This window comes from Pseudophryne corroboree, unplaced genomic scaffold (assembly GCF_028390025.1).
Source record: "Pseudophryne corroboree isolate aPseCor3 unplaced genomic scaffold, aPseCor3.hap2 scaffold_1996, whole genome shotgun sequence".
In the NCBI taxonomy this organism is placed as follows: domain Eukaryota; kingdom Metazoa; phylum Chordata; class Amphibia; order Anura; family Myobatrachidae; genus Pseudophryne; species Pseudophryne corroboree.
The window spans coordinates 1-67,495 of NW_026968637.1; the positions used below are offsets into that span (position 1 = coordinate 1).

The 67,495-nt window shown below is 45.3% G+C and overlaps 37 non-coding genes and 3 pseudogenes across 37 annotated transcripts; 21 read left to right on the plus strand and 19 right to left on the minus strand.

The window, feature by feature from the left end:
* Positions 1–11,525: 11,525 nt before the first annotated feature.
* On the minus strand, positions 11,526–11,704 carry LOC135005253 (U1 spliceosomal RNA; annotated as a pseudogene).
* Positions 11,705–20,986: 9,282 nt separating this feature from the next.
* Positions 20,987–21,060, plus strand: TRNAN-AUU (transfer RNA asparagine (anticodon AUU)). Its single transcript has one exon. It is a non-coding gene; the product is annotated as a tRNA-Asn (tRNA).
* A 5,354-nt stretch (positions 21,061–26,414) lies between these two features.
* On the minus strand, positions 26,415–26,530 carry LOC135005265 (U5 spliceosomal RNA). The gene has a single exon (XR_010205892.1). It is a non-coding gene; the product is annotated as a U5 spliceosomal RNA (small nuclear RNA).
* A 275-nt stretch (positions 26,531–26,805) lies between these two features.
* Positions 26,806–26,921, minus strand: LOC135005256 (U5 spliceosomal RNA). Its single transcript, XR_010205883.1, has one exon. It is a non-coding gene; the product is annotated as a U5 spliceosomal RNA (small nuclear RNA).
* Positions 26,922–27,195: 274 nt separating this feature from the next.
* LOC135005264 (U5 spliceosomal RNA) lies at positions 27,196–27,311 on the minus strand. The gene has a single exon (XR_010205891.1). It is a non-coding gene; the product is annotated as a U5 spliceosomal RNA (small nuclear RNA).
* A 286-nt stretch (positions 27,312–27,597) lies between these two features.
* Positions 27,598–27,713, minus strand: LOC135005259 (U5 spliceosomal RNA). The gene has a single exon (XR_010205886.1). It is a non-coding gene; the product is annotated as a U5 spliceosomal RNA (small nuclear RNA).
* A 270-nt stretch (positions 27,714–27,983) lies between these two features.
* On the minus strand, positions 27,984–28,099 carry LOC135005257 (U5 spliceosomal RNA). The gene has a single exon (XR_010205884.1). It is a non-coding gene; the product is annotated as a U5 spliceosomal RNA (small nuclear RNA).
* A 144-nt stretch (positions 28,100–28,243) lies between these two features.
* On the plus strand, positions 28,244–28,400 carry LOC135005254 (U1 spliceosomal RNA). Its single transcript, XR_010205881.1, has one exon. It is a non-coding gene; the product is annotated as a U1 spliceosomal RNA (small nuclear RNA).
* Positions 28,401–29,071: 671 nt separating this feature from the next.
* LOC135005229 (U1 spliceosomal RNA) lies at positions 29,072–29,235 on the plus strand. The gene has a single exon (XR_010205861.1). It is a non-coding gene; the product is annotated as a U1 spliceosomal RNA (small nuclear RNA).
* A 152-nt stretch (positions 29,236–29,387) lies between these two features.
* On the plus strand, positions 29,388–29,550 carry LOC135005246 (U1 spliceosomal RNA). The gene has a single exon (XR_010205878.1). It is a non-coding gene; the product is annotated as a U1 spliceosomal RNA (small nuclear RNA).
* A 671-nt stretch (positions 29,551–30,221) lies between these two features.
* On the plus strand, positions 30,222–30,385 carry LOC135005227 (U1 spliceosomal RNA). Its single transcript, XR_010205859.1, has one exon. It is a non-coding gene; the product is annotated as a U1 spliceosomal RNA (small nuclear RNA).
* Positions 30,386–30,537: 152 nt separating this feature from the next.
* On the plus strand, positions 30,538–30,700 carry LOC135005235 (U1 spliceosomal RNA). Its single transcript, XR_010205867.1, has one exon. It is a non-coding gene; the product is annotated as a U1 spliceosomal RNA (small nuclear RNA).
* A 674-nt stretch (positions 30,701–31,374) lies between these two features.
* On the plus strand, positions 31,375–31,538 carry LOC135005228 (U1 spliceosomal RNA). Its single transcript, XR_010205860.1, has one exon. It is a non-coding gene; the product is annotated as a U1 spliceosomal RNA (small nuclear RNA).
* Positions 31,539–31,690: 152 nt separating this feature from the next.
* Positions 31,691–31,853, plus strand: LOC135005241 (U1 spliceosomal RNA). The gene has a single exon (XR_010205873.1). It is a non-coding gene; the product is annotated as a U1 spliceosomal RNA (small nuclear RNA).
* Positions 31,854–32,527: 674 nt separating this feature from the next.
* LOC135005238 (U1 spliceosomal RNA) lies at positions 32,528–32,691 on the plus strand. Its single transcript, XR_010205870.1, has one exon. It is a non-coding gene; the product is annotated as a U1 spliceosomal RNA (small nuclear RNA).
* Positions 32,692–32,843: 152 nt separating this feature from the next.
* LOC135005236 (U1 spliceosomal RNA) lies at positions 32,844–33,006 on the plus strand. The gene has a single exon (XR_010205868.1). It is a non-coding gene; the product is annotated as a U1 spliceosomal RNA (small nuclear RNA).
* A 674-nt stretch (positions 33,007–33,680) lies between these two features.
* LOC135005233 (U1 spliceosomal RNA) lies at positions 33,681–33,844 on the plus strand. Its single transcript, XR_010205865.1, has one exon. It is a non-coding gene; the product is annotated as a U1 spliceosomal RNA (small nuclear RNA).
* Positions 33,845–33,996: 152 nt separating this feature from the next.
* LOC135005251 (U1 spliceosomal RNA) lies at positions 33,997–34,148 on the plus strand (annotated as a pseudogene).
* A 685-nt stretch (positions 34,149–34,833) lies between these two features.
* Positions 34,834–34,997, plus strand: LOC135005267 (U1 spliceosomal RNA). Its single transcript, XR_010205894.1, has one exon. It is a non-coding gene; the product is annotated as a U1 spliceosomal RNA (small nuclear RNA).
* Positions 34,998–35,149: 152 nt separating this feature from the next.
* Positions 35,150–35,312, plus strand: LOC135005239 (U1 spliceosomal RNA). Its single transcript, XR_010205871.1, has one exon. It is a non-coding gene; the product is annotated as a U1 spliceosomal RNA (small nuclear RNA).
* Positions 35,313–35,986: 674 nt separating this feature from the next.
* On the plus strand, positions 35,987–36,150 carry LOC135005231 (U1 spliceosomal RNA). The gene has a single exon (XR_010205863.1). It is a non-coding gene; the product is annotated as a U1 spliceosomal RNA (small nuclear RNA).
* Positions 36,151–36,302: 152 nt separating this feature from the next.
* Positions 36,303–36,465, plus strand: LOC135005237 (U1 spliceosomal RNA). Its single transcript, XR_010205869.1, has one exon. It is a non-coding gene; the product is annotated as a U1 spliceosomal RNA (small nuclear RNA).
* Positions 36,466–37,293: 828 nt separating this feature from the next.
* On the minus strand, positions 37,294–37,456 carry LOC135005243 (U1 spliceosomal RNA). The gene has a single exon (XR_010205875.1). It is a non-coding gene; the product is annotated as a U1 spliceosomal RNA (small nuclear RNA).
* A 152-nt stretch (positions 37,457–37,608) lies between these two features.
* LOC135005230 (U1 spliceosomal RNA) lies at positions 37,609–37,772 on the minus strand. The gene has a single exon (XR_010205862.1). It is a non-coding gene; the product is annotated as a U1 spliceosomal RNA (small nuclear RNA).
* Positions 37,773–38,446: 674 nt separating this feature from the next.
* On the minus strand, positions 38,447–38,609 carry LOC135005242 (U1 spliceosomal RNA). The gene has a single exon (XR_010205874.1). It is a non-coding gene; the product is annotated as a U1 spliceosomal RNA (small nuclear RNA).
* A 152-nt stretch (positions 38,610–38,761) lies between these two features.
* Positions 38,762–38,925, minus strand: LOC135005232 (U1 spliceosomal RNA). Its single transcript, XR_010205864.1, has one exon. It is a non-coding gene; the product is annotated as a U1 spliceosomal RNA (small nuclear RNA).
* Positions 38,926–39,189: 264 nt separating this feature from the next.
* On the minus strand, positions 39,190–39,353 carry LOC135005255 (U1 spliceosomal RNA). The gene has a single exon (XR_010205882.1). It is a non-coding gene; the product is annotated as a U1 spliceosomal RNA (small nuclear RNA).
* A 698-nt stretch (positions 39,354–40,051) lies between these two features.
* On the minus strand, positions 40,052–40,187 carry LOC135005247 (U1 spliceosomal RNA; annotated as a pseudogene).
* A 152-nt stretch (positions 40,188–40,339) lies between these two features.
* On the minus strand, positions 40,340–40,503 carry LOC135005249 (U1 spliceosomal RNA). The gene has a single exon (XR_010205880.1). It is a non-coding gene; the product is annotated as a U1 spliceosomal RNA (small nuclear RNA).
* Positions 40,504–41,118: 615 nt separating this feature from the next.
* On the minus strand, positions 41,119–41,281 carry LOC135005245 (U1 spliceosomal RNA). Its single transcript, XR_010205877.1, has one exon. It is a non-coding gene; the product is annotated as a U1 spliceosomal RNA (small nuclear RNA).
* A 152-nt stretch (positions 41,282–41,433) lies between these two features.
* Positions 41,434–41,597, minus strand: LOC135005234 (U1 spliceosomal RNA). Its single transcript, XR_010205866.1, has one exon. It is a non-coding gene; the product is annotated as a U1 spliceosomal RNA (small nuclear RNA).
* Positions 41,598–42,268: 671 nt separating this feature from the next.
* LOC135005244 (U1 spliceosomal RNA) lies at positions 42,269–42,431 on the minus strand. Its single transcript, XR_010205876.1, has one exon. It is a non-coding gene; the product is annotated as a U1 spliceosomal RNA (small nuclear RNA).
* A 152-nt stretch (positions 42,432–42,583) lies between these two features.
* LOC135005261 (U1 spliceosomal RNA) lies at positions 42,584–42,747 on the minus strand. Its single transcript, XR_010205888.1, has one exon. It is a non-coding gene; the product is annotated as a U1 spliceosomal RNA (small nuclear RNA).
* Positions 42,748–43,418: 671 nt separating this feature from the next.
* On the minus strand, positions 43,419–43,581 carry LOC135005248 (U1 spliceosomal RNA). Its single transcript, XR_010205879.1, has one exon. It is a non-coding gene; the product is annotated as a U1 spliceosomal RNA (small nuclear RNA).
* A 144-nt stretch (positions 43,582–43,725) lies between these two features.
* On the plus strand, positions 43,726–43,841 carry LOC135005260 (U5 spliceosomal RNA). The gene has a single exon (XR_010205887.1). It is a non-coding gene; the product is annotated as a U5 spliceosomal RNA (small nuclear RNA).
* Positions 43,842–44,111: 270 nt separating this feature from the next.
* LOC135005262 (U5 spliceosomal RNA) lies at positions 44,112–44,227 on the plus strand. The gene has a single exon (XR_010205889.1). It is a non-coding gene; the product is annotated as a U5 spliceosomal RNA (small nuclear RNA).
* A 286-nt stretch (positions 44,228–44,513) lies between these two features.
* Positions 44,514–44,629, plus strand: LOC135005258 (U5 spliceosomal RNA). Its single transcript, XR_010205885.1, has one exon. It is a non-coding gene; the product is annotated as a U5 spliceosomal RNA (small nuclear RNA).
* A 274-nt stretch (positions 44,630–44,903) lies between these two features.
* On the plus strand, positions 44,904–45,019 carry LOC135005263 (U5 spliceosomal RNA). The gene has a single exon (XR_010205890.1). It is a non-coding gene; the product is annotated as a U5 spliceosomal RNA (small nuclear RNA).
* A 261-nt stretch (positions 45,020–45,280) lies between these two features.
* Positions 45,281–45,396, plus strand: LOC135005266 (U5 spliceosomal RNA). The gene has a single exon (XR_010205893.1). It is a non-coding gene; the product is annotated as a U5 spliceosomal RNA (small nuclear RNA).
* Positions 45,397–50,756: 5,360 nt separating this feature from the next.
* TRNAN-AUU (transfer RNA asparagine (anticodon AUU)) lies at positions 50,757–50,830 on the minus strand. Its single transcript has one exon. It is a non-coding gene; the product is annotated as a tRNA-Asn (tRNA).
* Between the last annotated feature and the right edge of the window lie 16,665 nt (positions 50,831–67,495).

A 67,495-nucleotide genomic window follows, 5' to 3' on the forward strand; every position in this document is an offset into this window, starting at 1 on the left:
CCGCCACACTTTGCTGGCGGAATCTAATAAAAAAAATTTAAAAACATGTTTTTTTTTTGCAGTTTTTTTTTTTTGGTAATAGCATATCTATTTATATTAGAAGGGATTAGGTACTTGGTTTGTCTTTTTTGGAGGCACAAGTATTATTTATATATTTTTTAAAATATTATTTATTTTTTAAATGGAATGTGAAAAACCCGAAAAAAAAATTGCGTGGGTCCCCCCTCCAAAGCATAACCAGCCTCGGGCTCTTCGAGCCGGTCCTGGTTCTAAAAATCTGGGGGGAAAACGGACAGGGGATCCCCCGTATTTTTAAAACCAGCACCGGGCTCTGTGCCTGGTGCTGGTGCAAAAAATACGGGGAACAAAAAGAGTAGGGGTCCCCCGTATTTTTTACACCAGCATCGGGCTCCACTAGCTGGACAGATAATGCCACAGCCGGGGGTCACTTTTATACAGTGCCCTGCGGCCGTGGCATTAAATATCCAACTAGTCACCCCTGGCCGGGGTACCCTTGGGGAGTGGGGACCCCCAGCCACCCAAGGGCCAGGGGTGAAGCCCGAGGCTGTCCCCCCCATCCAAGGGCTGCGGATGGGAGGCTGATAGCCTTGAGAAAATTTAAATAATATTGTTTTTTCTAGTAGTACTACAAGTCCCAGCAAGCCTCCCCCGCAAGCTGGTACTTGGAGAACCACAAGTACCAGCATGCAGGAGAAAAACGGGCCCGCTGGTACCTGTAGTTCTACTGGGGAAAAAATACCCAAATAAAAACAGGACACAGACACCGTAAAAATATAACTTTATTTCCCACCTGCCGACACACCCATACTTACCTATGTTGACATGAAGCAGTCGGTCCTCTTCTCCAAGTAGAATCCACGGGTACCTGAAAATAAAAGATAATTATACTCACCTGATCCAGGTTCCAGATTAAATCCACATACTTGGCAAAACAACAAACCGAACACCCGGACCAGACGGACTGAAAGGGGTCCCATGTTTACACATGGGATCCCTTTCCACGAATGCAGACATCCGAATCTCGCGAGAATCCGACAGCGGGATGATGACGTTCGTGCGCGCTCGGGCTAGCCGAGCAAGGCGGGAAGGTTCGAACCTGCCTCGGACCCGTGTAAAATGGGTGAAGTTCGGGGGGTTCGGATTCCGACGAACCGAACCCACTCATCACTAGTATGTACGTGAGTGTCAGGTGCCGTGCCCGTACATACGTGTCAGTGCCGTGCGTGTACGTACGTGTGTGTCAAGTGTCGTGCGTGTACGTGTGTGTGTGTGTCAGGTGGCGCGTACCTACATGTGTGTATGTCAGGTGCTGTGCATGTGTGTACGTACAGGCGTGTGTCAGGTGCCGCGCGTGTACGTACGTGTGTGTGTGTGCCAGGAGCCGCGCGTGTACATGCGTGTGGGTGTCAGGAGCCGTGCGTATACGTACATACGTGTAGGTGTCAGGTGCCGTGCGTATACGTACATACGTGTGTGTGTCAGGAGCCGCGCGTGTTCGTACATGTGTGTGTGTGTGTCAGGAGCCACGCGTGTGTGTGTGTGTGTCAGGAGCCGCGCGTGTTCGTACATGTGTGTCAGGTGCCGCACGTGTATGTGTGTGTGTGTGTGTTAAATTCCGCGTGTGTACGTACGTATGTGTGTGCCTGGAGCCGCGCGTGTACATACATGTGTGTGTGTGTCAGGTGCTGTACGTGTATGTGTGTGTCTCAGGTGCTGCACGTGTATATGTGTGTATCTCAGGTGCTGCATTTGTATGCGTCAGCTGCCACGTGGGTGTCAGGTGTTGAGCGTGTATGTGTTTGTGTCGCATCTGTATGTGTGTGACTGTCAGGTGCTGCACGTGTATGTGTGTGTCAGGTGCTGCATGTATATATGTGTGTGTTAGGTGCTGTTCATGTATGTGGGAGTGGCAGGTGCTACATGTGTATATATGTGTGAGTGGCAGGTGCTGCGTGTGTATACGAGTGTGTGTGAGGTGCTGCGAGTGTATGTGTGTGTTAGGTGCTCTGAGTGTATATGATTGTGTGTCAGGTGCTGTGCGTGTGTGCGTTAAATGCCACATGTATGTATGTATGTGTGTCAGGTGCTGCGTGTGTGTGTGGGTGTGTCAGGTGCTGCATGCCTGTGTGTGTGGGTGTGTCAGGTGCTGCATGTGTGTGTGTGTGTCTGTCAGGTGCTGCATGTGTGTGTCAGGTGCTGCATGTCTGCGTGTGTGTCAGGCGCTGCATGTCTGTGTCAGGTGCTGCGTGTGTGTGTGTGTGTGTCAGGTGCTGTGTGTGTGTGTGTGTCAGGTGCTGCGTATGTGTGTGTGTGTCAGGTGCTGCGTGTCTGTGTCAGGTGCTGCGTGTCTGCGTGTGTGTGTCAGGTGCTGCGTGTCTGCGTGTGTGTGTCAGGTGCTGCGTGTCTGCGTGTGTGTGTCAGGTGCTGCGTGTCTGCGTGTGTGTGTCAGGTGCTGCGTGTGTGTGTGTGTCAGGTGCTGCGTGTCTGCGTGTGTGTGTCAGGCGCTGCATGTCTGTGTGTCAGGTGCTGCGTGTGTGTGTGTCAGGTGCTGTGTGTGTGTGTCAGGTGCTGCGTGCCGTGTGCGTGTGTCAGGTGCGTGAGTGTGTGTGTGTCAGGTGCGTGAGTGTGTGTGTGTCAGGTGCGTGAGTGTGTGTGTGTGTGTGTGTCAGGTGCGTGAGTGTGTGTGTCAGGTGCGTGAGTGTGTGTGTGTCAGGCGTTGCGTGTCTGTGTGTGTCAGGCGCTGCGTGTCTGTGTGTGTAAGGCGCTGCGTGTGAGTGTGTGCGTGTGTGTCAGGTCCGTGTGAGTGTCAGTTGCTGCGTCTGTGTGTGTGTGTCAGGTGCTGCGTGTGTGCGTGTGTGTCAGGCGCTGCGTGTGCGTGTGTCAGGCGCTGCAGGGAGGGCGGGGGGGACGGACAGCAGGGAGGGCGGGGGGGGGACGGACACACAGCAGGGAGGGCGGGGGGAGAACGGACACACAGCAGAGAGGAGGAGGGGGGGTGGCCGGACACAGCGGGAGGAGGGGGGGTGGCCGGACACAGCGGGAGGAGGGGGGTGGCCGGACACAGCGGGAGGAGGGGGGGTGGCCGGACACAGCGGGAGGAGGGGGGGTGGCCGGACACAGCGGGAGGGGGGGGGTGGCCGGACACAGCGGGAGGGGGGGTGGACGGACACAGCGAGAGGGGGGGGTGGCCGGACACAGCGGGAGGGGGGGGGCGGACACAGCGGGAGGAGGGGAGGGTGGCCGGACACAGCGGGAGGAGGGGAGGGTGGCCGGACACAGCGGGAGGAGGGGAGGGTGGCCGGACACACAGCAGGGAGGGCGCGGGGGGGAACACACTGCAGGGAGGAGGGGGGGGGACACACAGCAGGGAGGGCAAGGGGGGGGGGGGCGATGGACACACAGCAGGGGGGGGGGAGGGAGACGGACACACAGCAGGGAGGGCAAGAGGGGGAGGGGGGGGTGACTGGTGACCATAGAGACCTTGATAAATACCGCATACTGCAGGGAGGGAGGGCCGGACACAGCGGGAGGAGGAGGAGGGAGGAGTGGCCGGACACAGCTGCCCGAGGCGCCTCCTACTGCCAGCCGCACCACAGACGCGGGGAGGAGACGCAGGCAGCCACCAGGGAAGGTCCGGCGGGCGGCCGGGCACACAGCGGGCGAGCGGGCGGGCGAGCGAGCGGGCGGGCGGGCGGGAGGGGAGGGTGGCCGGGCGGGCGGGAGGGGAGGGTGGCCGGACACGCGGGGGAGAAGTGGAAGCTGGGTACACAGCGGTGGGCTGCCTGACAGAACTCACCCAGTGCTACGATCTCCTCCCGCTTCATGGACCTCAATGAACTCACACGCCGGGAACCGCTGGCTGTCCTCCTGCAGCTCCACGTGACTCCTTCCCGCTCTGTCTCCTCGTGCCCAACTGCCAGAGCTACTCTCTGTACACCCCCTGCTGGCGGTCACTGCGCAGGCGCAACAAATTGAAATGCCCTATCTCTATAATGGGGCATATTTCTCTTAATTAAAAAAACCCTATAACTTTCTGAAAAACCACAACCCCAAAAGGCACTACACTGGGGCATACTCTATCTAGTAAAACAAACCCCAAGTCTTAATTCGTCCTCTATCCTGAGTTATGCCTTCCCAAAAAAATCTTCATTCACTCTATGGGAAAACGTTGTCAAAAAGCCACAGAGGGAGTGGCAGAAAAAAACTGACAGTTGGAACTTTAGCTTACTCCCAATTCCTCATTTTTTATTATTTTGCCCTGAAATTTGTCCTGCAGCAGCGGGTGACGATTCTACGCGTCCATGCCAAATTTCAGCTCAGTACGTCCAATCAGTTTTGAGGTGTAGCCCCTCAAACACCATGCCCCCATCTCAGAAGTTCCCTATGGGAGAATTCCGTTTGTTCGATTCAGCCTTAATATAAGGGCACGACCGTGCCCTTATAATTGACAGTATTGTTTTCTTTCAAAAATCCACTTAATTTTCTTTACCCGATTATTAAAATGGTAATTGACAAAAACAAACTACATTGTCACCAGAAGAGCAATACAAAATGTACAAGTGATATATTAAAATCATCTTTCCAGCTTGAATTTCAATGATGCATTGGGGCAACGATTTTGTGAGAAACATCTTCACCCTTAAATAAAGATTTTCTTAATTCCTTACCTGTGTGCTAATTAGATATCACCTTGTTTTCACATTAAACAGACTTCCACATGAGAAAACAGCAAAGATGCAGTGGCGTTAATGTTTCCTGGTGTCAACCTGTATTATTTCCGTAGATATTGAAATGAGGATGCATCTTGCTGCCTTTCCAATGAAGCAAGTTTAATTTAGTAATAGGTGAAAAACCATCCCTACAAAGATGTTAATCAGATACTTGGCTTTGTGGACACTTTTCAGAGAACAAATTTGTTATCATAAAAATAAAGCCAGAAAATGAAGAGCTGTTTAATCACTCAATTGGATTTTTCTGCCAGCATTTTTCTTTTTCTCTGCAACCCACTGCTAAATTGTGCTTCCTAGCTGTTTTTTTATAAAATCACTTAATCAAATCTAACTCTGATTACATCAGAGAAGGCCAGGTACCCTACACCATAAGAGGGGGTTTGCAATTTTGACTTGTCTACTTAAATATCACCAAAATCTGATCACAAGGTCAATTACGTCCCTGGGTGGGATTGAACCACCAACCTTTTGATTAATAGCTGAACACACTAACCGATTGCGCCACAGAGACACTTTGCAAAAACTATATACTGACAAAGACTAATAAGCATTCATCTAGAACGTTTCCTAGAAAAACTTTAAAAAGTCAATAATCTGGAGAGTTTTTGTAAGATGTTTCTTCCAGCAACCAATGAAGAAACACATTGGTACTTTCGCATGATGAGTGAGTGCTTCAGGATCTCTTGCACTTACATGTGCAGCAGAGTACTGCAATGGAAGCATGCTGGGCCCATAACCCAGAGGTAGGCAGATTGAAACTATCCTTTGCTATATGCATTTTTTTTTTGTTCATTAAAGTAATCCAAAACTGGGATTGATATTTTAGCTTTTATTTTTACTTAAAGTACAATAACTTTTACCATTTTAATTTGTTTTAATAGTATATTGACAGTATTGTTTTCTTTCAAAAATCCACTTAATTTTCTTTACCCTATTATTAAAATGGTAATTGACAAAAACAAACTACATTGTCACCAGAAGAGCAATACAAAATGTACAAGTGATATATTAAAATCATCTTTCCAGCTTGAATTTCAATGATGCATTGGGGCAACAATTTTGTGAGAAACATCTTCACCCTTAAATAAAGATTTTCTTAATTCCTTACCTGTGTGCTAATTAGATATCACCTTGTTTTCACATTAAACAGACTTCCACATGAGAAAGCAGCAAGGATGCAGTGGCGTTAATGTTTCCTGGTGTCAACCTGTATTATTTCAGTAGATATTGAAATGAGGATGCATCTTGCTGCCTTTCCAATGAAGCAAGTTTAATTTAGTAATAGGTGAAAAACCATCCCTACAAATATGTTAATCAGATACTTGGCTTTGTGGACACTTTTCAGAGAACAAATTAGTTAGCATAAAAATAAAGCCAGAAAATGAAGAGCTGTTTAATCACTCAATTGGATTTTTCTGCCAGCATATTTCTTTTTCTCTGCAACCCACTGCTAAATTGTGCTTCCTAGCTGTTTTTATAAAATCACTGAATCAAATCTAACTCTGATTACATCAGAGAAGGCCAGGTACCCTACACCATAACAGGGGGTTTGAAATTTTGACTTGTCTACTTAAAGATCACCAAAATCTGATAACAAGGTCAATTAAGTCCCTGGGTGGAATTGAACCACCAACCTTTTGGTTAATAGCCTTACACACTAACTGATTGCGCCACAGCGACACTTTGCAAAAGTAGTTACTGACAAAGGCTAATAAGCATTCATCTAGAACGATTCCTAGAAACATTTTAAAAAGTCAATAATGTGGAGAGTTTTTGTAAGATGTTTCTTCCATCAACCAATGAAGAAACACATTGGTACTTTCCCATGATGAGTGAGTGCTTCAGGATCTCTTGCACTTACATGTGCAGCAGAGTACTGTAATGGAAGCATGCTGGGTCCATAACCCAGAGGTAGGCAGATTGAAACTATCCTCTGCTATATGCATTTTTTTTTGTTAATTAAAGTAATCCAAAACTGGGATTGATATTTTTGCTCTTTTATTTTTACTTAAAGTACAATAACTTTTACCATTTTAATTTGTTTTAATAGTATATTGACAGTATTGTTTTCTTTCAAAAATCCAATTAATTTTCTTTACCCGATTATTAAAATGGTAATTGACAAAAGCAAACTACATTGTCACCAGAAGAGCAATACAAAATGTACAAGTGATATATTAAAATCATCTTTCCAGCTTGAATTTCAATGATGCATTGGGGCAACGATTTTGTGAGAAACATCTTCACCCTTAAATAAAGATTTTCTTAATTCCTTACCTGTGTGCTAATTAGATATCTCCTTGATTTCACATTAAACAGACTTCCACATGAGAAAGCAGCAAGGATGCAGTGGCGTTGATGTTTCCTGGTGTCAACCTGTATTATTTCAGTAGATATTGAAATGAGGATGCATCTTGCTGCCTTTCCAATTAAGCAAGTTTAATTTAGTAATAGGTGAAAAACCATCCCTACAAAGATGTTAATCAGATACTTGGCTTTGTGGACACTTTTCAGAGAACAAATTTGTTAGCATAAAAATAAAGCCAGAAAATGAAGAGCTGTTTAATCACTCAATTGGATTTTTTTGCCAGCATATTTCTTTTTCTCTGCAACCCACTGCTAAATTGTGCTTCCTAGCTATTTTTATAAAATCACTGAATCAAATCTAACTCTGATTACATCAGAGAAGGCCAGGTACCCTACACCATAACAGGGGTTTTTGAAATTTTGACTTGTCTACTTAAAGATCAACAAAATCTGATAACAAGGTCAATTACGTCCCTGGGTGGGATTGAACCACCAACCTTTTGGTTAATTGCCGTACACACTAACTGATTGCGCCACAGCGATACTTTTCAAAAGTACATACTGACAAAGGCTAATAAGCATTCATCTAGAACGTTTCCTATAAAAACTTTAAATAGTCAATAATCTGGAGAGTTTTTGTAAGATGTTTCTTCCATCAACCAATGAAGAAACACATTGGTACTTTCCCATGATGAGTGAGTGCTTCAGGATCTCTTGCACTTACATGTGCAGCAGAGTACTGTAATGGAAGCATGCTGGGTCCATAACCCAGAGGTAGGCAGATTGAAACTATCCTCTGCTATATGCATTTTTTTTGTTAATTAAAGTAATCCAAAACTGGGATTGACATTTTTGCTCTTTTATTTTTACTTAAAGTACAATAACTTTTACCATTTTAATTTGTTTTAATAGTATATTGACAGTATTGTTTTCTTTCAAAAATCCAATTAATTTTCTTTACCCGATTATTAAAATGGTAATTGACAAAAACAAACTACATTGTCACCAGAAGAGCAATACAAAATGTACAAGTGATATATTAAAATCATCTTTCCAGCTTGAATTTCAATGATGCATTGGGGCAACGATTTTGTGAGAAACATCTTCACCCTTAAATAAAGATTTTCTTAATTCCTTACCTGTGTGCTAATTAGATATCACCTTGTTTTCACATTAAACAGACTTCCACATGAGAAAACAGCAAAGATGCAGTGGCGTTAATGTTTCCTGGTGTCAACCTGTATTATTTCCGTAGATATTGAAATGAGGATGCATCTTGCTGCCTTTCCAATGAAGCAAGTTTAATTTAGTAATAGGTGAAAAACCATCCCTACAAAGATGTTAATCAGATACTTGGCTTTGTGGACACTTTTCAGAGAACAAATTTGTTATCATAAAAATAAAGCCAGAAAATGAAGAGCTGTTTAATCACTCAATTGGATTTTTCTGCCAGCATTTTTCTTTTTCTCTGCAACCCACTGCTAAATTGTGCTTCCTAGCTGTTTTTTTATAAAATCACTTAATCAAATCTAACTCTGATTACATCAGAGAAGGCCAGGTACCCTACACCATAAGAGGGGGTTTGCAATTTTGACTTGTCTACTTAAATATCACCAAAATCTGATCACAAGGTCAATTACGTCCCTGGGTGGGATTAAACCACCAACCTTTTGATTAATAGCTGAACACACTAACCGATTGCGCCACAGAGACACTTTGCAAAACGTACATACTGACAAAGACTAATAAGCATTCATCTAGAACGTTTCCTAGAAAAACTTTAAAAAGTCAATAATCTGGAGAGTTTTTGTAAGATGTTTCTTCCAGCAACCAATGAAGAAACACATTGGTACTTTCGCATGATGAGTGAGTGCTTCAGGATCTCTTGCACTTACATGTGTAGCAGAGTACTGCACTGGAAGCATGCTGGGCCCATAACCCAGAGGTAGGCAGATTGAAACTATCCTTTGCTATATGCATTTTTTTTTGTTCATTAAAGTAATCCAAAACTGGGATTGATATTTTAGCTTTTAGTTTTACTTAAAGTACAATAACTTTTACCATTTTAATTTGTTTTAATAGTATATTGACAGTATTGTTTTCTTTCAAAAATCCAATTAATTTTCTTTACCCGATTATTAAAATGGTAATTGACAAAAACAAACTACATTGTCACCAGAAGAGCAATACAAAATGTACAAGTGATATATTAAAATCATCTTTCCAGCTTGAATTTCAATGACGCATTGGGGCAACGATTTTGTGAGAAACATCTTCACCCTTAAATAAAGATTTTCTTAATTCCTTACCTGTGTGCTAATTAGATATCACCTTGTTTTCACATTAAACAGACTTCCATATGAGAAAACAGCAAAGATGCAGTGGCTTGGATTTTTGAAAGAAAACAATACTGTCAATATACTATTAAAACAAATTAAAATGGTAAAAGTTATTGTACTTTAAGTAAAAATAAAAGCTAAAATATCAATCCCAGTTTTGGATTACTTTAATGAACAAAAAAATAATGCATATAGCAAAGGATAGTTTCAATCTGCCTACCTCTGGGTTATGGGCCCAGCATGCTTCCATTGCAGTACTCTGCTGCACATGTAAGTGCAAGAGATCCTGAAGCACTCACTCATCATGCGAAAGTACCAATGTGTTTCTTCATTGGTTGCTGGAAGAAACATCTTACAAAAACTCTCCAGATTATTGACTTTTTAAAGTTTTTCTAGGAAACGTTCTAGATGAATGCTTATTAGTCTTTGTCAGTATGTACTTTTTGCAAAGTGTCTCTGTGGCGCAATCGGTTAGTGTGTTCAGCTATTTATCAAAAGGTTGGTGGTTCAATCCCACCCAGGGACGTAATTGACCTTGTGATCAGATTTTGGTGATATTTAAGTAGACAAGTCAAAATTGCAAACCCCCTCTTATGGTGTAGGGTACCTGGCCTTCTCTGATGTAATCAGAGTTAGATTTGATTAAGTGATTTTATAAAAAAAAACAGCTAGGAAGCACAATTTAGCAGTGGGTTGCAGAGAAAAAGAAAAATGCTGGCAGAAAAATCCAATTGAGTGATTAAACAGCTCTTCATTTTCTGGCTTTATTTTTATGATAACAAATTTGTTATCTGAAAAGTGTCCACAAAGCCAAGTATCTGATTAACATCTTTGTAGGGATGGTTTTTCACCTATTACTAAATTAAACTTGCTTCATTGGAAAGGCAGCAAGATGCATCCTCATTTCAATATCTACGGAAATAATACAGGTTGACACCAGGAAACATTAACGCCACTGCATCTTTGCTGTTTTCTCATGTGGAAGTCTGTTTAATGTGAAAACAAGGTGATATCTAATTAGCACACAGGTAAGGAATTAAGAAAATCTTTATTTAAGGGTGAAGATGTTTCTCACAAAATCGTTGCCCCAATGCATCATTGAAATTCAAGCTGGAAAGATGATTTTAATATATCACTTGTACATTTTGTATTGCTCTTCTGGTGACAATGTAGTTTGTTTTTGTCAATTACCATTTTAATAATCGGGTAAAGAAAATTAATTGGATTTTTGAAAGAAAACAATACTGTCAATATACTATTAAAACAAATTAAAATGGTAAAAGTTATTGTACTTTAAGTAAAAATAAAAGAGCAAAAATATCAATCCCAGTTTTGGATTACTTTAATTAACAAAGAAAAATGCATATAGCAGAGGATAGTTTCAATCTGCCTACCTCTGGGTTATGGATTATGGACCCAGCACTTCCATTACAGTACTCTGCTGCACATGTAAGTGCAAAAGATCCTGAAGCACTCACTCATCATGGGAAAGTACCAATGTGTTTCTTCATTGGTTGATGGAAGAAACATCTTACAAAAACTCTCCACATTATTGACTTTTTAAAATGTTTCTAGGAATCGTTCTAGATGAATGCTTATTAGCCTTTGTCAGTATGGACTTTTGCAAAGTGTTGCTGTGGCGCAATCAGTAAGGCTATTAACCAAAAGGTTGGTGGTTCAATCCCACCCAGGGACTTAATTGACCTTGTTATCAGATTTTGGTGATCTTTAAGTAGACAAGTCAAAATTTCAAACCCCCTGTTATGGTGTAGGGTACCTGGCCTTCTCTGATGTAATCAGAGTTAGATTTGATTCAGTGAATTTATAAAAACAGCTAGGAAGCACAATTTAGCAGTGGGTTGCAGAGAAAAAGAAATATGCTGGCAGAAAAATCCAATTGAGTGATTAAACAGCTCTTCATTTTCTGGCTTTATTTTATGCTAACAAATTTGTGCTCTGAAAAGTGTCCACAAAGCCAAGTATCTGATTAACACCTTTGTAGGGATGGTTTTTCACCTATTATTAAATTAAACTTGCTTCATTGGAAAGGCAGCAAGTGATGTCATCCAAGCAGTGGGTCAAAGTTGGCTTCAAACCTCGTCTGCTTATGAAAAGAGAAAAGGGGTATGCAGGGCATGGCGGCCTTTTGCGGTGCTTGGATGACCCCTAGTTCGCATTAAATAATGCAGTCGAGTTTCCCACATTTGGGGAAATCACAGGGGTCAGCATACCCAGAATGCAATGAATGAACCGCTCCCTGGGAGAACAGTCTTCATGACCATGGTATCTCCTATGCAAAATAAGTATGATTTGGGATAGGGCTGGGGAGGGCCTCTGCTCAGGCACATCTCTGTCAAGTAAAGGAGATTCAACTGAGGCAGCACAAGGGAACTCTCATCTGGGGACAACAACTGCAGGGAGAACACATATTTTCAGATGAACATGGGAGGGCAGAAGGCTGCCTAATACTGAAGCACCCCCAAACAACAAACCAAATGCAACAACTAGTGCAAGCATTCCTGGGGGAAGGCCTGCAGCAGATGGATTTGCATATGGCGATGTCATCCAAGCAGTGGGTCAAAGTTGGCTTCAACCCTCGTCTGCATATGAAAAGAGAAAAGGGGCGTGCAGGGCATGGCTGCCTTTTGCGGCACTTGGATGACCCCTAGTTCACATTTCTTGCAGCAGCTGGGCACTGTAACAGCTCCAGAGCTGCTCTGTATGGCAAGTAAAAGGGTGTGGGCCCTGCAGCACTACCTGTAGTTCGCATTGTGCGAGACCCCTAGTTCGCATTAAACACCCCCACCCTCCTTCGGTGTGGGGCTCATGTTGGCCATGCCCCAGCCCCTGAAGCATTCACGCTGATTTCTTGCAGCAGCTGGGCACTGTAACAGCTCAAGAGCTGCTCTGTAAGGCAAGTAAAAGGGTGTGGGCCCTGCAGCACTACCTGTAGTTTGCATTGTGCTTTGGAAGGCACAAAGTAAGCAGACGGGAGGAGAAGTCAGGATAGTGCACAAGGGTATAGACGGGAGGGGCTCAAGAAAAAAGAAGTGGAAACAGACAGCAAACTAGGCTTCCAATGCACAATGCAAACTACAGGTAGTGCTGCAGGGCCCACACCCTTTTACTTGCCTTACAGAGCAGCTCTGGAGCTGTTTAATCACTCAATTGGATTTTTCTGCCAGCATAATTTTTCTCTTACGTCCTAGAGGATGCTGGGGACTCCGTAAGGACCATGGGGGATAGACGGGCTCCGCAGGAGACATGGGCACTTTAAGAAAGACTTTAGATCTGGGTGTGCACTGGCTCCTCCCTCTATGCCCCTCCTCCAGACCTCAGTTTACTACTGTGCCCAGAGGAGACTGGGTGCTTTTCAGGGAGCTCTCCTGAGTTTCCTGACAGAAAGTATATTTGTTAGATTTTTTTATTTTCAGGGAGCCTGCTGGCAACAGACTCTCTGCATCGAGGGGCGGAGGGGAGAGATGCACACCTACTTCTGTGAGTTGATAGGCTCTGCTTCTTAGGCTACTGTACAGCATTAGCTCCAGAGGGATCGGTACGCAGGTCTCACCCTCGCCGTCCGTCCCAGCGCCGCGCCGCCGTCCCCCTCGCAGAGCCGGAAGATAGAAGCCGGGTGAGTATGAGAAGAAAAGAAGACTTCAGAGGCGGCGGAAGACTTCATGATCTTCACTGAGGTAACGCACAGCAGTAAAGCTGTGCTCCATTGCTCCCATACACCTCTCACACGGCAGTCAGTGTAAGGGTGAAGGGCGCAGGGGGGACGCCCTGGGCAGCAATATAGACCTCTCTTTGGCAAATTAAATATATATGCAGCTAGGCACTGTATATATATATATAAGAGCCCCCGCCATTTTTTTACTATATTTGAGCGGGACAGAAGCCCGTCGCTGAGGGGGTGGGGCTTCTCCCTCAGCACTCACCAGCGCCATTTTCTCCACGGCACCGCTGAGGGGAAGCTCCACGGACTCTCCCCTGCTTATACCACGGTAGAAAGAGGGTCTTAAAGAAGAGGGGGGCACATAATTAGGCGCATATATATATGGAAATACAGCGCTACTGGGTAAACATAAAATTATTGTGTTTTTTTCCTGGGTCATATAGCGCTGGGGTGTGTGCTGGCATACTCTCTCTCTCTGTCTCTCCAAAGGGCCTTGTTGGGGAACTGTCCTCAGATAAGAGGATTCCCTGAGTGTATGGTGTGTCGGTACACGTGTGTCGACATGTCTGAGGTAGAAGGCTCTCCTAGAGAGGAGCAGGAGCAAATTAATGTGGTGTCTCCATCGACAACGCCGACACCTGACTGGATGGATATGTGGAATGTTTTAAGTGCTAATGTAAACTTATTACACAAGAGATTAGACAAAGCTGAAGCTAGGGAACAGTCAGGGAGTCAACCCATGCCTGTCCCTATGTCGCAGGGACCTTCGGGTCTCAAAAGCGCCCACTATCCCAAATAGTTGACACAGATACCGACACGGATTCTGACTCCAGTGTCGACTACTATGATGCAAAGTTACAGCCAAAATTGGCTAAATGTATTCGATATATGATTATTGCACTAAAAGATGTTTTGCACATCACAGAGTCCCCTGTCCCTGACACGAGGGTACACATGTATAAGGGAAAGAAACCTGAGATAACCTTTCCCCCCTCACATGAGTTGAACGAATTATGTGAAAAAGCTTGGGAATCTCCAGACAAAAAGCTGCAGATTCCCAAAAGGATTCTTATGGCGTATCCTTTCCCGCCAATGGACAGGATACGGTGGGAATCCTCCCCTAGGGTGGATAAAGCATTGACACGCTTATCCAAAAAGGTAGCGCTGCCATCCCAGGATACGGCTACCATCAGGGACCCTGCTGACCGCAAGCAGGAGGTTACCCTAAAGTCCATTTACACACATTCTGGTACCTTACTCAGACCGGCAATTGCGTCGGCCGGGGTTGTAGCGCGGTGGCAGCATGGACAGATACCTTATCAGCAGAGATTGAGACCCTAGATAAGGATGCTATGTTATTGACCATAGGGCATATAAAAGATGCTGTCCTATATATGAGAGATGCTCAAAGTGACATTAGTCTACTGGGTTCTAGAATAAACGCTATGTCGATTTCTGCTAGATGAGTCCTATGGACCCGGCAATGGACAGGTGATGCCGACTCAAAAAGGCATATGGAGGTTTTACCTTACAGGGGTGAGGAATTGTTTGGGGAAGGTCTCTCGGACCTAGTCTCCACAGCTACAGCTGGTAAATCAAATTTTTTGCCTTATATTCCCTCACAGCCTAAGAAAGCACCACATTATCAAATGCAGTCCTTTTGATCACAGAGAAACAAGAAAGTACGAGGTGCGTCGTTTCTTGCCAGAGGTAAGGGCAGAGGGAAGAAGCTGCACAACACAGCTAGTTCCCAGGAACAGAAGTCCTCCCCGGCCTCTACAAAATCCACTGCATGACGCTGGGGCTCCGCTAAAGGAGTCCGCCCAGTTGGGGGCACATCTTCGAGTTTTCAGCCACATCTGGGTTCATTCGCAGGTGGATCCCTAGGCAATAGAAATTGTTTCTCAGGGTTACAAGCTGAAATTCGAAGAGGTGCCTCCTCGCCGGTTTTTCAAATCGGCCCTACCATCTTCTCCCCAGGAAAGGGAGATAGTGTTAAATGCAATTCACAAATTGTATCTTCAACAGGTGGTGGTCAAGGTTCCCCTGCTTCAACAAGGAAAGGGAAATTATTCGACCCTGTTTGTAGTCCCAAAACCGGACGGTTTGGTCAGACCCATATTAAATTTAAAATCCCTGAACCTATACTTGAAAAGGTTCAAGTTCAAGATGGAATCGCTAAGAGCGGTCATCGCCAGCCTAGAAGGGGGGGATTTTATGATATCTCTGGACATAAAGGATGCATACCTTCATGTACTCATTTATCCACCTCATCAGGCGTACCTAAGATTTGCGGTACAGTATTGTCATTACCAATTTCAGACGTTGCCGTTTGGTCTCTCCAGAATTTTCTCCAAGAATTTTCACCAAGGTAATGACGGAAATTATGGTGCTCCTGCGAAAGCAAGGTGTCACAATTATCCCGTACTTGAACGATCTCCTCATAAAAGCGAGATCAAGAGAGCAGTTGCTGAACAGCGTATAACTTTCACTGAAGGTGTTACAGCAACACGGCTGGATTCTCAATATCCCGAAGTCGCAGTTGGTTCCTACGACTCGTCTGACTTTGCTTGGGCATTATTCTGGATACGGACCAGAAAAGGGTTTATCTTCCGATAGAAAAGGCCCAGGAACTCATGACTCTGGTCAGGAACCTATTGAAACCAAAACAGGTGTCAGTGCATCACTGCACTCGAGTCCTGGGAATGATGGTGGCATCATACGAGGCCATTCCCTTCGGCAGGTTCTATGCGAGGATCTTGCAATGGGACCTACTGGACAAGTGGTCCGGGTCACATCTACAGATTCATCAGTTGATCACCCTGTCCCCCAGGGCCAGGGTATCTCTCCTGTGGTGGCTGCAGAGTGCTCACCTTCTAGAGGGCCGCAGGTTCGGCATTCAGGACTGGATCCTGGTGACCACGAACGCGAGCCTCCGAGGTTGGGGAGCAGCCACACAGGGAAGAAATTTCCAAGGTCTTTGGTCAAGTCAGGAGACTTGTCTTCACATCAACATCCTGGAGCTAAGGGCCATATACAACGCCCTATGTCAAGCGGAGACCTTACTTCGCGACCAACCAGTTCTGATCCAGTCAGACAACGTCACCGCAGTAGTTCATGTAAACCGCCAAGGCGGCACAAGGAGCAGAGTGGCGATGGCGGAAGCCACCAGAATTCTTCGCTGGACGGAGAATCATGTAAGCGCACTGTCAGCAGTGTTCATTCCGGGAGTGGACAACTGGGAAGCAGACTTCCTCAGCAGACACAACCTACATCCAGGAGAGTGGGGACTCCATCAGGAAGTCTTCGCACAGATTGCAAGTCGGTGGGGACTGTTCCAGATAGACATGATGGCGTCCCGCCTCAACAAAAAGCTACAGAGGTATTGCACCAGGTCAAGAGACCCTCAGGCAGTAGCTGTAGACGCCCTAGTGACACCGTGGGTGTTCCGGTCGGTCTATGTATTTCCTCCTCTACCTCTCATACCCAAGGTGTTGATAATAGTAAGAAAAAGAGGAGTAAGAACAATTCTCATTGTTTCAGATTGGCCGCGAAGGACCTGGTATCCAGATCTGCAGGAAATGCTCACAGAAGATCCGTGGCCACTTCCTCTAAGACAGGACCTGTTGCAACAGGGGCCCTGTCTGTTCCAAGACTTACCGCGGCTGCGTTTGACGGCATGGCGGTTGAACGCCGGATCCTAGCGGAAAAGGGTATTCCAGATTAGGTCATTCCTACGCTAATAAAGGCTAGGAAGGACGTGACATCTAAACATTATCACTGTATATGGCGAAAATATGTTTCTTGGTGTGAGGCCAGGAATGCTCATACGGAAGAATTCCACCTGGGCCACTTCCTTCACTTCCTACAAACTGGAGTGAATTTGGGCCTAAAATTAGGCTCTATTAAGGTTCAGATTTTGGCCTTATCCATTTTCTTTCAAAAGGAATTGGCCTCTCTTCCTGAAGTAAGTACAAACTTTTGTGAAGGGAGTACTGCATATTCAGCCTCCTTTTGTACCTCCGGTGGTCCCTTGGGACCTTAACGTGGTGTTAAGGTTATGGTTTGAACCACTTAAAATGGTGGAGTTTAAATATCTCACTTGGAAGGTGGTCATGTTATTAGCCTTGGCTTCCGCTAGGCGAGTGTCGGAATTAGCAGCTTTATCACATAAAATCCCCTATCTGGTTTTCCATATGGATAGAGCGGAATTGCAGACCCGTCCTCAATTCCTGCTAAAAGTGGACTCATCCTTTCATATGAACCAACCTATCGTGATGCCTGTGGCTACGCGTGACTTGGAGGATTCCGAGTCCCTTGATGTGGTCAGGGCTTTGAAAATTTACGTGGCCAGAACGGCTAGAGCCAGAAAAACAGAAGCACTGTTTGTCCTGTATGCAGCCAACAAGATTGGCACCCCTGCTTCAAAGCAGACTATTGCTCTCTGGATCTGTAACACGATTCAGCAGGCGCATTCTATGGCGGGATTGCCGTTGCCTAATTCAGTCAAGGCCCATTCCACTAGGAAGGTGGGCTCTTCTTGGGCAGCTGCCCGAGGGGTCTCGGCACTACAGCTGTGCCGAGCTGCTACTTGGTCGGGTTCAAACACCTTTGCAAAGTTCTATAAGTTTGATACCCTGGCTGAGGAGGACCTCCTGTTTGCTCAATCGGTGCTGCAGAGTCATCCGCAGGAGCCCGTTTGGGAGCTTTGGTATAATCCCCATGGTCCTTACGGAGTCCCCAGCATCCTCTAGGACGTAAGAGAAAATAAGATTTTAAACCTACCGGTAAATCTTTTTCTCGTAGTCCGTAGAGGATGCTGGGTGCCCGTCCCAAGTGCGGACTACTTCTGCAAGACTTGTATATAGTTATTGCTTACATAAGGGTTATATGTTAGTTTTCATCGGTCTTGGACTGATGCTATGTTGTTTTCATACTGTTAACTGGGTAGTATATCACAAGTTATACGGTGTGATTGGTGTGGCTGGTATGAATCTTGACCTTGGATTAACAAAAATCCTTTCCTCGTACTGTCCGTCTCCTCTGGGCACAGTTTCTCTAACTGAGGTATGGAGGAGGGGCATAGAGGGAGGAGCCAGTGCACACCCAGATCTAAAGTCTTTCTTAAAGTGCCCATGTCTGCTGCGGAGCCCGTCTATCCCCCATGGTCCTTACGGAGTCCCCATCATCCTCTACGGACTACGAGAAAAAAATTTTACCGGTAGGTTTAAAATGTTATTTTTTTCTCTGCAACCCACTGCTAAATTGTGCTTCCTAGCTGTTTTTTATAAAATCACTTAATTAAATCTAACTCTGATTATGTCAGAGAAGGCCAGGTACCCTACACCATAAGAGGGGGTTTGAAATTTTGACTTGTCTACTTAAAGATCACCAAAATCTGATCACAAGGTCAATTACATCCCTGGGTGGGATTGAACCACCAACCTTTTGGTTAATAGCCCATGTAAGTGAAAGAGATCCTGAAGCACTCACTCATCATGGGAAAGTACCAATGTGTTTCTTACAAAAATTCTCCAGATTATTGACTTTTTAAAGTTTTTCTAGGAAACGTTCTAGATGAATGCTTATTAGCCTTTGTCAGTATCTACTTTTGCAAGGTGTCTATGTGGCGCAATCGGTTAGCATGTTTGGCTTTTAACCAAAAGGTTGGTGGTTCAATCCCACCCAGGGATGTATTTGACCTTGTAATCAGATTTTGGTGATCTTTAAGTAGACAAGTCAAAATTTCAAACCCCCTCTTATGGTGTAGGGTACCTGGCCTTCTCTGATGTAATCAGAGTTAGATTTGATTAAGTGATTTTATAAAAAAACAGCTAGGAAGCACAATTTAGCAGTGGGTTGCAGAGAAAAAAAATTATGCTGGCAGAAAAGTCCAATTGAGTGACGAAACAGCTCTTCATTTTCTGATTTTATGTTTATGCTAACAAATTTGCTCTATGAAAAGTGTCCACAAAGCCAAGTCTCTGATTAACACCTTTGTAGGAATGGTTTTTCACCTATTACTGAATTAAACTTGCTTCATTGGAAAGGCAGCAAGATGCATCCTCATTTCAATGTCTACTGAAATAATACAGGTTGACACCAGGAAACATAAACGTCACTGCATCCTTGCTGCTTCCTCATGGGGAAGTCTGTTTAATGTGAAAACAAGGTGATATCTAATCAGCACACAGGTAAGGAATTAAGAAAATCTTTCTTTATGGGTGAAGATGTTTCTCACAAAATTGTTGTACCAAAGCATCATTGAATTTCAAGCTGGAAAGATGATTTTAATATATCACTTGTACATTTTGTACTGCTCTTCTGGTGACAATGTAGTTTGTTTTTGTCAATTACCATTTTAATAATAGGGTAAAGAAAATTAAGTGGATTTTTGAAAGAAAACAATACTGTCAATATACTATTAAAACAAATTAAAATGGTAAAAGTTATTGTACTTTAAGTAAAAATAAAAGAGCCAAAATATCAATCCCAGTTTTGGATTACTTTAATTAACAAAAAACAATGCATATAGCAGAGGATAGTTTCAATCTGCCTATCTCTGGGTTATGGGCCCAGCATGCTTCCGTTGCAGTACTTTGCTGCTCATGTAAGTGCAAGAGATCCTGAAGCACTCACTCATCATGGGAAAGTACCAATGTGTTTCTTACAAAAACTCTCCAGATTATTGACTTTTTAAAGTTTTTCTGGGAAACGTTCTAGATGAATGCTTATTAGCCTTTGTCAGTATATACTTTTACGAGGTGTCTCTGTGGTGCAATCGGTTAGCATGTTTGGCTATTAACCAAAAGGTTGGTGGTTCAATCCCACCCATGGATGTAATTGACCTTGTGATTAGATTTTGGTAATCTTTAAGTAGACAAGTCAAAATGTCAAACTCCCTCTTATGGTGTAGGGTACCTGGCCTTCTCTGATGTAATCAGAGTTAGATTTGATTAAGTGATTTTATAAAAAACAGCTAGGAAGCACAATTTAGCAGTGGGTTGCAGAGAAAAAAAATTATGCTGGCAGAAAAGTCCAATTGAGTGATTAAACAGCTCTTCATTTTCTGATTTTATGTTTATGCTAACAAATTTGCTCTCTGAAAAGTGTCCACAAAGCCAAGTCTCTGATTAACACCTTTGTAGGAATGGTTTTTCACCTATTACTGAATTAAACTTGCTTCATTGGAAAGGCAGCAAGATGCATCCTCATTTCAATGTCTACTGAAATAATACAGGTTGACACCAGGAAACATAAACGTCACTGCATCCTTGCTGCTTCCTCATGGGGAAGTCTGTTTAATGTGAAAACAAGGTGATATCTAATCAGCACACAGGTAAGGAATTAAGAAAATCTTTCTTTATGGGTGAAGATGTTTCTCAAAAAATTGTTGCACCAAAGCATCATTGAAATTCAAGTGGAAAGATGATTTTAATATATCACTTGTACATTTTGTACTGCTCTTCTGGTGACAATGTAGTTTGTTTTTGTCAATTACCATTTTAATAATAGGGTAAAGAAAATTAAGTGGATTTTTGAAAGAAAACAATACTGTCAATATACTATTAAAACAAATTAAAATGGTAAAAGTTATTGTACTTTAAGTAAAAATAAAAGAGCCAAAATATCAATCCCAGTTTTGGATTACTTTAATTAACAAAAAACAATGCATATAGCAGAAGATAGTTTCAATCTGCCTACCTCTGGGTTATGGGCCCAGCATGCTTCCGTTGCAGTACTCTGCTGCTTATGTAAGTGCAAGAGATCCTGAAGCACTCACTCATCATGGGAAAGTAGCAATGTGTTTCTTACAAAAACTCTCCAGATTATTGACTTTTTAAAGTTTTTCTAGGAAACGTTCTAGATTGATGCTTATTAGCCTTTGTCAGAATAAACTTTTACGAGGTGTCTCTGTGGTGCAATCGGTTAGCATGTTTGGCTATTAACCAAAAGGTTGGTGGTTCAATCCCACCCAGGGATGTAATTGACCTTGTGATCAGATTTTGGTGATCTTTAAGTAGACAAGTCAAAATTTCAAACCCCCTCTTATGATGTAGGGTACCTGGCCTTCTCTGATGTAATCAGAGTTAGATTTGATTAAGTGATTTTATAAAAAACAGCTAGGAAGCACAATTTAGCAGTGGGTTGCAGAGAAAAAAAAATTATGCTGGCAGAAAAGTCCAATTGAGTGATTAAACAGCTCTTCATTTTCTGACTTTATTTTTATGCTAACAAATTTGCTCTCTGAAAAGTGTCCACAAAGCCAAGTCTCTGATTAACACCTTTGTAGGAATGTTTTTTCACCTATTACTGAATTAAACTTGCTACATTGGAAAGGCAGCAAGATGCATCCTCATTTCAATGTCTACTGAAATAATACAGGTTGACACCAGGAAACATAAACGTTACTGCATCCTTGCTGCTTTCTCATGTGGAAGTCTGTTTAATGTGAAAACAAGGTAATATCTAATCAGCACACAGGTAAGGAATTAAGAAAATCTTTCTTTATGGGTGAAGATGTTTCTCACAAAATTGTTGTCCCAATGCATCATTGAAATTCAAGATGGAAGATGATTTTAATATATCACTTGTACATTTTGCATTGCTCTTCTGGTGACAATGTAGTTTGTTTTTGTCAATTACCATTTCAGTAATAGGGTAAAGAAAATTAAGTGCATTTTTTAAAGAAAACAATGCTGTCAATATACTATTAAAACAAATTAAAATGATAAAAGTTATTGTACTTTAAGTAAAAATAAAAGAGCCAAAATATCAATCCCAGTTTTTGATTACTTTAATTATAAAAAAAAAATGCACATAGCAGAGGATAGTTTCGATCAATCGACCTCTGGGTTATGGGCCTAGCATCCTTCCATTGCACTACTCTGCTGCTCATGGAAGTCCGAGAGATCCTGAAGACTAAATTGATTAAAGGCCTAAAAGTACTGGACTATAAGGAAAGACTTACTAGGCTGAATATGTATACACTAGAAAAGAGGTGCCTAAGAGGAGATATTATTAATATCTTCAAATATGTAAAGATACATAACAAAGAGTTATCAGAGGAATTATTTATTAAAAGAACACGTGGTCACTCGCTGCGACTGGAGGAAAGTTCAGAACGCAATGGAGGAAAGGGTTCTTAACTGTTAGGGCAATCAGGATGTGGAATTCCCTGCCAGGGAAGGTGGTAATGGCGGACTCTGTAATTGGATTTAAAAAAGGAATGGATACATTTCTGAATGAAAAAGCTATCCAAGGTTATAATACTTAAAATATCAACAAGGTTAATCCGGGGGTAACATGAGTTATAGTAGCTAACTAGTCATAAAACATTATTCAGCAAGTATGTAGAATCATCACAACTTAAAACAGGTTGAACACGATGGGCAATTTGCCTCTATTCAACCTCAAAAACTATGTTACTATATTACTGTAGTATACAGAACACCACAATGCAATGAGCAGTGATAGTGAGCACTGATGAGGATACTAGAACTGACACTGAGCAGCAAGATGCAGCACTGGACTATTAGTAATGTACTGTAGTATGCTGAGCACCACAATGCAGCACAAGACAATGAGCAGTGATACTGAGCACTGATGAGGATACTACTGAGAACTGACACTGAGCAGGAGAGACACACTACTAGTATTACTGAGCAGCAATAAGTAACCACTGATACTGAGCACTGATATTGAGATTTCCACTGAGAGAACATAGCCACGTCCTCTCCGCTCTCTCTTCAATGCACGAGTAAAAATGGCGGCAACGCGCAGCTCTATATATAATATCCGAATCTCGCGAGAATCCGACAGCGGGATGATGACATTTTCCCTTGTTCAGGTTTTCCGAGTCAGGCGGGAACAACCGAGCCTGCCTCAGACCAGTGTAAACAACGTGGAGTTCGTGGGGAATTCGGTTCTCGGAGAACCGAACCCGCTCCTCTCTACCTTATACCCATCAATTTTTTTTATTTTCAATCTAAGCCCCTGCAGTTTTCTGTAAGCATCTGCTTCGCTATCATGATCAACAAGTCACAAGGGCAAACACTCAGGGCTTGAGGCATAGATCTTTGGACCAGCTGCTACAAGCATGGCAGAGGTGTCACTATCACTGGTGACACCCAGAGAGGTGGCGAGGGAGATTGTAATGCAGTGCGTGCAAATAAGCAGCGCAATGGTAAAAAGGAGGCATGATTTCATAGGTAGGGGCGTGGCCTGGTGGCCTGAATCTACATTTTGTTGCTCCGGGTGTCCCGGGGGTTGGGGGCTGCACCCGGGGACTAGTGTGTAAGCGGTGCTGGCTCCTGCACAGTGACAGGGCATGGCCACCCAGTATGACACCTCCCTTCTTGACCATGCTGTAATTGCAGTCGCACTGCAGTTCAGCGTGATCATAAACAATGGTGTAGCCTCCTGCTGGTGCAGACTGTATGTGCGCGCAGGAAGCCGCCACCATTTTTGTGATCACAGCGGCTGAATGTGATGTCATACAGCCGCTGTGACCACGCCCCCTGTGTCTCCTCCATTGCAGACCCCATTTTGAAGCCTTGCCCCCGCACTGCTCCATCCCTGACTTGGAAATGGAGTGTTGCTGACCCCACTCTCCCCCCCTGCCCCGATTGACAGGCAGAGGCGATCGCATGCAGGCACATGCATATGCTCTTAGCAATTTTTGCAGTTGGATCGCTTATTGTGATTGCAATCCAACCTGAATCAGGCCCTATTACCTATCACAATGCGCTGCGGGCAGTACAAAATTGGGTTAATATAGGAGAAAAACCCCCAGACCTGTGCTCCTTAACTGTACCTGGTGGCTAGTGGAGCGGCTGCCCAGTAATCAGTGTCCACCCCAGTGCGCACACGGCCCACCCCCTACGGCCACGCTCCCCTTTATCAGCGGCCTCGTGATCCGGAAGGGCGGTGTGTGTGTGTGACTGACCTTAGGAAGAAACCGGAGCCTCCGCTGCAGTGACCCAGCAACCAGGGCACGGGAGTATACAGCGCCGCTGGGAGTGATGAAGCTGCAGTAAAGATGTCTATTAGACCTAGCCTGCTGCAGCCCTTGTAGATTATCATAAAACAAGTTCTTCTTTTCTTGTCAAAATTAATAGCTAAGAATAGGCTGCCTGAGGCAGGCCCCTGTTAAGTGGCCTGCTACTGAAGGCACCAACTACAAACTGAGCTCCCTGTTCATGGAAGCGGGGTTATAGAGGAGGATGCGCTGAGCATCTTGGGAACAGTCAAAAGCTTTGAGCCGGTTGGTGCCTCAGATCAACATCCTACTCTACACCCCAATGTGAATCCTTGTGGAGTCCAGTGTACCCCACAGAAGAAATTAATGTGTCACACCCATTGGCAGCAACCTAAGAATAGCTGCTGACGGGCACAATTGAGAAAGGAAGGGGGGGGGGGCATTTGAATCCAGCACATAGATGCAATTCAAATATGTAATTTGTACCTTCCTATTTTAAAATATAATGGATGAACCTCACCCTGTGAGAACAATCTTCATGATCAAGAGATCTAATATGTAAAATAAGTATGAGTTGGGATAGGGCTGGGGAGGGTGGCAGCTCGGGCAGCCCCTCCCCCGTCAAGTTAAGGAGATTCAACTGAGGAAGCACAAGGGAACTCTCGTCTGGGGACAACAACTGCAGGGAGACCACATCTTTTCAGATGAACATGGGAGGGCGGAAGGCTGCCTAATACTTAAGCACCATCAAATATCAAACCATATCCAACAACTAGTACAAGCATTCCTGGGGGAAGGTCTGCAGCAGACGGATTTGCATACGGTGATGTCATCCAAGCAGTGGGCCAAAGTTGGCTGGAACCCTCATCTGCATATAAAAAGAGAAAAGGGGCATGCAGGGCATGGCGGCCTTTTGCAGTGCTTGGATGACCCCTAGTTCGCATTAAACACCCCCACCCTCCTTTGGTGTGGGGCTCATGTTGGCCATGCCCCATCCCCTGAAGCATTCATGCTGATTTCTTGCAACAGCTGGGCACTGTAACAGCTCCAGAGCTGCTCTGTAAGGCAAGTAAAAGGGTGTGGGCCCTGCAGCACCACCTGTAGTTCGCATTGTGCGTTGGAAGGCACAAAGTAAGCAGACGGGAGGAGAAGTCAGGATAGTACACAAGGGCATCCTTTTTTCTTAGTCCATAGAGGATGCTGGGGTCACATTAAGAACCATGGGGTATAGACGGGATCCGCAAGAGACATGGGCACTTTAAGACTTTCAAAGGGTGTGAACTGGCTCCTCCCTCTTTGCCCCTCCTCCAGAATCCAGTTATAGGAACTGTGCCCAGGGAGACGGACATTTCGAGGAAAGGATTTATTGTTAAACTAAGGTGAGCATCTTACCAGCTCACACCTTAAGCATGCCGCAGAACGTGGCATTCAACAGAACACAAGCCAACGGCATGAACAATTGCAGCAAAAAGCTGACCAGAACCGTAACACAACATGTGTATAACCACAAGTAATAACTGCAGACACAGTATGGACTGGGACGGGTGCCCAGCATCCTCTACGTACTAAGAGAAAAGGATTTACCGGTAGGTATTAAAATCCTATTTTCTCATACGACCTAGAGGATGCTGGGGTCACATTAAGAACCATGGGGTTATACCAAAGCTCTTGAACGGGTGGGAGAGTGCGTACGACTCTGCAGCACCGAATGACCCAACTTGAGGTTATCATCAGCCAAGGTATCAAACTTGTAAAACTTAGCAAAAGTGTTTACTAAATAGCTGCTCTGCAAAGTTGCAATGCCGAGACTCCCCGACCAGCTGCCCAGGATGAACCCACCTTTCTAGTAGAATGGGTCTTCACCTAATTCAGTAACGGCAATCCTGCCATGGAATGAGCATGCTGAATCTTACCACAGATCCAGCGCATAATGGTCTGCATGGAAGCAGGACACCCAATCCTGTTGGGAGCATACAGGACAAACAGAGCCTCTGTTTTCCTAATCTGAACCGTTCTGGTGACATAAATTTTCAAAGTTCTGACCACAGCCAGAGACTTTGACTCAACGAAGGTGTCAGTGGCCAAAGACACCATGTGGAAAGATGAACCACCTTTGGCAGAAATTGTTGACGTGTCCTCAATTCTGCTCTATCTTCATGAAAGATCAAATAAAGGCTCTTGTGATACTGCATGGTTTGTACTGTTTTCCATGTGCTCCCAGATCTTTCAAGCAAGTAGCATGGTCATGAAAGTTCTGTTTGAAAAGAAACAAACATTTACTGTCATTGTTATGCAAATAAACTTACATTAAAGCTAACAAGAAAGCACACTCGTTCTGTCTTTAAACTGATAAAAGAAACCCCAATAATATGGGGCATGCAAAAATTGAGATAAAACTCAGTTTTGCTCCTCTCCACGGAAATCTTTAATAAAAGGCGAAATATTTGTTAGTTCTGAAGAGAAACCAGAGCATGACCAAGATTCCACCTGTCGCCTGAGTGCCATGCCAGCAGTTCTCATTCAGCTCAAAGTGAGCACCCAATTTGAATGAAAGAAAGCAGATTTCTCACCAGGCTTCCCCTTGCTATAAACATGGTTTGTACTCTTTTCCATGTGCTCCCAGATCTTTCAAACAATTAGTGTGGTCAAGAAAGTTCTGTTTGAAAAGAAACAAACATTTACTGTCATTTCTATGCAAATGAGCTTACATTAAAGCACACTCGTTCTATCTTTAAACCGATAAAATAAAACCCCAATAAGATGGGGCATGCAAAAATTGAGATAAAACTCAGTTTTGCTCCTCTCCACGGAAATCTTTAGTAAAAGGCGAAAGATTTGTTCGTTCTGAAGAGAAACCAGAGCATGACCAAGATTCTACCTGTCGCCTGAGTGCCATGCCAGCAGTCCTCATTCAGCTCAAAGTGAGCACCCAATTTGAAAGAAAGAAAGCAGATTTCTCACCAGGCTTCCCCTTGCTATAAACATGGTTTGTACTCTTTTCCATGTGCTCCCAGATCTTTCAAGCAATTAGTATAGTCAAGAAAGTTCTGTTTGAAAAGAAACAAACATTTACTGTCATTTCTATGCAAATGAGCTTACATTAAAGCACACTCGTTCTATCTTTAAACTGATAAAAGAAACCCCAATAAGACGGGGCATGCAAAAATTGAGATAAAACTCAGTTTTGCTCCTCTCCACGGAAATCTTTAATAAAAGGCGAAAGATTTGTTCGTTCTGAAGAGAAACCAGAGCATGACTAAGATTCCACCTGTCGCCTGAGTGCCATGCCAGCAGTCCTCATTCAGCTCAAAATGAGCACCCAATTTGAAAGAAAGAAAGCAGATTTCTCACCAGACTTCCCCTTGCTATAAGCATGGTTTGTACTCTTTTCCATGTGCTCCCAGATCTTTCAAGCAATTAGTATGGTCAAGAAAGTTCTGCTTGAAAAGAAACAGACATTTATTGTCATTGTTATGCAAATAAACTTACATTAAAGCTAACAAGAAAGCACACTCGTTCTGTCTTTAATCTGATAAAAGAAACCCCAATAATATGGGGCATGCAAAAATTGAGATAAAGCTCAGTTTTGCTCCTCTCCACAGAAATCTTTAGTAAAAGGCGAAAGATTTGTTCGTTCTGAAGAGAAACCAGAGCATGACCAAGATTCCACCTGTCGCCTGAGTGCCGTGCCAGCAGTCCTCATTCAGATCAAAGTGAGCGCCCAATTTGAAAGAAAGCAGATTTCTCACCTGTCTTCTCCTTGCTATAAGCATGGTTTGTACTGTATTCCATGTGCTCCCAGATCTTTCAATCAAGTAGCATGGTCAAGAAAGTTCTGTTTGAAAAGAAACAAACATTTACTGTCATTTCTATGCAAATGAGCTTACATTAAAGCACACTCATTCTATCTTTAAACCGATAAAAGAAACCCCAAAAAGATGGGGCATGCAAAAATTGAGATAAAACTCGGTTTTGCTCCTCTCCACGGAAATCTTTAGTAAAAGGCGAAAGATTTGTTCGTTCTGAAGAGAAACCAGAGCATGACCAAGATTTTTATCTGAAAATATGTGTTCTCCCTGCAGTTGTTGTCCCCAGATGAGAGTTCCTTTGTGCTGACTCAGTTGAATCTCCTTTACTTGACAGGGGGATGCTCGAGCAGCGACCCTCCCCAGCTCTAGCCCAACTCCTACTTACCTGCCAGGTGAGATACTATGATCATGAAGGTGCTTCTCCCAAGGCAACCCATTGCACTCTGGGTGTGCTGCTTCTGCGATTTCCCCAAATGTGGGAAACTTGACTGCATAATTTGTGTTTCCCCTGGTCGGCTCTCGTATAATTCAGATCTCTTTGTCTCAGGTCTCTCTCCAGCCTAGTTTGCTGTCTGTTTCCACTTCTCTTTTCTTGAGCCGCTCCCTTCTATGCCCTTGCGCACTATCCTGACTTCTCCCGTCTGCTTACTTCGTGCCTTCCAACGCACAATGCAAACTACAGGTAGTGCTGCAGGGCCCACACCCTTTTACTTGCCTTACAGAGCGTCTCTGGAGCAGTTACAGTGCCCAGCTGCTGCAAGAAATCAGCTTGAATGCTTCAGGGGCTGGGGCATAGCCAACATGAGCCCCACACCGAAGGAGGGTGGAGGTGTGTAATGCGAACTAGGGGTCATCCAAGCGCCGCAAAAGGCCGCCATGCCCTGCACGCCCCTTGTCTCTTTTCATATGCAGACGAGGGTTGAAGCCAACTTTGACCCACTGTTTGGATGACATCACCATATGCAAATCCATCTGCTGCAGGCCTTCCCCCAGGAATGCTTGCACTAGTTGTTGCATTTGGTTTGTTGTTTGGGGGTGCTTCAGTATTAGGCAGCCTTCTGCCCTCCCATGTTCATCTGAAAATATGTGTTCTCCCTGCAGTTGTTGTCCCCAGATGAGAGTTCCCTTGTGCTGCCTCAGTTGAATCTCCTTTACTTGACAGAGATGTGCCTGAGCAGCGGCCCTCCCCAGCCCTATCCCAAATCATACTTATTTTGCATAGGCGATACCATGGTCATGAAGATTGTTCTCCCAGTGTGAGGTTCATTCATTGCATTCTGGGTATGCTGACCCCTGTGATTTCCCCAAATGTGGGAAACTCGACTGCATTATTTGTGGTAGTGGGGGACTGTGTTTGTGCTTTCCTCTGGTCAGCTCTGGTAAAAATCAGATTTCTTTATCTCAGATCTTCCTCTAGCCTTGTTCTTCTTTCGAGAGTTCCCTTGTGCTGCCTCAGTTGGATCTCTTTCACTTGACAGGGGGGTACCCGAGCAGCGACCCTCCCCAGCTCTATCCCAACTCCTACTTACCTGCCAGGTGAGATACTATGATCATGAAGGTGCTTCTCCCAGGGCAAGGCTCACCCATTGCACTCTGGTTGTGCTGCCCCTGCGATTTCCCCAAATGTGGGAAACTTGACTGCATAATTTGTGTTTCCCTTGGTCGGCTCTCGTATAATTCAGATCTCTTTGTCTCAGGTCTCTCTCCAGCCTAGTTTGCTGTCTGTTTCCACTTCTCTTTTCTTGAGCCGCTCCCTTCTATGCCCTTGCGCACTATCCTGACTTCTCCCGTCTGCTTAATTTGTGCCTTCCAACGCACAATGCGAACAACAGGTGGTGCTGCAGGGCCCACACTCTTTTACTTGCCTTACAGAACAGCTCTGGAGCTGTTACAGTGCCCAGCTGCTGCAAGAAATCAGCTTGAATGCTTCAGGGGATGGGGCATGGCCAACATGAGCCCCACACCGAAGGAGGGTGGAGGTGTGTAATGCGAACTAGGGGTCAGCCAAGCGCCGCAAAAGGCCGCCATGCCCTGCATGCCCCTTTTCTCTTTTCATATGCAGATGAGGGTTGAAGCCAACTTTGACCCACTGCTTGGATGGCATCACCATATGCAAATCCGTCTGCTGCAGACCTTCCCCCAAGAGTGCTTGTACTAGTTGTTGCATATGGTTTGATATTTGATGGTGCTTCAGTATTAGGCAGCCTTCCGCCCTCCCATGTTCATCTGAAAAGATGTGGTCTCCCTGCAGTTGTTGTCCCCAGATGAGAGTTCCCTTGTGCTGCCTCAGTTGAATCTCCTTTACTTGACAGAGATGTGCCTGAGCAGTGGCCCTCACCAGCCCTATCCCAAATCATACTTATTTTGCATAGGAGATACCATGGTCATGAAGATTGTTCTCCCAGGGTGAGGTTCATTCATTGCATTCTGGGTATGCTGACCCCTGTGATTTTCCCAAATGTGGGAAACTCGACTGCATTATTTGTGGTAGTGGGGGACTGTGTTTGTGCTTTCCTCTGGTCAGCTCTGGTAAAAGTCAGATTTCTTTGTCTCAGATCTTCCTCTAGCCTTGTTCTTCTTTCGAGAGTTCCCTGGTGCTGCCTCAGTTGGATCTCCTTCACTTCACAGGGGGGAACCCGAGCAGCGACCCTCCCCAGCTCTAGCCCAACTCCTACTTACCTGCCAGGTGAGATACTATGATCATGAAGGTGTTTCTCCCAGGGCAAGGCTCACCCATTGCACTCTGGGTGTGCTGCCCCTGCGATTTCCCCAAAAGTGGGAAACTTGACTGCATAATTTGTGTTTCCCCTGGTCGGCTCTCGTATAATTCAGATCTCTTTGTCTCAGGTCTATCTCCAGCCTAGTTTGCTGTCTGTTTCCACTTCTCTTTTCTTCAGCCGCTCCCTTCTATACCCTTGTGCACTATCCTGACTTCTCCTCCAGTCTGCTTACTTTGTGCCTTCCAATGCACAATGCAAACTACAGGAAGTGATGCAGGGCCCACACCCTTTTACTTGCCTTACAGAGCAGCTCTGGAGCTGTTACAGTGCCCAGCTACTGCAAGAAATCAGCTTGAATGCTTCAGGGGCTGGGGCATAGCCAACATGAGCCCCACACCGAAGGAGAATGGAGGTGTTTAATGCGAACTAGGGGTCATCCAAGCGCCGCAAAAGGCCGCCATGCCCTGCACGCCCCTTTTCTCTTTTCATATGCAGACGAGGGTTGAAGCCAACTTTGACCCACTGCTTGGATGACATCACCATATGCAAATCCATCTGCTGCAGGCCTTCCCCCAGGAATGCTTGCACTAGTTGTTGCATTTGGTTTGTTGTTTGGGGGTGCTTCAGTATTAGGCAGCCTTCTGCCCTCCCATGTTCATCTGAAAATATGTGTTCTCCCTGCAGTTGTTGTCCCCAGATGAGAGTTCCCTTGTGCTGCCTCAGTTGAATCTCCTTTACTTGACAGAGATGTGCATGAGCAGCGGCCCTCCCCAGCCCTATTCCAAATCATACTTATTTTGCATAGGAGATACCATGGTCATGAAGATTGTTCTCCCAGGGTGAGGTTCATTCATTGCATTTTGGGTATGCTGACCCCTGTGATTTCCCCAAATGTGGGAAACTCGACAGCATTATTTGTGGTAGTGGGGGACTGTGTTTGTGTTTTCCTCTGGTCAGCTCTGGTAAAAGTCAGATTTCTTTGTCTCAGATTTTCCTCTAGCCTTGTTCTTCTTTCGAGAGTTCCCTTGTGCTGCCTCAGTTGGATCTCCTTCACTTTACAGGGGGGTACCCGAGCAGCGACCCTCCCCAGCTCTAGCCCAACTCCTACTTACCTGCCAGGTGAGATACTATGATCATGAAGGTGCTTCTCCCAGGGAAAGGCTCACCCATTGCACTCTGGGTGTGCTGCCCCTGCGATTTCCCCAAATGTGGGAAACTTGACTGCATAATTTGTGTTTCCCTTGGTCGGCTCTCGTATAATTCAGATCTCTTTGTCTCAGGTCTCTCTCCAGCCTAGTTTGCTGTCTGTTTCCACTTCTCTTTTCTTCAGCCGCTCCCTTCTATACCCTTGTGCACTATCCTGACTTCTCCTCCCGTCTGCTTACTTTGTGCCTTCCAATGCACAATGCAAACTACAGGTAGTGCTTCAGGGCCCACACCCTTTTACTTGCCTTACAGAGCAGCTCTGGAGCTGTTACAGTGCCCAGCTGCTGCAAGAAATCAGCTTGAATGCTTCAGGGGATGGGGCATGGCCAACATGAGCCCCACACCAAAGGAGGGTGGGGGTGTTTAATGCGAACTAGGGGTCATCCAAGCACTGCAAAAGGCCGCCATGCCCTGCATGCTCCTTTTCTCTTTTCATATGCAGATGAGGGTTCCAGTCAACTTTGGCCCACTGCTTGGATAACATCACCATATGCAAATCCGTCTGCTGCAGACCTTCCCCCAGGAGTGCTTGTACTAGTTGTTGCATATGGTTTGATATTTGATGGTGCTTCAGTATTAGGCAGCCTTCCGCCCTCCCATGTTCATCTGAAAAGATGTGGTCTCCCTGCAGTTGTTGTCCCCAGATGAGAGTTCCCTTGTGCTGCCTCAGTTGAATCTCCTTTGCTTGACAGAGATGTGCCTGAGCAGCGGCCCTCACCAGCCCTATCCCAAATCATACTTATTTTGCATAGGAGATACCATGGTCATGAAGATTGTTCTCCCAGGGTGAGGTTCATTCATTGCATTCTGGGTATGCTGACCCCTGTGATTTTCCCAAATGTGGGAAACTCGACTGCATTATTTGTGGTAGTGGGGGACTGTGTTTGTGCTTTCCTCTGGTCAGCTCTGGTAAAAGTCAGATTTCTTTGTCTCAGATCTTCCTCTAGCCTTGTTCTTCTTTCGAGAGTTCCCTGGTGCTGCCTCAGTTGGATCTCCTTCACTTCACAGGGGGGAACCCGAGCAGCGACCCTCCCCAGCTCTAGCCCAACTCCTACTTACCTGCCAGGTGAGATACTATGATCATGAAGGTGCTTCTCCCAGGGCAAGGCTCACCCATTGCACTCTGGGTGTGCTGCCCCTGCGATTTCCCCAAATGTGGGAAACTTGACTGCATAATTTGTGTTTCCCCTGGTCGGCTCTCGTATAATTCAGATCTCTTTGTCTCAGGTCTCTCTCCAGCCTAGTTTGCTGTCTGTTTCCACTTCTCTTTTCTTCAGCCGCTCCCTTCTATACCCTTGTGCACTATCCTGACTTCTCCTCCCGTCTGCTTACTTTGTGCCTTCCAATGCACAATGCGAACTACAGGTAGTGCTGCAGGGCCCACACCCTTTTACTTGCCTTACAGAGCAGCTCTGGAGCTGTTACAGTGCCCAGCTGCTGCAAGAAATCAGCTTGAATGCTTCAGGGGCTGGGGCATAGCCAACATGAGCCCCACACCAAAGGAGGGTGGAGGTGTTTAATGCAAACTAGGGGTCAGCCAAGCGCCGCAAAAGGCCACCATGCCCTGCACGCCCCTTTTCTCTTTTCATATGCAGACGAGGGTTGAAGCCAACTTTGACCCACTGCTTGGATGACATCACCATATGCAAATCCATCTGCGGCAGGCCTTCCCCCAGGAATGCTTGCACTAGTTGTTGCATTTGGTTTGTTGTTTGGGGGTGCTTCAGTATTAGGCAGCCTTCTGCCCTCCCATGTTCATCTGAAAATATATGTTCTCCCTGCAGTTGTTGTCCCAAGATGAGAGTTCCCTTGTGCTGCCTCAGTTGAATCTCCTTTACTTGACAGAGATGTGCATGAGCAGCGGCCCTCCCCAGCCCTATTCCAAATCATACTTATTTTGCATAGGAGATACCATGGTCATGAAGATTTTTCTCCCAGGGTGAGGTTCATTCATTGCATTTTGGGTATGCTGACCCCTGTGATTTCCCCAAATGTCGGAAACTTGACTGCATTATTTGTGGTAGTGGGAGACTGTGTTTGTGCTTTCCTCTGGTCAGCTCTGGTAAAAGTCAGATTTCTTTGTCTCAGATTTTCCTTTAGCCTTGTTCTTCTTTCGAGAGTTCCCTTGTGCTGCCTCAGTTGGATCTCCTTCACTTTACAGGGGGGTACCCGAGCAGCGACCCTCCCCAGCTCTAGCCCAACTCCTACTTACCTGCCAGGTGAGATACTATGATCATGAAGGTGCTTCTCCCAGGGCAAGGCTCACCCATTGTACTCTGGGTGTGATGCTCCTGCGATTTCCCCAAATGTGGGAATCTTGACTGCATAATTTGTGTTTCCCCTGGTCGGCTCACGTATAATTCAGATCTCTTTGTCTCAGGTCTCTCTCCAGCCTAGTTTTCTGTCTGTTTCCACTTCTCTTTTCTTCAGCCGCTCCCTTCTATACCCTTGTGCACTATCCTGACTTCTCCTCCCATCTGCTTACTTTGTGCCTTCCAATGCACAATGCAAACTACAGGTAGTGCTTCAGGGCCCACACCCTTTTACTTGCCTTACAGAGCAGCTCTGGAGCTGTTACAGTGCCCAGCTGCTGCAAGAAATCAGCTTGAATGCTTCAGGGGATGGGGCATGGCCAACATGAGCCCCACACCAAAGGAGGGTGGGGGTGTTTAATGCGAACTAGGGGTCATCCAAGCACCGCAAAAGGCCGCCATGCCCTGCACGCCCCTTTTCTCTTTTCATATGCAGATGAGGGTTGAAGCCAACTTTGACCCACTGCTTGGATGACATCACCGTATGCAAATCCATCTTCTGCAGAACTTCCCCCAGGAATGCTTGCACTAGTTGTTGCATTTGGTTTGTTGTTTGGGGGTGCTTCAGTATTAGGCAGCCTTCTGCCCTCCCATGTTCATCTGAAAATATGTGTTCTCCCTGCAGTTGTTGTCCCCAGATGAGAGTTCCCTTGTGCTGCCTCAGTTGAATCTCCTTTACTTGACAGAGATGTGCATGAGCAGCGGCCCTTCCCAGCCCTATTCCAAATCATACTTATTTTGCATAGGAGATACCATGGTCATGAAGATTGTTCTCCCAGGGTGAGGTTCATTCATTGCATTTTGGGTATGCTGACCTCTGTGATTTCCCCAAATGTGGGAAACTTGACTGCATTATTTGTGGTAGTGGGGGACTGTGTTTGTGCTTTCCTCTGGTCAGCTCTGGTAAAAGTCAGATTTCTTTGTCTCAGATTTTCCTCTAGCCTTGTTCTTCTTTCGAGAGTTCCCTTGTGCTGCCTCAGTTGGATCTCCTTCACTTTACAGGGGGGTACCCGAGCAGCGACCCTCCCCAGCTCTAGCCCAACTCCTACTTACCTGCCAGGTGAGATACTATGATCATGAAGGTGCTTCTCCCAGGGCAAGGCTCACCCATTGCACTCTGGGTGTGCTGCTCCTGCGATTTCCCCAAATGTGGGAAACTTGACTGCATAATTTGTGTTTCCCCTGGTCGGCTCTCGTATAATTCAGATCTCTTTGTCTCAGGTCTCTCTCCAGCCTAGTTTGCTGTCTGTTTCCACTTCTCTTTTCTTGAGCCGCTCCCTTCTATGCCCTTGCGCACTATCCTGACTTCTCCTCCTGTCTGCTTACTTTGTGCCTTCCAACGCACAATGCGAACTACAGGTAGTGCTGCAGGGCCCACACCCTTTTACTTGCCTTACAGAGCAGCTCTGGAGCTGTTACAGTGCCCAGCTGCTGCAAGAATTCAGCTTGAATGCTTCAGGGGCTGGGGCATAGCCAACATGAGCCCCACACCAAAGGAGGGTGGAGGTGTTTAATGCAAACTAGGGGTCAGCCAAGCGCCGCAAAAGGCCACCATGCCCTGCACGCCCCTTTTCTCTTTTCATATGCAGACGAGGGTTGAAGCCAACTTTGACCAACTGCTTGGATGACATCACCATATGCAAATCCATCTGCGGCAGGCCTTCCCCCAGGAATGCTTGCACTAGTTGTTGCATTTGGTTTGTTGTTTGGGGGTGCTTCAGTATTAGGCAGCCTTCTGCCCTCCCATGTTCATCTGAAAATATATGTTCTCCCTGCAGTTGTTGTCCCAAGATGAGAGTTCCCTTGTGCTGCCTCAGTTGAATCTCCTTTACTTGACAGAGATGTGCATGAGCAGCGGCCCTCCCCAGCCCTCTTCCAAATCATACTTATTTTGCATAGGAGATACCATGGTCATGAAGATTTTTCTCCCAGGGTGAGGTTCATTCATTGCATTTTGGGTATGCTGACCCCTGTGATTTCCCCAAATGTGGGAAACTCGACTGCATTATTTGTGGTAGTGGGAGGCTGTGTTTGTGATTTCTTCTGGTCAGCTCTGGTAAAAGTCAGATTTCTTTGTTTCAGATTTTCCTTTAGCCTTGTTCTTCTTTCGAGAGTTCCCTTGTGCTGCCTCAGTTGGATCTCCTTCACTTAACAGGGGGGTGCCCGAGCAGCGACCCTCCCTAGCTCTAGCCCAACTCCTACTTACCTGCCAGGTGAGATACTATGATCATGAAGGTGCTTCTCCCAGGGCAAGGCTCACCCATTGCACTCTGGGTGTGCTGCCCCTGCGATTTCCCCAAATGTGGGAAACTTGACTGCATAATTTGTGTTTCCCCTGGTCGGCTCTCGTATAATTCAGATCTCTTTGTCTCAGATCTCTCTCCAGCCTAGTTTGCTGTCTGTTTCCACTTCTCTTTTCTTCAGCCGCTCCCTTCTATACCCTTGTGCACTATCCTGACTTCTCCTCCCGTCTGCTTACTTTGTGCCTTCCAATGCACAATGCAAACTACAGGTAGTGCTGCAGGGCCCACACCCTTTTACTTGCCTTACAGAGCGTCTCTGGAGCTGTTACAGTGCCCAGCTGCTGCAAGAAATCTGCTTGAATGCTTCAGGGGATGGGACATGGCCAACATGAGCCCCACACCAAAGGAGGGTGGAGCAGAAGGCTGCCTAATACTGAAGCACCCCCAAACAACAAACCAAATGCAACAACTAGTGCAAGCATTCCTGGGGGAAGGCCTGCCGCAGATGGATTTGCATATGGTGATGTCATCCAAGCAGTGGGTCAAAGGTGGCTTCAACCCTCGTCTGCATATAAAAACAGAAAAGGGGCGTGCAGGGCATGGTGGCCTTTTGCGGCGCTTGACTGACCCCTAGTTTGCATTAAACACCTCCACCCTCCTTCGGTGTGGGGCTCATGTTGGCTATGCCCCAGCCCCTGAAGCATTCAAGCTGATTTCTTGCAGCAGCTGGCCACTGTAACAGCTCCAGAGCTGCTCTGTAAGGCAAGTAAAAGGGTGTGGGCCCTGCAGCACTACCTGTAGTTTGCATTGTGCATTGGAAGGCACAAAGTAAGCAGACGGGAGGAGAAGTCAGGATAGTGCACAAGGGTATAGAAGGGAGCGGCTGAAGAAAAGAGAAGTGGAAACAGACAGCAAACTAGGCTGGAGAGAGACCTGAGACAAAGAGATCTGAATTATACGAGAGCCGACCAGGGGAAACACAAATTATGCAGTCAAGTTTCCCACATTTGGGGAAATCGCAGGAGCAGCACACCCAGAGTACAATGGGTGAGCCTTGCCCTGGGAGAAGCACCTTCATGATCATAGTATCTCACCTGGCAGGTAAGTAGGAGTTGGGCTAGAGCTGGGGAGGGTCGCTGCTCGGGTACCCCCCTGTAAAGTGAAGGAGATCCAACTGAGGCAGCACAAGGGAACTCTCGAAAGAAGAACAAGGCTAAAGGAAAATCTGAGACAAAGAAATCTGACTTTTACCAGAGCTGACCAGAAGAAATCACAAACACAGCCTCCCACTACCACAAATAATGCAGTCAAGTTTCCCACATTTGGGGAAATCACAGGGGTCAGTATACCCAAAATGCAATGAATAAACCTCACCCTGGGAGAAAAATCTTCATGACCATGGTATCTCCTATGCAAAATAAGTATGATTTGGAATAGGGCTGGGGAGGGCCGCTGCTCATGCACATCTCTGTCAAGTAAAGGAGATTTAACTGAGGCAACACAAGGGAACTCTCATCTGGGGACAACAACTGCAGGGAGAACATATATTTTCAGATGAACATGGGAGGGCAGAAGGCTGCCTAATACTGAAGCACCCCCAAACAACAAACCAAATGCAACAACTAGTGCAAGCATTCCTGGGGGAAGGCCTGCCGCAGATGGATTTGCATATGGTGATGTCATCCAAGCAGTGGGTCAAAGTTGGCTTCAACCCTCGTCTGCATATGAAAAGAGAAAAGGGGCGTGCAGGGCATGGCGGCCTTTTGCGGTGCTTGGATGACCCCTAGTTCGCATTAAACACCTCCACCCTCTTTTGGTGTGGGGCTCATGTTGGCCATGCCCCATCCCCTGAAGCATTCAAGCAGATTTCTTGCAGCAGCTGGGCACTGTAACAGCTCCAGAGCTGCTCTGTAAGGCAAGTAAAAGGGTGTGGGCCCTGCAGCACTACCTGTAGTTTGCATTGTGCATTGGAAGGCACAAAGTAAGCAGACGGGAGGAGAAGTCAGGATAGTGCACAAGGTTATAGAAGGGAGCGGCTGAAGAAAAGAGAAGTGGAAACAGACAGCAAACTAGGCTGGAGAGAGACCTGAGACAAAGAGATCTGAATTATACGAGAGCCGACCAGGGGAAACACAAATTATGCAGTCAAGTTTCCCACATTTGGGGAAATCGCAGGGGCAGCACACCCAGAGTGCAATGGGTGAGCCTTGCCCTGGGAGAAGCACCATCATGATCATAGTATCTCACCTGGCAGGTAAGTAGGAGTTGGGCTAGAGCTGGGGAGGGTCTCTGCTCGGGCACCCCCCTGTCAAGTGAAGGAGATCCAACTGAGGCAGCACAAGGGAACTCTCAAAAGAAGAACAAGGCTAGAGGAAGATCTGAAACAAAGAAATCTGACTTTTACCAGAGCTGACCAGAGGAAAACACAAACACAGTCCCCCACTACCACAAATAAAGCAGTCGAGTTTCCCACATTTGGGGAAATCACAGGGGTCAGCATACCCAGAATGCAATGAATGAACCTCACCCTGGGAGAATAATCTTCATGACCATGGTATGTCCTATGCAAAATAAGTATGATTTGGGATAGAGCTGGGGTGGGCCGCTGCTCAGGCACATCTCTGTCAAGTTAAGGAGATTCAACTGAGGCAGCACAAGGGAACTCTCATCTGGGGACAACAACTGCAGGGAGAACACATATTTTCAGATGAACATGGGAGGGCAGAAGGCTGCCTAATACTGAAGCACCCCCAAACAACAAACCAAATGCAACAACTAGTGCAAGCATTCCTGGGGGAAGTTCTGCAGAAGACGGATTTGCATACGGTGATGTCATCCAAGCAGTGGGTCAAAGTTGGCTTCAACCCTCATGTATCATCGTGCCGTACGTGAGTTTCCCACATTTGGGGAAATCACAGGGGTCAGCATACCCAGAATGCAATGAATGAACCTAACCCTGGGAGAACAATCTTCATGACCATGGTATCTCCTATGCAAAATAAGTATGATTTGGGATAGGGCTGGGGAGGGCCGCTGCTCAGGCACATCTCTGTCAAGTAAAGGAGATTCAACTGAGGCAGCACAAGGGAACTCTCATCTGGGGACAACAACTGCAGGGAGAACACATATTTTCAGATGAACATGGGAGGGCAGAAGGCTGCCTAATACTGAAGCACCCCCAAACAACAAACCAAATGCAACAACTAGTAAAAGCATTCCTGGGAGAAGGTCTGCAGAAGACGGATTTGCATACGGTGATGTCATCCAAGCAGTGGGCCAAAGTTGGCTGGAACCCTCATCTGCATATGAAAAGAGAAAAGGGTTATGCAGGGCATGGCGGCCTTTTGCGGTGCTTGGATGACCCCTAGTTCGCATTAAACACCTCCATTCTCCTTCGGTGTGGGGCTCATGTTGGCTATGCCCCAGCCCCTGAAGTATTCAAGCTGATTTCTTGCAGCAGCTGGGCACTGTAACAGCTCCAGAGCTGCTCTGTAAGGCAAGTAAAAGGGTGTGGGCCCTGCAGCACTACATGTAGTTCGCATTGTGCGTTGGAAGGCACAAAGTAAGCAGACAGGAGAAGTCAGGAGAGTGCACAAGGGCATAGAAGGCAGGGGCTCAAGAAAAGAGAAGTGGAAACAGACAGCAAACTAGGCTGGAGAGAGACCTGAGACAAAGAGTTCTGAATTATACGAGAGATGACCAAGGGAAACACAAATTATGCAGTCAAGTTTCCCACATTTGGGGAAATCGCAGGGGCAGCACAACCAGAGTGCAATGGGTGAGCCTTACCCTGGGAGAAGCACCTTCATGATCATAGTATCTCACCTGGCAGGTAAGTAGGAGTTGGGATAGAGCTGGGGAGGGTCGCTGCTCGGGCACCCCCCTCTCAAGTGAAAGAGATCCAACTGAGGCAGCACAAGGGAACTCTCGAAAGAAGAACAAGGCTAGAGGAAGATCTGATATAAAGAAATCTGATTTTTACCAGAGCTGACCAGAGGAAAGCACAAACACAGTCCCCCACTACCACAAATAATGCAGTCGAGTTTCCCACATTTGGGGAAATCACAGGGGTCAGCATACCCAAAATGCAATGAATGAACCTCACCCTCGGAGAACAATCTTCATGACCATGGTATCTCCTATGCAAAATAAGTATGATTTGGGATAGGGCTGGGGAGGGCCGCTGCTCAGGCACATCTCTGTCAAGTAAAGGAGATTCAACTGAGGCAGCACAAGGGAACTCCCATCTGGGGACAACAACTGCAGGGAGAACACATATTTTCAGATGAACATGGGAGGGCAGAAGGCTGCCTAATACTGAAGCACCCCCAAACAACAAACCAAATGCAACAACTAGTACAAGCATTCCTGGGGGAAGTTCTGCAGAAGACGGATTTGCATACGGTGATGTCATCCAAGCAGTGGGCCAAAGTTGGCTGGAACCCTCATCTGCATATGAAAAGAGAAAAGGGGTATGCAGGGCATGGCGGCCTTTTGCGGCGCTTGGATGACCCTTAGTTCGCATTAAACATCCCCACCCTCCTTCGGTGTGGGGCTCATGTTTGCTATGCCCCAGCCCCTGAAGCATTCAAGCTGATTTCTTGCAGCAGCTGGGCACTGTAACAGCTCCAGAGCTGCTCTGTACGGCAAGTAAAAGGGTGTGGGCCCTGCAGCACTACCTGTAGTTTGCATTGTGCGTTGGAAGGCACTTAAGAAAAGAGAAGTGGAAACAGACAGCAAACTAGGCTGGAGAGAGACCTGAGACAAAGAGATCTGAATTATACGAGAGCCGACCAGGGGAAACACAAATTATGCAGTCAAGTTTCCCACATTTGGGGAAATCGCAGGAGCAGCACACCCAGAGTGCAATGGGTGAGCCTTGCCCTGGGAGAAGCACCTACGTGATCATAGTATCTCACCTGGCAGGTAAGTAGGAGTTGGGCTAGAGCTGGGGAGGGTCGCTGCTCGGGTACCCCCCTGTCAAGTGAAGGAGATCCAACTGAGGCAGCACAAGGGAATTCTCGAAAGAAGAACAAGGCTAGAGGAAGATCTGAAACAAAGAAATCTGACTTTTACCAGAGCTGACCAGAGGAAAACACAAACACAGTCCCCCACTACCACAAATAATGCTGTCGAGTTTCCCACATTTGGGGAAATCACAGGGGTCAGCATACCCAGAATGCAATAAATGAACCTCACACTGGGAGAATAATCTTCATGACCATGGTCTCTCCTATGCAAAATAAGTATGATTTGGGATAGGGCTGGGGAGGGCCGCTGCTCAGGCACATCTCTTTCAAGTAAAGGAGATTCAACTGAGGCAGCACAAGGGAACTCTCATCTGGGGACAACAACTGCAGGGAGAACACATATTTTCAGATGAACATGGGAGGGCAGAAGGCTGCCTAATACTGAAGCACCCCCAAACAACAAACCAAATGCAACAACTAGTGCAAGCATTCCTGGGGGAAGGCCTGCAGCAGATGGATTTGCATATGGTGATGCCATCCAAGCAGTGGGTCAAAGTTGGCTTCAACCCTCGTCTGCATATGAAAAGAGAAAAGGGGCGTGCAGGGCATGGCGGCCTTTTGCGGCGCTTGGATGACCCCTAGTTCGCATTACACACCTCCACCCTCCTTCGGTGTGGGGCTCATGTTGGCTATGCCCCAGCCCCTGAAGCATTCAAGCTGATTTCTTGCAGCAGCTGGGCACTGTAACTGCTCCAGAGCTGCTCTGTAAGGCAAGTAAAAGGGTGTGGGCCCTGCAGCACTACCTGTAGTTTGCATTGTGCGTTGGAAGGCACGAAGTAAGCAGACGGGAGAAGTCAGGATAGTGCGCAAGGGCATAGAAGGGAGCGGCTCAAGAAAAGAGAAGTGGAAACAGACAGCAAACTAGGCTGGAGAGAGACCTGAGACAAAGAGATCTGAATTATACGAGAGATGACCAAGGGAAACACAAATTATGCAGTCAAGTTTCCCACATTTGGGGAAATCGCAGGGACAGCACAACCAGAGTGCAATGGGTGAGCCTTGCCCTGGGAGAAGCACCTTCATGATCATAGTATCTCACCTGGCAGGTAAGTAGGAGTTGGGCTAGAGCTGGGGAGGGTCGCTGCTCGGGCACCCCCCTCTCAAGTGAAAGAGATCCAACTGAGGCAGCACAAGGGAACTCTCGAAAGAAGAACAAGGCTAGAGGAAGATCTGATATAAAGAAATCTGATTTTTACCAGAGCTGACCAGAGGAAAGCACAAACACAGTCCCCCACTACCACAAATAATGCAGTCGAGTTTCCCACATTTGGGGAAATCACAGGGGTCAGCATACCCAGAATGCAATGAATGAACCTCACCCTGGGAGAACAATCTTCATGACCATGGTATCGCCTATGCAAAATAAGTATGATTTGGGATAGGGCTGGGGAGGGCCGCTGCTCAGGCACATCTCTGTCAAGTAAAGGAGATTCAACTGAGGCAGCACAAGGGAACTCTCATCTGGGGACAACAACTGCAGGGAGAACACATATTTTCAGATGAACATGGGAGGGCAGAAGGCTGCCTAATACTGAAGCACCCCCAAACAACAAACCAAATGCAACAACTAGTGCAAGCATTCCTGGGGGAAGGCCTGCAGTAGATGGATTTGCATATGGTGATGTCATCCAAACAGTGGGTCAAAGTTGGCTTCAACCCTCGTCTGCATATGAAAAGAGACAAGGGGCGTGCAGGGCATGGCGGCCTTTTGCGGCGCTTGGATGACCCCTAGTTCGCATTACACACCTCCACCCTCCTTCGGTGTGGGGCTCATGTTGGCTATGCCCCAGCCCCTGAAGCATTCAAGCTGATTTCTTGCAGCAGCTGGGCACTGTAACTGCTCCAGAGACGCTCTGTAAGGCAAGTAAAAGGGTGTGGGCCCTGCAGCACTACCTGTAGTTTGCATTGTGCGTTGGAAGGCACGAAGTAAGCAGACGGGAGAAGTCAGGATAGTGCGCAAGGGCATAGAAGGGAGCGGCTCAAGAAAAGAGAAGTGGAAACAGACAGCAAACTAGGCTGGAGAGAGACCTGAGACAAAGAGATCTGAATTATACGAGAGCCGACCAGGGGAAACACAAATTATGCAGTCAAGTTTCCCACATTTGGGGAAAACGCAGAAGCAGCACACCCAGAGTGCAATGGGTGAGCCTTGCCCTGGGAGAAGCACCTTCATGATCATAGTATCTCACCTGGCAGGTAAGTAGGAGTTGGGCTAGAGCTGGGGAGGGTCGCTGCTCGAGCATCCCCCTGTCAAGTAAAGGAGATTCAACTGAGGCAGCACAAGGGAACTCTCATCTGGGGACAACAACTGCAGGGAGAACACATATTTTCAGATAAAAATCTTGGTCATGCTCTGGTTTCTCTTCAGAACGAACAAATCTTTCGCCTTTTACTAAAGATTTCCGTGGAGAGGAGCAAAACCGAGTTTTATCTCAATTTTTGCATGCCTCATCTTTTTGGGGTTTCTTTTATCGGTTTAAAGATAGAATGAGTGTGCTTTAATGTAAGCTCATTTGCATAGAAATGACAGTAAATGTTTGTTTCTTTTCAAACAGAACTTTCTTGACCATGCTACTTGCTTGAAAGATCTGGGAGCACATGGAATACAGTACAAACCATGCTTATAGCAAGGAGAAGACAGGTGAGAAATCTGCTTTCTTTCAAATTGGGCGCTCACTTTGATCTGAATGAGGACTGCTGGCACGGCACTCAGGCGACAGGTGGAATCTTGGTCATGCTCTGGTTTCTCTGCAGAACGAACAAATCTTTCGCCTTTTACTAAAGATTTCCGTGGAGAGGAGCAAAACTGAGTTTTATCTCAATTTTTGCATGCCCCATATTATTGGGGTTTCTTTTATCGGATTAAAGACAGAACGAGTGTGCTTTCTTGTTAGCTTTAATGTAAGTTTATTTGCATAACAATGACAATAAATGTTTGTTTCTTTTCAAGCAGAACTTTCTTGACCATACTAATTGCTTGAAAGATCTGGGAGCACATGGAAAAGAGTACAAACCATGCTTATAGCAAGGGGAAGCCTGGAGAGAAATCTGCTTTCTTTCTTTCAAATTGGGTGCTCACTTTGAGCTGAATGAGGACTGCTGGCATGGCACTCAGGCAACAGGTGGAATCTTGGTCATGCTCTGGTTTCTCTTCAGAACGAACAAATCTTTCGCCTTTTACTAAAGATTTCCGTGGAGAGGAGCAAAACTGAGTTTTATCTCAATTTTTGCATGCCCCGTCTTATTGGGGTTTCTTTTATCAGTTTAAAGATAGAACGAGTGTGCTTTAATGTAAGCTCATTTGCATAGAAATGACAGTAAATGTTTGTTTCTTTTCAAACAGAACTTTCTTGACTATACTAATTGCTTGAAAGATCTGGGAGCACATGGAAAAGAGTACAAACCATGTTTATAGCAAGGGGAAGCCTGGTGAGAAATCTGCTTTCTTTCTTTCAAATTGGGTGCTCACTTTGAGCTGAATGAGGACTGCTGGCATGGCACTCAGGCGACAGGTAGAATCTTGGTCATGCTGTGGTTTCTCTTCAGAACGAACAAATCTTTCGCCTTTTACTAAAGATTTCCGTGGAGAGGAGCAAAACTGAGTTTTATCTCAATTTTTGCATGCCCCATCTTATTGGGGTTTTATTTTATCGGTTTAAAGATAGAACGAGTGTTCTTTAATGTAAGCTCATTTGCATAGAAATGACAGTAAATGTTTGTTTCTTTTCAAACAGAACTAATTGTTTGAAAGATCTGGGAGCACATGGAAAAGAGTACAAACCATGTTTATAGCAAGGGGAAGCCTGGTGAGAAATCTGCTTTCTTTCATTCAAATTGGGTGCTCACTTTGAGCTGAATGAGAACTGCTGGCATGGCACTCAGGCGACAGGTGGAATCTTGGTCATGCTCTGGTTTCTCTTCAGAACTAACAAATATTTCGCCTTTTATTAAAGATTTCCGTGGAGAGGAGCAAAACTGAGTTTTATCTCAATTTTTGCATGCCCCATATTATTGGGGTTTCTTTTATCAGTTTAAAGACAGAACGAGTGGGCTTTCTTGTTAGCTTTAATGTAAGTTTATTTGCATAACAATGACAGTAAATGTTTGTTTCTTTTCAAACAGAACTTTCTTGACCATGCTACTTGCTTGAAAGATCTGGGAGCACATGGAAAACAGTACAAACCATGCAGTATCACAAGAGCCTTTATTTGATCTTTCATGAAGATAGAGCAGAATTGAGGACACGTCAACAATTTCTGCCAAAGGTGGTTCATCTTTCCACATGGTGCCTTTGGCCACTGACACCTTCGTTGAGTCAAAGTCTCTGGCTGTGGTCAGAACTTTAAAAATTTATGTCACCAGAACGGTTCAGATTAGGAAAACAGAGGCTCTGTTTGTCTTGTATGCTCCCAACAGGATTGGGTGTCCTGCTTCCATGCAGACCATTATGCGCTGAATCTGTGGTAAGATTCAGCATGCTCATTCCACGGCAGGATTGCCGTTACTGAATTAGGTGAAGACCCATTCTACTAGAAAGGTGGGTTCATCCTGGGCAGCTGGTCGGGGAGTCTCAGCATTGCAACTTTGCCGAGCAGCTATTTAGTAAACACTTTTGCTAAGTTTTACAAGTTTGATACCTTGGCTGATGATAACCTCAAGTTGGGTCATTCGGTGCTGCAGAGTCGTACGCACTCTCCCACCCGTTCAAGAGCTTTGGTATAACCCCATGGTTCTTAATGTGACCCCAGCATCCTCTAGGTCGTATGAGAAAATAGGATTTTAATACCTACCGGTAAATCCTTTTCTCTTAGTACGTAGAGGATGCTGGGCACCCGTCCCAGTCCATACTGTGTCTGCAGTTATTACTTGTGGTTATACACATGTTGTGTTACGGTTCTGGTCAGCTTTTTGCTGCAATTGTTCATGCCGTTGGCTTGTGTTCTGTTGAATGCCACGTTCTGTGGCATGCTTAAGGTGTGAGCTGGTAAGATGCTCACCTTAGTTTAACAATAAATCCTTTCCTCGAAATGTCCGTCTCCCTGGGCACAGTTCCTATAACTGGAGTCTGGAGGAGGGGCATAGAGGGAGGAGCCAGTTCACACCCTTTGAAAGTCTTAAAGTGCCCATGTCTCTTGCGGATCCCGTCTATACCCCATGGTTCTTAATGTGACCCCAGCATCCTTTACGGACTAAGAGAAAAGGATGCCCTTGTGTACTATCCTGACTTCTCCTCCCGTCTGCTTACTTTGTGCCTTCCAACGCACAATGCGAACTACAGGTGGTGCTGCAGGGCCCACACCCTTTTACTTGCCTTACAGAGCAGCTCTGGAGCTGTTACAGTGCCCAGCTGCTGCAAGAAATCAGCATGAATGCTTCAGGGGATGGGGCATGGCCAACATGAGCCCCACACCAAAGGAGGGTGGGGGTGTTTAATGCGAACTAGGGGTCATCCAAGCACTGCAAAAGGCCGCCATGCCCTGCATGCCCCTTTTCTCTTTTTATATGCAGATGAGGGTTCCAGCCAACTTTGGCCCACTGCTTGGATGACATCACCGTATGCAAATCCGTCTGCTGCAGACCTTCCCCCAGGAATGCTTGTACTAGTTGTTGGATATGGTTTGATATTTGATGGTGCTTCAGTATTAGGCAGCCTTCCGCCCTCCCATGTTCATCTGAAAAGATGTGGTCTCCCTGCAGTTGTTGTCCCCAGACGAGAGTTCCCTTGTGCTTCCTCAGTTGAATCTCCTTAACTTGACGGGGGAGGTGCTGCCCGAGCAGCCCTCCCCAGCCCTATCCCAACTCATACTTATTTTACATATTAGATCTCTTGATCATGAAGATTGTTCTCACAGGGTGAGGTTCATCCATTATATTTTAAAATAGGAAGGTACAAATTACATATTTGAATTGCATCTATTTGCTGGATTCAAATGCCCCCCCCCCCCTTCCTTTCTCAATTGTGCCCGTCAGCAGCTATTCTAAGGTTGCTGCCAATGGGTGTGACACATTAATTTCTTCTGTGGGGTACACTGGACTCCACAAGGATTCACATTGGGGTGTAGAGTAGGATCTTGATCTGAGGCACCAACCGGCTCAAAGCTTTTGACTGTTCCCAAGATGCTCAGCGCATCCTCCTCTATAACCCCGCTTCCATGAACAGGGAGCTCAGTTTGTAGTTGGTGCCTTCAGTAGCAGGCCACTTAACAGGGGCCTGCCTCAGGCAGCCTATTCTTAGCTATTAATTTTGACAAGAAAAGAAGAACTTGTTTTATGAGAATCTACAAGGGCTGCAGCAGGCTAGGTCTAATAGACATCTTTACTGCAGCTTCATCACTCCCAGCGGCGCTGTATACTCCCGTGCCCTGGTTGCTGGGTCACTGCAGCGGAGGCTCCGGTTTCTTCCTAAGGTCAGTCACACACACACCGCCCTTCCGGATCACGAGGCCGCTGATTAAGGGGAGCGTGGCCGTAGGGGGTGGGCCGTGTGCGCACTGGGGTGGACACTGATTACTGGGCAGCCGCTCCACTAGCCACCAGGTACAGTTAAGGAGCACAGGTCTGGGGGTTTTTCTCCTATATTAACCCAATTTTGTACTGCCCGCAGCGCATTGTGATAGGTAATAGGGCCTGATTCAGGTTGGATTGCAATCACAATAAGCGATCCAACTGCAAAAATTGCTAAGAGCATACGCATGTGCCTGCATGCGATCGCCTCTGCCTGTCAATCGGGGCAGGGGGGGAGAGTGGGGTCAGCAACACTCCATTTCCAAGTCAGGGATGGAGCAGTGCGGGGGCAAGGCTTCAAAATGGGGTCTGCAATGGAGGAGACACAGGGGGCGTGGTCACAGCGGCTGTATGACATCACATTCAGCCGCTGTGATCACAAAAATGGTGGCGGCTTCCTGCGCGCACATACAGTCTGCACCAGCAGGAGGCTACACCATTGTTTATGATCACGCTGAACTGCAGTGCGACTGCAATTACAGCATGGTAAAAAAGGGAGGTGTCATACTGGGTGGCCATGCCCTGTCACTGTGCAGGAGCCAGCACCGCTTACACACTAGTCCCCGGGTGCAGCCCCCAACCCCCGGGACACCCGGAGCAACAAAATGTAGATTCAGGCCACCAGGCCACGCCCCTACCTATGAAATCATGCCTCCTTTTTACCATTGCGCTGCTTATTTGCACGCACTGCATTACAATCTCCCTCGCCACCTCTCTGGGTGTCACCAGTGATAGTGACACCTCTGCCATGCTTGTAGCAGCTGGTCCAAAGATCTATGCCTCAAGCCCTGAGTGTTTGCCCTTGTGACTTGTTGATCATCATAGCGAAGCAGATGCTTACAGAAAACTGCAGGGGCTTAGATTGAAAATAAAAAAAATTGATGGGTATAAGGTAGAGAGGAGCGGGTTCGGTTCTCCGAGAACCGAATTCCCCACGAACTCCACGTGGTTTACACTGGTCTGAGGCAGGCTCGGTTGTTCCCGCCTGACTCGGAAAACCTGAACAAGGGAAAATGTCATCATCCCGCTGTCGGATTCTCGCGAGATTCGGATATTATATATAGAGCTGCGCGTTGCCGCCATTTTTACTCGTGCATTGAAGAGAGAGCGGAGAGGACGTGGCTATGTTCTCTCAGTGGAAATCTCAATATCAGTGCTCAGTATCAGTGGTTACTTATTGCTGCTCAGTAATACTAGTAGTGTGTCTCTCCTGCTCAGTGTCAGTTCTCAGTAGTATCCTCATCAGTGCTCAGTATCACTGCTCATTGTCTTGTGCTGCATTGTGGTGCTCAGCATACTACAGTACATTACTAATAGTCCAGTGCTGCATCTTGCTGCTCAGTGTCAGTTCTAGTATCCTCATCAGTGCTCACTATCACTGCTCATTGCATTGTGGTGTTCTGTATACTACAGTAATATAGTAACATATAGTAACATAGTTTTTGAGGTTGAATAGAGGCAAATTGCCCATCGTGTTCAACCTGTTTTAAGTTGTGATGATTCTACATACTTGCTGAATAATGTTTTATGACTAGTTAGCTACTATAACTCATGTTACCCCCGGATTAACCATGTTGATATTTTAAGTATTATAACCTTGGATAGCTTTTTCATTCAGAAATGTATCCATTCCTTTTTTAAATCCAATTACAGAGTCCGCCATTACCACCTTCCCTGGCAGGGAATTCCACATCCTGATTGCCCTAACAGTGAAGAACCCTTTCCTCCATTGCATTCTGAACTTTCCTCCAGTCGCAGCGAGTGACCACGTGTTCTTTTAATAAATAATTCCTCTGATAACTCTTTGTTATGTATCTTTACATATTTGAAGATATTAATAATATCTCCTCTTAGGCACCTCTTTTCTAGTGTATACATATTCAGCCTAGTAAGTCTTTCCTTATAGTCCAGTACTTTTAGGCCTTTAATCAATTTAGTCTTCAGGATCTCTCGGACTTCCATGAGCAGCAGAGTAGTGCAATGGAAGGATGCTGGGCCCATAACCCAGAGGTCGATTAATCGAAACTATCCTCTGCTATGTGCATTTTTTTTTTATAATTAAAGTAATCAAATACTGGGATTGATATTTTGGCTCTTTTATTTTTACTTAAAGTACAATAACTTTTATCATTTTAATTTGTTTTAATAGTATATTATCAGCATTGTTTTCTTTAAAAAATCCACTTAATATTCTTTACCCTATTCCTGAAATGGTAATTGACAAAAACAAACTACATTGTCACCAGAAGAGCAATGCAAAATGTACAAGTGATATATTAAAATCATCTTCCATCTTGAATTTCAATGATGCATTGGGACAACAATTTTGTGAGAAACATCTTCACCCATAAAGAAAGATTTTCTTAATTCCTTATCTGTGTGCTGATTAGATATTACCTTGTTTTCACATTAAACAGACTTCCACATGAGAAAGCAGCAAGGATGCAGTAACGTTTATGTTTCCTGGTGTCAACCTGTATTATTTCAGTAGACATTGAAATGAGGATGCATCTTGCTGCCTTTCCAATGTAGCAAGTTTAATTCAGTAATAGGTGAAAAAACATTCCTACAAAGGTGTTAATAAGAGACTTGGCTTTGTGGACACTTTTCAGAGAGCAAATTTGTTAGCATAAAAATAAAGTCAGAAAATGAAGAGCTGTTTAATCACTCAATTGGACTTTTCTGCCAGCATAATTTTTTTTTCTCTGCAACCCACTGCTAAATTGTGCTTCCTAGCTGTTTTTTATAAAATAACTTAATCAAATCTAACTCTGATTACATCAGAGAAGGCCAGGTACCCTACACCATAAGAGGGGGTTTGAAATTTTGACTTGTCTACTTAAAGATCACCAAAATCTGATCACAAGGTCAATTACATCCCTGGGTGGGATTGAACCACCAATCTTTTGGTTAATAGCCAAACATGCTAACCGATTGCACCACAGAGACACCTCGTAAAAGTATATACTGACAAAGGCTAATAAGCATTCATCTAGAACGTTTCCTAGAAAAACTTTAAAAAGTCAATAATCTGGAGAGTTTTTGTTAGAAACACATTGGTACTTTCCCATGATGAGTGAGTGCTTCAGGATCTCTTGCACTTACATGAGCAGCAGAGTACTGCAACGGAAGCATGCTGGGCCCATAACCCAGAGGTAGGCAGATTGAAACTATCCTCTGCTATATGCATTGTTTTTTGTTAATTAAAGTAATCCAAAACTGGGATTGATATTTTGGCTCTTTTATTTTTACTTAAAGTACAATAACTTTTACCATTTTAATTTGTTTTAATAGTATATTGACAGTATTGTTTTCTTTAAAAAATCCACTTAATTTTCTTTACCCTATTATTAAAATGGTAATGGACAAAAACAAACTACATTGTCACCAGAAGAGCAGTACAAAATGTACAAGTGATATATTAAAATCATCTTTCCAGCTTGAATTTCAATGATGCTTTGGTGCAACAATTTTGTGAGAAACATCTTCACCCATAAAGAAAGATTTTCTTAATTCCTTACCTGTGTGCTGATTAGATATCACCTTGTTTTCACATTAAACAGACTTCCCCATGAGGAAGCAGCAAGGATGCAGTGACGTTTATGTTTCCTGGTGTCAACCTGTATTATTTCAGTAGACATTGAAATGAGGATGCATCTTGCTGCCTTTCCAATGAAGCAAGTTTAATTCAGTAATAGGTGAAAAACCATCCCTACAAAGGTGTTAATCAGAGACTTGGCTTTGTGGACACTTTTCAGAGAGCAAATTTGTTAGCATAAACATAAAATCAGAAAATGAAGAGCTGTTTCGTCACTAAATTGGACTTTTCTGCCAGCATAATTTTTTTTCTCTGCAACCCACTGCTAAATTGTGCTTCCTAGCTGTTTTTTTATAAAATCACTTAATCAAATCTAACTCTGATTACATCAGAGAAGGCCAGGTACCCTACACCATAAGAGGGGGTTTGAATTTTTGACTTGTCTATTTAAAGATCACCAAAATCTGATTACAAGGTCAATTACATCCCTGGGTGGGATTGAACCACCAACCTTTTGGTTAATAGCCAAACATGCTAACCGATTGCGCCACATAGACACCTTGCAAAAGTAGATACTGACAAAGGCTAATAAGCATTTATCTAGAACGTTTCCTAGAAAAACTTTAAAAAGTCAATAATCTGGAGAATTTTTGTAAGAAACACATTGGTACTTTCCCATGATGAGTGAGTGCTTCAGGATCTCTTTCACTTACATGGGCTATTAACCAAAAGGTTGGTGGTTCAATCCCACCCAGGGATGTAATTGACCTTGTGATCAGATTTTGGTGATCTTTAAGTAGACAAGTCAAAATTTCAAACCCCCTCTTATGGTGTAGGGTACCTGGCCTTCTCTGACGTAATCAGAGTTAGATTTAATTAAGTGATTTTATAAAAAACAGCTAGGAAGCACAATTTAGCAGTGGGTTGCAGAGAAAAAAATAACATTTTAAACCTACCGGTAAATTTTTTTTCTCGTAGTCCGTAGAGGATGATGGGGACTCCGTAAGGACCATGGGGGATAGACGGGCTCCGCAGCAGACATGGGCACTTTAAGAAAGACTTTAGATCTGGGTGTGCACTGGCTCCTCCCTCTATGCCCCTCCTCCATACCTCAGTTAGAGAAACTGTGCCCAGAGGAGACGGACAGTACGAGGAAATGATTTTTGTTAATCCAAGGTCAAGATTCATACCAGCCACACCAATCACACCGTATAACTTGTGATATACAACCCAGTTAACAGTATGAAAACAACATAGCATCAGTCCAAGACCGATGAAAACTAACATATAACCCTTATGTAAGCAATAACTATATACAAGTCTTGCAGAAGTAGTCCGCACTTGGGACGGGCACCCAGCATCCTCTACGGACTACGAGAAAAAGATTTACCGGTAGGTTTAAAATCTTATTTTCTCTTACGTCCTAGAGGATGCTGGGGACTCCGTAAGGACCATGGGGATTATACCAAAGCTCCCAAACGGGCTCCTGCGGATGACTCTGCAGCACCGATTGAGCAAACAGGAGGTCCTCCTCAGCCAGGGTATCAAACTTATAGAACTTTGCAAAGGTGTTTGAACCCGACCAAGTAGCAGCTCGGCACAGCTGTAGTGCCGAGACCCCTCGGGCAGCTGCCCAAGAAGAGCCCACCTTCCTAGTGGAATGGGCCTTGACTGAATTAGGCAACGGCAATCCCGCCATAGAATGCGCCTGCTGAATCGTGTTACAGATCCAGAGAGCAATAGTCTGATTTGAAGCAGGGGTGCCAATCTTGTTGGCTGCATACAGGACAAACAGTGCTTCTGTTTTTCTGACTCTAGCCGTTCTGGCCACGTAAATTTTCAAAGCCCTGACCACATCAAGGGACTCGGAATCCTCCAAGTCACGCGTAGCCACAGGCACCACAATAGGTTGGTTCATATGAAAGGATGAGTCCACTTTTAGCAGGAATTGAGGACGGGTCTGCAATTCCGCTCTATCCATATGGAAAACCAGATAGGGGATTTTATGTGATAAAGCTGCTAATTCCGACACTCACCTAGCGGAAGCCAAGGCTAATAACATGACCACCTTCCAAGTGAGATATTTAAACTCCACCATTTTAAGTGGTTCAAACCATAACCTTAACACCACGTTAAGGTCCCAAGGGACCACCGGAGGTACAAAAGGAGGCTGAATATGCAGTACTCCCTTCACAAAAGTTTGTACTTACTTCAGGAAGAGAGGCCAATTCCTTTTGAAAGAAAATGGATAAGGCCAAAATCTGAACCTTAATAGAGCCTTATTTTAGGCCCAAATTCACTCCAGTTTGTAGGAAGTGAAGGAAGTGGCCCAGGTGGAATTCTTACGTATGAGCATTCCTGGCCTCACACAAAGAAACATATTTTCGCCATATACAGTGATAATGTTTAGATGTCACGTCCTTCCTAGCCTTTATTAGCGTAGGAATGACCTCATCTGGAATACCCTTTTCCGCTAGGATCCGGCGTTCAACCGCCATGCCGTCAAACGCAGCCGCGGTAAGTCTTGGAACAGACAGGGCCCCTGTTGCAACAGGTCCTGTCTTAGAGGAAGTGGCCACGGATCTTCTGTGAGCATTTCCTGCAGATCTGGATACCAGGTCCTTCGCGGCCAATCTGGAACAATGAGAATTGTTCTTACTCCTCTTTTTCTTACTATTATCAACACCTTGGGTATGAGAGGTAGAGGAGGAAATACATAGACCGACCGGAACACCCACGGTGTCACTAGGGCGTCTACAGCTACTGCCCGAGGGTCTCTTTACCTGGTGCAATACCTCTGTAGCTTTTTGTTGAGGCGGGACGCCATCATGTCTATCTGGAACAGTCCCCACCGACTTGCAATCTGTGCGAAGACTTCCTGATGGAGTCCCCACTCTCCTGGATGTAGGTCGTGTCTGCTGAGGAAGTCTGCATCCCAGTTGTCCACTCCCGGAATGAACACTGCTGACAGTGCGCTTTGATAAAGCTAAATATTTATCTTATTTAAAACCCTTTGTGAGGTCTAAGAACACTGTACGCTATTTGCGTATGGAGTACCGTAAGGGTACGCTCGTTGCGTAACAATCGCTTAGCCGTGGTCGAGACGCTCAAGCGTCACGTTCGCTCACGGCCAAGAGATCACAGGCAGGCACGCTATTGGCTGCTGACTAACGTAATGGTTCGCTATAGCGTAACGGACGCTGTATCGGGAGCGGGCTGCTCGAGCGATACAGACGCTCACGAGAATACGCTGTTGGTATCGGGCACACTTATAGGTGAGCGACTACCGTAATGCTACGCTATCAGCGTAGCGGATGCTCGAGACCACGAGGAGATCACGAGCGGCGCCGACGCTCACAATGTTAAACCTTTATGTCTAAACCACAAACAATGTAATTTGCTGTAAAACCTTAGTGTAGAGATAGGGTGTAAATGCAACACTGTATAACCTTATTAACTCAAAAGCTGTTCGAGCGTCACCGACGCTCTGAGAATACTTAACACTATAAGAAATACACAAATACCGTGCTTAGGGTCCAACGCCTAATATATATATTATGAATGTTATACTTGCAAAAGAATTAATACAATACAAGTCATACACTACAATATAACATAGACTAACTAACCAGGTAACTACACAGTAAATACAATACAAGTACGTTTAAGAGAAAATGAGAGAAAGAGAAGAGAGAGAGAGAAAGATATGGCCCATAATAACAAGAAAAGACAATATGATTACGGAGAAAACTTACGCACAAAGGAAACGATCGCATGCGCCTCTGGACATCCAGCTCCCGATTTTCAGCAATGATAACCGATGAAGAGTGAGTGCTGGATGTGATCGGCCTGTCTATTTATGCCCCACACACAATACAATTCAATGGTCCCTACAATCTCATTGTTCATTGGACACAGGAATTCGTCTTCGCATTATAACAAAAGGTCATAGGTTGATTCATACAGGTGGGCTGTGACTATTTCCAACAGCTCAGGTGGGAGGGAAACTGGGTTTCCCGCCGCATGGATAAGTAAGTGCAAATACAGTAAATGTTCATAAACTTCTTATGTCCATAACTATTCGCACGAGCGATTGATCCGCTTCAAACCAACATCGGAATATTGCTAATTAAATACTCTTCCGATGGATACTAAACACCACTGTATTACTCCTGTCTGACCCTTCGTATCAAACAATGAGGGATCTCTCTGTCCAGGAACATACTACATTAACTAAACTTTCAGAATCTATCAAAGGGACCATAATCTACAAAATGCATTATATGGTGAAAATATGTAACGAAAGAGTCGCCCGCTAGACGCACACAATCTCTACCGTAAATGTGCATACCGTGCGCCTGCGGGTGCCCGCAACAGCGAGTATGCGCACGCACGGGAGAGCGCACGCATGCGCAGCAGGGACACATATGAGGTGCAAATATGGCAGTGTGCATCGTGATATTTTTCTGACTTTGACAGTCCACCCTTTGGCAGTCAACAATAACTGCCACTTCCTAAAACATTTCAAAAAGAGAAAAATATATGTCAGGGGTTAATACATTTACATGGTTGGGTAGGGGAGGAGAGGAGAAGGTAGGAAAAGGGTATGACCTAGTGAGATAGCAGAAGCATGTGTGTATGAATCCATGTTTGGGGGGTCATGTATCATCGTGCCGTACGTGTTTTAAATCAAGCTTCGAGGTATTGCGAAGTATACATTTGAATTCCTTCTTATCCCGTGGTACGGGTCTGTGGATGGGCTGTCAAACTTTACCGAGCTTTTTTCGGATTTTGGTTGTAACAAAAATGGGGAGCACATTTTAGTTGATGATACATGAATGGGGGAATATGTGATTGCTGATATCTGTGCCTGTATTCCCTATACTATGTGTGTAATTACCTGAAGGTTGTAGAGATGAAGAAAATACATAATTACGGTAAATGCAGTGGTATTCTATGTCAGGTTAATGAACATTCGTCGATTGAGGTCTTGTTTGGTGTCTGTTGAATGCAGTCTTCTTTGTGCTTTTGCCCATAAGGTGCGAGCAAAAAGCTTTGTCAATGTCCATAGATTTACAAAAGTGTTGGGCTAGCGTAATTTTAAAATTTCTAGGGAAACTGGGGATCTATGGCATAGTTCATCAAAAATCTGTGTATAAGGTTGTCAAAACTTCTTCTTTAATCCATCTGTTGTCTGTATATCGGCTCATCAAATTCCTCGTCCAAGTGGGTCTTTTTACCTCAGAGGAAAACGGAAAAACAGGTGAAAGAAACGGACCGTAGAAATCGCATTACAATTCCCTCACTCCTTAAACTCATCACCCTGGTACTTCGTTTGCACTTCGTTAAAGCCTGACCGCATCTAAATATCAAGCCAATCGTTATGATAACACCTAAGATACATAGGAGAAACTTCCCTACATCCGTTATAACTCCTTGAGCCCATTCTCCTAAACCGGAGAACCAATTTCGCGGGTTCAACCATGACACCCAACTAGTCAGCTCATTACTCACAGCAGCAAGGGTGAGATTGTGTCTCCTGCGAAATTCCCACTTCAATTGGAGAATATCGTCCATCTTTTGGTCTATGACCTCGACCGGGTCCTCGGTACTATTCGTTATATATGTGCAGCATTTCACGCCGTACTGCGTTGCCAGTGTGACACAATATTCACCTGTTACTGCTGTGAGATAATTGAGAATCATTCTATGCTGAACTAGTTCTGTTTTATAAGCTTGAAGTTCTCTTCCAGTATACCTAAACGTGTCATCATACATTTCTGTGATATTGTCTAACAAATTTGCGAGCGCAGATATGTATTTATAATTCAACACTCCTCTGGCGGTGCGAGTGAGGTCTAACGCAAGTAGAAACTGAATCCCGGTGGATTCATGGATCATGTCAGAGGCCGGGTGCTCTGTTCTTTCTATCAGGTGCCGTTTAACTACGTGCTCGTAATGGGTGTGAGTATAAGGAGTTTGGGCATGTCTTTCATTTTGGCATGTGATACAGTCATTACCTCAGGCAATACTTTTCCAATATAACACAATCCTTCAGAGTTTGGGGCAAGCCACTTATACGCCTTCCTCCCGCATATGAAATATGCATCATCGGGGAGAACATATGGGACGGAGTAGGACATAACCATATTACACATTTTCCATGTGAAATCTCCTAACCCTAATTCTCCCATCTGTCTAGTACACGTATCAGCTTGTACGATATGTGTACAGTATCCTGGTGATACCTCTCCAACTCTCGTAATCCTACTTCCTAGGGTATACCTATACCGGAAAGATTTTCCTCTACTGGCTATGTGGCGTATAAGCTCTGTATCTGTCGGCATTCTATCTGCTCTATATGAAAAGGTCATGGTTTGGTTACTCCATGACACTTCCCAATTTCCCGGCTTTCGGGGATTGGAAATGTTAAAACATATGAGGGATCTATCCACATGATATTGGTGGAGCTTCAAACTAGGAGGACTGGAGATATTAAACCTCCTGTCCACCGGTCTCCCACCACTTAGCTCAAGTACCTCCCCTATCGTTAAAGGAAATGGTACTAGTCCTGATTTGCTATGACCTTGAGGTACTTGAGAGCATACCCAACAATCTGTTTGATTTAACACGCTACCCACTAAGGAGTGATAGTCACTCAAGGGATGCCGGTCCATGTGGATATTAAAACTGGATTGGCATTTCTTAATGCACCCATCCTCGACTACGTTGTCACAGAGCCTACAGATACAGTTTTCTTCAGCTAACAATCCTTCACAATTCCTTCTATTGTCAATGCTATCGGATCGTTTTCTGATACTCGCCTTTGCTTGTTGATTATGTTGTTCTCGGAAAACTACGCCTCCATCTCTGTCATCAGAACCCATTCCAGAACCTCTCTCGACCTCCATGGTACTCTCGCCGGAACAGACTGCTCTGGTCAACATCATGGTCAACAGGAAAATCCGGATCACAGTCTCTTGGGGCAAGTCCATCTTATAGGAGGAAACGAAGAAGAATGAGAAGGGGGGGGGAAATAATTTGAGGGAGAGGGGATGGGAAGTTGGAGAAAAACAATAAAAGGGAACAGGGAATCGACAACTGCTTTTGATCTTGTGATTTTCAATGCTCAGGTGCCGCCTCAGTCCTCCTGGAACAGACACTCCAGTGATACAACGTCCTCTACCGTCTGTTCCTTATCACGGGACCTCTCTGGATCAGCAACCTTCTTACAATGGGACGAATGAACCCAAGTCTCTCTCTCGGCAACTTTCAATGCTGTAGTGCTAGTCAATAAGACTTGGTATGGTCCTTCCCATCTGTCAATAAGGCAACCTGAGCGTAGAAAATTTCGTATCATTACATACTCCCCAGGTTCAATGTCATGACAATTACTATCTGGTAAATCAGGAATCACCAACTTCAAATTATTATTTTGATTCCTTAGCTGTTTACTCATATTAACCAGGTACTTTACAGTCACTTCATTGTTACACTTCAAATCATCCTGAGGGTTAATCATAACATGCGGTTGTCGACCAAACAAGATTTCAAAAGGGGACAGATTAAGAGGGGACCTGGGAGTGGTTCTGATGCTGTACAGTACAATGGGTAAAGCTTCTTGCCATGTCAATCCTGTTTCTGCCATAACTTTGCTCAAATTATTTTTAATAGTGCTATTCACTCTTTCCACCTTCGCACTCGCCTGTGGACGGTATGGAGTGTGCAGCTTGCTATCAATTCCCATCAACTTACACATTCCTTGAAAGACATCACCTGTAAAATGGGTACCCCTATCACTTTCGATAATTCTAGGGATACCATATCTACATACAAATTCCTGCACAATTTTCTTAGCAGTAAACATAGCGGTATTTGTGGCCGCCGGGAATGCTTCAACCCAATTTGAGAACACATCTATACAAACAAGTACATATTTCAAATTTCGACAAGGGGGTAATTGAATGAAGTCAATCTGTATTGCCTGGAAAGGACCGCCTGCAGGTGGGATATGAGATGGTTCTGTTGGTATTGCCTTTCCGATATTCTTTCTCAAACAGGTAAGGCATGACATTGCTCTCTTACTTGCATGAGATGAAAATCCTGGGGCGCACCAATATGCTCTTACCAACTTGCACTTTCCTTCCTTGCCCAGATGAGTCAGCCCGTGAGCTGCCTCAGCTAAACATGGAAGATATGCTCTGGGGGCCACCGGTTTACCTTGTCCATCCGTCCAGAGTCCTGAGGACTCCTGGCCATATCCCTTCGCCTTCCAGACTGCCTTTTCCTGTGTGGAACACAAATTTTGCATTTCACACAACTTCTGTGTGTTGATGGTATTAAATACCATCAGTTGTGTGGTGTCTGTCTGTCTGGGGGTACCAGCTGCTAACTTAGCTGCTTCGTCTGCTCGGCTGTTACCAAGTGATACTGGGTCCTGGCTATATGTGTGTGCTTTACACTTGATAACAGCCACTCTGTCGGGTTCCTGTATCGCTGTTAGAAGCCTTTTGATGTGAGCTGCATGCGCTACCGGTGTACCAGCTGCCGTCATGAAATTTCTGAGGCGCCATAGGGCTCCGAAATCATGGACTACCCCGAATGCGTATCTAGAGTCGGTGTAGATATTGGCTGATTTGCCCTTAGCCAATTCACATGCTCTGGTTAGGGCGACCAGTTCAGCAACCTGGGCTGAGTGAGGTGGGCCTAGCGGTTCCGCTTCTATGGTGCCTTGGTCATCTACGACTGCGTATCCAGTACACAAGTCTCCCGAGTCTGACTGTCTGTGACAACTACCGTCCGTGTAGAAAGTTAGATCTACATTTTTCAGCGGGTTGTCACTGATGTCAGGCCTTGCGGTAAAATTTTGGGTCAAATATTCCATACAATCATGTGTGTCCTCCTGTGTGTTAAATTCTCCTTCCCCACCACTCTCATCCTCCACCCTTTGTGCCTGTCCAGGCACACCTGGGAGATATGTTGCAGGATTTAATGCACTGCATCTCCTTATGGTGATGTTTACGGGGGCCATTAGTGCCAATTCCCATCTTGTAAACCGCGCTGATGAGACGTGCCTGGTTTGGGCAGAATTTAGCAAGGCTGACACTGCATGTGGTGTATGAATTGTGAGGTTGTGACCTAGCACTACATCTTCGCTTTTCGTTACTAGCAATGCTATCGCAGCGACGCTTCGCAAGCATGTGGGGAGGGATCGCGCTACCGTGTCTAGCTGAGCGCTGTAGTATGCTACTGGCCTGCTGGCATCACCGTGCTTTTGGGTTAAGACGCCTGCCGTGCAACCAGCACTTTCTGTTCCGTACAGCTCAAAGGGTTTCCCATAGTCTGGCATACCTAATGCTGGTGCCTGCGTTAGGCACTGTTTAAGTCTCTCAAATGCCATCTCGGACTCGTCTGTATGCGAAATCCGATCAGGTTTGTTTGAGGAGACCATCTCCTGCAGAGGTAACGCTAGAATGGAAAACCCTGGGATCCAGTTACGGCAATACCCACACATTCCTAAAAATGTTCTGATCTGTTGCTGGGTTTTTGGCAGAGTCATGTCTCTAATTGCTTGAATTCTATCAGTGGTCAGGTGTCTCAGTCCTTGTGTTAGACAGTGTCCCAAATATTTTACCTTAGTTTGGCATAATTGCAACTTGTCTTTGGAAACCTTGTGTCCTGTGTCTGAAAGATGAAACAGGAGCTGTTTCGTATCCTTCAGGGATGCTTCCAATGAATCAGAACACAGTAGTAGATCATCCACGTACTGTATTAATACTGATCCACTCTCTGGTTGGAAAGACTGTAAACAATCATGCAAAGCCTGGGAAAATATACTTGGACTGTCTATGAAACCTTGTGGTAATCGAGTCCATGTGTATTGGACTCCTCTGTATGTGAATGCAAACAAATATTGGCTGTCAGGGTGCAGAGGTACCGAAAAGAAAGCGGAGCAGAGGTCAATAACAGTGAAAAATTTCGCAGTGGGAGGGATTTGCATAAGGATGACAGCTGGATTTGGCACTACGGGGAACTGACTCTCAACTATTTTGTTGATCCCCCTTAGATCCTGCACTAGCCGGTAACCCCTCCCCCCACTCTTTTTCACAGGGAAGATGGGACTATTGGCAGTGCTGGACGTTCTTACCAGAATACCCTGTTGTAGCAAGCGCTCTATTACGGGATACACTCCTAACTCCACCTCTGGCTTCAGAGGGTACTGTGGGATTTTTGGAGCTATCCTACCATCTTTTACTTGTACAACTACTGGAGCTACGTTTGCCATTAATCCAGTGTCCTGTCCATCTTTAGTCCAAAGTGACTCTGGTATCTGGGATGTCATTTCTTCTACTTGGGATGGAGTCCTATTTGTCATAATGGTATGTGACATTAATTTTGATGGGGAGTCTAACATGTCTCGCACTTCCTGAGCGTGATTCTCAGGTATGTCCAAGAATACACCTTCAGGAGTACAATAAATGACGCACCCCATTTTACACAATAAGTCTCTTCCCAGGAGATTAGTCGGTGCCGATGCAGCCAGCAAAAAGGAATGCTTGGTATGTAAAGGCCCTACTGTAATCTCGGCTGGTTTGCTAACAGGGTAATGCTGGACTACTCCCGTTACCCCTATGGCTGGAATTGTCTTACCAGTGGTTCTCATGCCCACTGTCGAATTTATCACTGATTTGGCCGCCCCTGTGTCTACAAGAAAGTTTAATGATTTACCAGCTACATTGATTGCAATTTAAGGTTCACTCCCAAGGCTTGCAATCAATTTTACTGGCTGCAGATTACAGGTATGGCCACACCCCTATTGGGTATGGTGACCTCCCTGAATCCCGCTGGCAGCAACTACTTGTGAAGGGGTTAAATGGGAACTGCCAGGAGTTTGCCAGTCTCTGTTCGGGGGGTATCTTTTTGTTTCTCCTGCATGTGGCTCATAACTCCGTCTCTGCGGACCTTGCTCCCAATGTTGTGTGTCGTGTCGTTGTCTAGGGGGTTGGTAAGATCTTTGCGAATTTTTCGCTCTACAGTCTCGTGCTATGTGTCCCTGTTTATGACAAAAATAACATGTTACCACATTTGACTTACCCACAGGGTTTGGTGATATAAACACAGGCTGTTTTGTGGTCAGGGCCTGTATACTTACTGACATTAACTTATCACCTTGCGACTCCCTGTGTCTGGTGATATTCCGGTCGTGATCAATAGCAGCCTCTCTCAAAGTAGCCACTGACAGACCTCGCCAACATGGTTGCGTGGTCTGTACCCTTGTCTTTAATGCTTCTTTTAAACCATCCATTAGCACAGATACTGCTACTTCTTGATGGTTTGCATTGGTCCTAATGTCCTCTATGCCAGTGTACTTTGCCATTTCTAATAATGCCCGGTGAAAATAATCAGCAGCTGTTTCTGTCTCTTTTTGTTTAATGGAAAAAATTCTATTCCATTTGGCTACAGCTGGGAAATACTCCTTTAACTGTAAATTTATTCTTTTTACGTTCTTTGTTGTACACATCTGTAAGAGGTACATCCAGATCCAATCCACAGTCAGCTAAAAATTGAGCTGAGTCGACATTGGAGGGTAAACATGCCCTCAGCAATATCTGCCAGTCTTTGTTATTGGGCTCTAAAGTGTTTCCTAGGTCTCTGATGTATTTTTGGCTAGCAACTAAGTCTTTTCTGGGGTCAGGGAATTCAGACACTATGGTCCTTAATTCCATTCTGGAAAATGGGCTATACATGGCAATGTTCCTGATAGGAGTGACTCCTGATGTGTCAGTTTTCCCATTTGGAACAGCTATTACCCTAACAGGATTAAGTCTACTAACATCATTCTGTGTAGATTCTACAGCCTGTGGTGAAATGGTTTCAGCATAGTGTAAGGTGCCGTACTTACCCGTTGATACGACCTCACCTGTCCCTCCGCTAGGGGGCTTTGTTACTAATCTTATGGGCTGGGCCGTGCCTACTGTCGTTTCTGATATAGTGGCTGCTAGAGAGAGCGCCGATATTGTTGCCGATTCGTCCTCTTGATCACACTCCTGGGGAAAGTTCAAAACAGGGTACAACTTGCACGGGTTAATACTTGCATTGGTTAACTTATTAACATTATCCTTAACATTTATACAGTTGCTAAGTGCCTGTTTGTTACCCCCTGATGCGTCATTCTCCGCAACCAATTTCTCTCCTGATATGTATGGTGGCGGCGGGGCCATGGCTATCAGTTTCCTGATAGCCAGAGCCAATCCTCTCTGTATTTCACCCTCCTGTTGCCATAGCTGCAAATAATCATAATGTTGGATTCGTCTCTTTGTTGATTTAATGAGACATATCCTCCTCCTTAAATTCATTAACACTTCTGGGCTGAAGCTACCTACTCTTGGGAATTTCTCCCCGTCATGTACTGTCATTCTCTCCCATTCATCACATAAAATTTCTGTATGTAAACCATATTTTTCACACATTACATACCTTGCCGACCCGACTTGTCGGTTTACTGAATCAACCCGAACCGAGGTTGATCGCCCCCTTCCTGAACAGCTGGCCCCCATAATTTGCAGGTGTTGCTTGCTCTACCTCTGACCTTTATCTCAGGGTCTTCAGCGAACCCTTACAAAAAACCAAAATATTAAAAGATAGGTTGACGGTGAAGTTTACCGAGCACCTCACTCACTCGTCCACGCCGACCAATACGCCCACACACTGATATAGTGCTGGCGTACTCGACCCAGGGCCCCTATGAACCTCTATTTACTGGAACATGCGAGAGATATCCGAAGAACACTTACTCTTTCCAGTAACTATTGGTTGTTGGACAATTCCTGAGTGACCAGCGAACTTCCCTTCAGAAAATAAAAAATTACACAAATCACGTCAGAATATACAAATAGTTTTATGACCGGGTTTGTACACAAATGGTACTGGTCAGACTAACTTAATGCACACAATTACGTGCGGTACAATCGTTCAGCACATAAGCAACTAATCTTATGTACGGAGCGACCAGTGGAATCGACATTCAGCAGCTGCGAATTCCTTCAGCCTGAGCTTTTTATGGCCTATATGGGTGTCGCACCAACCCTTCTTGGTGTTGTGCCTTGTCTCTATAGCGGACTTCCTTGTCTGCTGTACTTGGACCTCCTGGTCTGTTATGCGACCTCCTGGTCTGACCTCCTGGTCTGTTACAGTATGACCTCCTGGTCTGCTACACTCTAATGCTCAAATTTTATGTTTAACCAGAGATGCCTCCCTAGCCACCACGTATGTCACTTACACGTATGTACTTCACGAGAACTCGATGATTTCTGTGGTTCAATCCCCAAAATTGTAAAAACAAACACTCACTCACCACATACACACTTTTGTTTCTATTTCTATTTCTGCGCAGAAATTTTTCTTTAGACCAGATGTGTTGTAAATTTGGAGAAGGATCTGTTAATTTAAATTTCGGATTTAAAATAGATTTGCGCTATTTATCGCCTGTTGCGCTATTTATCGCTTGTTGCGCTATTTATCGCCTGTTGCGCTATTTATCGCTTATTGCGCTATTTATCGCTTATTGTGCTATTTAAAAATCAACACTATCGTGTGATTTGAGTTACGTGGGCGTACCCAGACACTCCGTTGCGTAATTTACGCTGCGTGCGTCGGCCTTTGCGTACGCGAGTCTCAGCCTTTTGTTAGAGACACGTGTATACAAAACCAATGTCCACCGTAACACAACTAACACGTTTTATCAATGTAGATGATCCTCGATCGTCTACCGTGCAACACACCAATCTCTCCTTTTACCTTTAGGTAGAGCTGCGTGTGTGCTTTACACTTTATCCCTTAACGCATTACTTTTACACTTTAACTATGAAATAGCGACAAATCTCTCTTAGCACGTTTTATCAATTATAAAATGGCAAACAGGAGAGTGATATATGAAAATACATGAATGAAAAAGAAATGCAGATATGCGTGTGTGCGTACGCAAGATAGAAATAAACAGTTTTAAAAGACACTAGTGTGTTGTTCTTACCTCCGGTTCCCGGATTCCTTCAGCACCCTTTACTAAGCGAAACAGACGCTTATCCCGTCAGCACTGCGAAGAATATGATCTCCCGCCCTTTGCTGATGGATAATGTCTGCTGAAATTACCTAGCAGAGATATGTGAAGGACAGGACGAGCCGCCAATTGATAAAGCTAAATATTTATCTTATTTAAAACCCTTTGTGAGGTCTAAGAACACTGTACGCTATTTGCGTATGGAGTACCGTAAGGGTACGCTCGTTGCGTAACAATCGCTTAGCCGTGGTCGAGACGCTCAAGCGTCACGTTCGCTCACGGCCAAGAGATCACAGGCAGGCACGCTATTGGCTGCTGACTAACGTAATGGTTCGCTATAGCGTAACGGACGCTGTATCGGGAGCGGGCTGCTCGAGCGATACAGACGCTCACGAGAATACGCTGTTGGTATCGGGCACACTTATAGGTGAGCGACTACCGTAATGCTACGCTATCAGCGTAGCGGACGCTCGAGACCACGAGGAGATCACGAGCGGCGCCGACGCTCACAATGTTAAACCTTTATGTCTAAACCACAAACAATGTAATTTGCTGTAAAACCTTAGTGTAGAGATAGGGTGTAAATGCAACACTGTATAACCTTATTAACTCAAAAGCTGTTCGAGCGTCACCGACGCTCTGAGAATACTTAACACTATAAGAAATACACAAATACCGTGCTTAGGGTCCAACGCCTAATATATATATTATGAATGTTATACTTGCAAAAGAATTAATACAATACAAGTCATACACTACAATATAACATAGACTAACTAACCAGGTAACTACACAGTAAATACAATACAAGTACGTTTAAGAGAAAATGAGAGAAAGAGAAGAGAGAGAGAGAAAGATATGGCCCATAATAACAAGAAAAGACAATATGATTACGGAGAAAACTTACGCACAAAGGAAACGATCGCATGCGCCTCTGGACATCCAGCTCCCGATTTTCAGCAATGATAACCGATGAAGAGTGAGTGCTGGCTGTGATCGGCCTGTCTATTTATGCCCCACACACAATACAATTCAATGGTCCCTACAATCTCATTGTTCATTGGACACAGGAATTCGTCTTCGCATTATAACAAAAGGTCATAGGTTGATTCATACAGGTGGGCTGTGACTATTTCCAACAGCTCAGGTGGGAGGGAAACTGGGTTTCCCGCCGCATGGATAAGTAAGTGCAAATACAGTAAATGTTCATAAACTTCTTATGTCCATAACTATTCGCACGAGCGATTGATCCGCTTCAAACCAACACCGGAATATTGCTAATTAAATACTCTTCCGATGGATACTAAACACCACTGTATTACTCCTGTCTGACCCTTCGTATCAAACAATGAGGGATCTCTCTGTCCAGGAACATACTACATTAACTAAACTTTCAGAATCTATCAAAGGGACCATAATCTACAAAATGCATTATATGGTGAAAATATGTAACGAAAGAGTCGCCCGCTAGACGCACACAATCTCTACCGTAAATGCGCATACCGTGCGCCTGCGGGTGCCCGCAACAGCGAGTATGCGCACGCACGGGAGAGCGCACGCATGCGCAGCAGGGACACATATGAGGTGCAAATATGGCAGTGTGCATCGTGATATTTTTCTGACTTTGACAGCTTACATGATTCTCCGCCCAGCGAAGAATTCTGGTGGCTTCCGCCATCGCCACTCTGCTCCTTGTGCCGCCTTGGCGGTTTACATGAACTACTGCGGTGACGTTGTCTGACTGGATCAGAACTGGTTGGTCGCGAAGTAAGGTCTCCGCTTGACATAGGGCGTTGTATATGGCCCTTTGCTCCAGGATGTTGATGTGAAGACAAGTCTCCTGACTTGACCAAAGACCTTGGAAATTTCTTCCCTGTGTGGCTGCTCCCCAACCTCGGAGGCTCGCGTTCGTGGTCACCAGGATCCAGTCCTGAATGCCGAACCTGCGGCCCTCTGGAAGGTGAGCACTCTGCAGCCACCACAGGAGAGATACCCTGGCCCTGGGGGACAGGGTGATCAA